The sequence below is a fragment of the Amblyomma americanum genome, chromosome 1, assembly GCF_052857255.1.
Source record: "Amblyomma americanum isolate KBUSLIRL-KWMA chromosome 1, ASM5285725v1, whole genome shotgun sequence".
NCBI classification, from domain to species: domain Eukaryota; kingdom Metazoa; phylum Arthropoda; class Arachnida; order Ixodida; family Ixodidae; genus Amblyomma; species Amblyomma americanum.
In genome coordinates, this window is record NC_135497.1 from 211,859,153 (window position 1) to 211,915,478 (window position 56,326).

Sequence of the window (56,326 nt, forward strand, 5' to 3'; positions counted from 1 at the left end):
CAAAAATTGATGGTTGGCAGTGTCTTTCTTTGAAGACGTGACAATTTTTAAATAGATTTTTTTGTGTTAAAAGAATGCGTCAGAATAAAACTAGCATGTGTCATTTAACCAGCAGGCTGGTAATCTAATATATGATTTAATTTTTACCAATTACAGTAATGTGCCTTATTTATTGAAAGGTTAATTACAGCGAACCGTAATATTTGCATCAGTTTTTAGATTTTTCAAAATATGATTCTCGTTGCGGCTGCAGCGCAATAAGTTTACGGTGGCCAAATGGGCGAAACCGCATGGGCCAGAAGGGCTTGCAGCCACGCCTACAAGTGCGTACCCAGCTATCTCCTCTAGCAGTTCCTGCCACAGGCACTAAAGTGTATATACACTTTATTCCCTGTTACTGTTCTTCCAAGTTCAGCCGGTGTCAAAGAAGATCTCTTTAAGAGCTATTCCTTATAAAAGAAGAACTAATCAAAACAAGCACACATCTTGCACAGAAAGATTACAGTAGAAGCCTTAACACAGCTGCAATGCATGCCTGCAGGCTTTCGGCTGGTACCAACTGAAACTGTAGACAGTTTAATCTGACATATCCGAGCTGAGACCACATAGAACCCTGTGGTTTCCATAGCTGGAGACCTTTGGAAATCTGCCATGCTTATGAAGCTGCTACTGTTGGTCCAAGACAAAAGCATTTAGCTTCTATTACGTCGCTAACTAGAATTATTTGACGTCATGTTTCAGGTGCACCTCAGTTTTTATTATAGTTTCACTTAGTTTCAGCCGAAACAATGCTTTGGAAGAGATGGTGTGCCATCACATATTAGCAAACAACTATGATTCTTTGTTTAAAACTGTGACCAACAGGTTTCTGGTTGAGGCTGGGTGATCTTGGTTCATATGAGCTCCAACTATGCCAAATTCTCAAATTAGGATGTTTTTCTTGCGTGTAGTAAATCCAGGTGGCAATTACCCAGTGAAGACAAATTATATTTCACCTTAACTAGCTGATATCATATCTTCTCGACCACAGAAACAAATATGCTTCAAGCTCCTTCTAGTGCTGTAGCAATATAAGATGGAATTTTTATCAAGCAGAAAGAAATAACAGTTACAATAATAATAATAATGCCTTATATGCATTAAAACAATGTTATGTCTAAGAAGGGCTTCTAAAATACTTCAGATGCAACTGCAGCACAAGCACCCAGATTCACATAAAGCCGACACAAAATAATCGCCTTGTGGCAACATGAGAGGATCTGTTTTGTAGCCTTCCTGTTCCAGACAAACCTCTCACTGCCCCCCAACTCCGTATTCTTCATTGCATCCTTTTAAAGATACACCTCTCACCCCTGGCCATTGTTTCGTCTACCATCTCAGAGCCTTCCCTGCACGCCCCATTAGCACCATTCCCTATTCTAGCCTGGAACGTTCCTTTTCCTCCTGCCCCGTTTCCTTTCAATTACAGCATTACCCAGAACCTCGGACAAGCTGATATTGAACAGATGGCTTTGGTGACCCTGGCACAGGATGCCCATGGCGCTTCGTGTTGTTTCCTAATAAAGCTGTTTCTCTTTCCCTCACACACATACACGTGGCTGCTGCAGCACCCGTCCATGCGTGTCTTCCTTAATTGGAATGTGGATGTTTGTGCTGCAGTTACGTCCAAAGTATCAAAACAACTTGCCTGAAACATCATTTTCGTCCCAATATATTTTGTTCACTGGTGATTATATTGGAGTGCTTTTCTATTTTTGGCTTGGTGAGTGCCATTTATCAAACTTTCCTCCCTCTGTATAAATTAAATGGATGATTTGTTGCTTTGTCTGACGTCTTTAAATAATGCTGCCCATTAACCTACTTCTTTTTTTGTACCGTATATAGGAGAGTTGGTCACTTGCTTTTGTTCTGCTGTTCAATATGCAAGCAACGAGTATGTATGTGCAGTTTATGTCCAAGTTGAACGAGCCCACGCTTGTCTATGGTTGGTTTTATGGGGTTTATCGTCCCAAAGCGACTCGGTGTGAGGGACACTGTAGTGGTGGGCTCTGGATAATTTTGATCACCTGGGTTGTTTAACGTCCACTGACTTGACGCACAACAAAGGCCTGTAGGCATCTCATCTTCATTGAAATGAGGCCAACAGGGACAGGATCAAACCTACGTCTTTTCAGGTCGCCAGCTGAGCACCATAACCACTAAGCCACCTCGGCGGCTTGCTCATGCTTTTAATTTAGTGTTTTGGTGTATACATTGTATTTGTTATCACCTGTTGGGTCACCTTGTCAAGCCCCTAAGAGCAATAGCTTTTTGTGGCTGCTCCCGTCTTACATGAGAAGAAAATTCAACTTGAATTTGAAAACATTATGTATTAAATATTTCGTTTCATCACCTTACTTATTTACTCTCAAGGCTCAAGGGAATTATTAAGAGAAATGGGTGAACAGAACAAATTATTAACACAACAAATCAATGAGAGCTTTCTTTAAGGTGACGTTATTGACGATCACAGTGATGAAGGCAAAAACGGTGCTTGCAATAATTACTTGTGCATTTAAAAATGAATTAGAATATATATTAGTATGAGATGAGAAAACAAAGTCTTTAAACATGTGATCATTACGTGATAAAATGTAGGGCTCATTCTAGTGCTCATGAAAAGCTGAACATAGTGCACAAGCGGAAATAAGCAAATGTTGTAAAACAGAAAACAAGACTGACTGTAGTGTTCAAAACTGAATGGTAAAAAAGAAAGAAAACAGGCAAAAATTTATAGTAAAGCAAAAGAAATATCAATATTCAGTCATGACAAATTTGGCGTCGAAGGACATTTGTAATGTTTAAAACCTTTTGGCATCCTAATATCTCTTCCAAATTTCAGCAAGAATTGTGGACAATTTTAGAATATGCGGTATAAAAATTATTTTGATCCATGTTTAATATCAGTCTTTGCTGCTTTGCCAATACCAGTGACTGATAAATTTTTTTTTAAAGCTTGTAATATCTATAAGTACAGTTTGAAACACTTTACGCATAACATGATCATACCTCTGAATTATCAATTTGAGATTTTAGGGCATAGCCAAAGGTGTCTACCACTCATTTTAATAAGAGAGCAAGAGCTGCATTACAACTATCCAACATTAAAATAATCATTAAACTGCAAAATCAAATGGCCCCAGTTGAAGGATGCATTGTGCTTCTGTTATTTGCAGTGGCTCCCGTTAAGCTGGTCCCAAGACGTGATCAGAGCTCTAAAACAGCACTTCGACAAATCTTAACAGAAGCACAAAGTTAGTGTACAAAGTACCACGAAATTGTGGCTGGCCATGCGCGTGTCAAGGACCTCATTCCAATAGCAAGTACCATACATAAATATCGACACAGTATTAAGATTTTTTAAAATGATTAATTGTTTTTCCTTGATACCAACCAATATGAATTTGCCAATTTTGAGTATCTTTGTGACACTAATGGCAAACTGAAACGTGCTTTCGCAATTACTTCTGTTTATATGCATTTCTTACAATGTGACTTATTATTGAGAAAGTTGGCTTAGATCTGAAGAAAGCATGTCAGTCTGAGCAGTTAAGACAAACAAAAAAGGATTGAAAATATCATAAATAAGCTGTAACAAACCAATTTATTTCATACTGAGACTGAGCGCTCGTGTCTCGTGGTGTTCCTATGTGGTGTTGTTCCCTTTTCTAGAATCTAGCGCTCCCCAGTCCCAGTATGCACGACCAACTAGCCCCCTGCAAAGCTTTACTGGCAATTTATTTGCTGCTCATATTATTATGTTATTATACCCAGTATCCTGATCTCTTAAAAGAAGTTCAGTTCCACAGGCAAGTGAATGTGCTTTAAAAGGTGGGGGGGGGGGGGGGGCAAATTCCACTGAAATGCCATCTAGCAGGACCTACTGACAGAAGCATCCCCACAGAACACCACTGCAGTACATCAATTCTCTGAAATGTTTTTTCTGCCACCCGTGCTTTCTGTGAACACAAAAAGTGCGTGAATTCAGGCAGGACAGCTTAAGAGAAGTGATACAAAATGGATTCTGAACCTTCTTTTTGATGTCAGTTGTGGAATATATTGTGGGAGCAGGGCACAACTGCTGTTAGCTTAGGTGCATAGGGCACACTTTGTTGCAGAGTTCCCATTTTGCGTTAAAGGAGAATGAAACTTGGGTCACTGACCATGCCGAACACATTGATTTGCATTTCGGAACCCTTACATTGTTGTTGTTCACAATGAAGGACCAATCATGAGAGAAGAAGATTATGTAGCCTTAACTAATCGGTGCAATGACTTTGCATAGGCCCGGTGAAGGCTTCCCTTTGTTCTATTGAGTGTATTCAGCATGGCCTGTATTATTAAGGATTCCAGGTCCAGCCACGCTTACGAATTTCTTTCAGTGGCAATGACTTTCGCATTATCACAAGCAATTTCACGCCCTTTTTGTGCATGTTCTGCCAAAGCACTTGAACCTGTTTGATTCTTGCCGAAATCATTGCAGTGCTCTTAGCCGCCTCGGTAGATTTCCTGTCTCATCGATGTAGGCTGAGTTACAGTTGTCGCAGGGTATCTTGTAAACGATTCCAGAAACTTCGAACGAGGCAGATGATCTTTAAAATTTGCAAGATCCCTGCGCAATTTAATAGTTAGCACGTGGCAATATTCACCTAGGGCCTTTCGAAGTCTCGTGCCCTTTGCTTATGTTTAGAATGTACAGGGCCGCCCACCCTTGGTATGAATACAATGGATGGATGGATGGATGGATGGATAACGTTTAACTCTTAAAATCCTGTGGTGGTTCAAACCACCTAGCCATGACTTGTGAAATTTTACTCTTGTCTTGATTTTAGCCATCAGCCAGATAACCTTCGCTTGGTTACTTCTACCCGCTTGAAATCTACTTTTCCTTCACTGTCCTTAAACCCCAATGCTTTGAATGAGTTAACCCTGCTGCTTTCCACTGCAGGGTGAAGCCCTTTACAGAGAAGTATCAAGTGTTCAGACGTTACCGTCTCCTCTCCGCACACAATGCACAACATTTCTATCTTGTGGTATCTGACTCTATATGTCTTAGACCGCAAAACTTCCGTCCTGGCTTCAAACAAGAAAGAGCTTCCCCTACAATTATCATAGATATTTTCTTTGGCAATTTCCTGCTTAAAGATCCTGCATGTTCCCAGTGCTGATTTTGTCAGCATCCGTTTTCCACAGAGCTCTCTCTGTTTCTTTAACTTTTTTCTTAACCGATAATTGCTGATTTGCCCCCCTACTGCTGTCCAGATATTTGCTTGTCAATTTTCTAGTTCACTTTCTCCATTTCGTGTCAACACGTTCCTTATGTACACGTATCGGAAACTTTCCTAGCCCACTGCTTTTCCCCTCTTTTTCTCAATCACTCCTCAAATGCCGTCTTACTGCTAGCTTCTCTGCTCTCGAACGACGCCCATCCCATATCACCCTGTACCTCCTGATTTAATGTATTTCCATGTGCTCCCATCGCTAGCCTCCCTACGCCGCGTTGTTTGATTTCTAACCTTGCTTGAACATCTGGTTTCGTGCACAGGACCGCACTGCCGAAAGTCAGACTAGAAACCATCACCCCTTTCCAGATCCCTCTTACCACTTCATACCTGTTGTAATTCCACAGTGCCCTATTTTTCATGACAGCTGCATTCCTACCAGCTATATTCATTACATATTTTTCATGCTCTGTCAGATACTCAGCACAGTTATTTATCCACACCCAAGATACTTGTACTCATCCACTACTTCTAGCATGAAGTCCTGTATTCTATGATCGCCGACCTCATCATTAAATATCATGACTGCAGATTTTTCGTTACTTATAAACTTGAAACCGAATCTATCTCCCTCTGTACCACATATGTCTATCAACTTCTGTAAATTTTCCTTGTTGTCAGCCATTAGAACTATATCATCCGCGTATATTAGTCCCGGTCATGACTATTTAATCAAATTCTCCTTGCTTGAAAAAAGAAAGGTTGAAGCCTAGTCCGCTCCTCTCTAGCTTGGTTTCCAGCCCTTGCAGGTAAAACATGAACAACAGAGGAGACAGAGGACATCCTTGCCTAAGCCGCCGCTGTATCTCTACAGGCCTTGATACAATTTTTTCCCATTTTATAAGCACTCTGTTACCTTTATATATGTCTTTTAAAAGATTAATTACTCCATCTTTCACATCCAATGTGCCCAGTCCAGTATGTCCCACAGATACTCTTGAATAACGTCGTAGGCTCCCTTAATATCCAGAAATGCTAGCCATAGGGGCCTGTGTTCCTTGTCAGCAATCTCTATACACTGCGTAAATGGAAACAGATTGTCCTCCAACCTCCTTTGTTTCCGGAACCCATTTTGTAGCTCCCCTAGCACCCCCTCGTTCTCCACCCAAGCCTGCAATCTGCCCTTTATAATCTGCATCACCACCCTGTAAAGCACAGATGTCACTGTTATGGGACGGTAGTTACGTCAGCTTTGTCCCCCTTTCCCTTATATATCATGTTCATTCTACTTAATCGCCATTCATCGGGGACTTTCCCATCCTCTATCATTTTATTCACTACCTGTATTAATGTTTGCTTGGATTTTGGTCCTAGCTTCTTTATTAACATAATCGGAATACCATCTGGTCCTGTTGATGTGCCAGTAGGAACTTTCTTCTCTGCCCTTTCCCACTCTCTTTGCCCATGTGAAGCTATTGCGGTAACCGGTATATCCTCCTTCAATAAATTATGTGCAACATTTCTTTCTTTAAATTTTTAAGTCATCCTTGTTTCTATGAGTTTCATTGCTTCATCCCCTTTTAGTCGAATACCCTGATCTGTAACAATAAACCTTTGCTCTAGCCTAGTCTTATTACTAATTGCATTTAGATGTTTCCAGAATTTTTAAGCTGCTTTTCTAATCTTTTTATTCAATTTTGACATGCATTGGGCACCCTTTCTTCTAATTTTCTCATTAATCAGATAGGATGCTTCATTTCTACACATTACGAAGGCATCCCATTATCTGTCTACTTCAGCTTCTGGTTCCCCCCTCCTCTTGGACGCTTCCTGACGTTTCTCTATCGCCCTCTTTACCTCCTCATCCCACCAACTCTTGGGTTTGCATCTTTTCCCTTTTACCTTTACTCCCACCTTAGCTAGCTCTAGCTCCAGTAATCGAGTTAATTTGGTATAAGTCCATTCTGTTTCACTCTCCTCAAAAATTACTTTCTCAATTTGTTTGTCTGCCACTTCCAATTGCTTTTCTGAGTAAAAATTCCCCTCTGATTGTTCACTGCTCGCTTCAGTCCTACATTGGTATCTATTCTGAAACTGAACTTGATACACTTGTGGTCACTACCTAGACTTCTGGAACCATGTTCATCTATGCTCATTACCCCTAATCTATTATACATCCTCTGTAACATTAGTGCATAATCTATCGTCGAGTGCAGGCTCCCTGCCCCTCATGTTATGAGCCCTTCACACTTTTCGGTACTGTTGCATACAACTAAATCCTGCCTGTCACACATGTCCGGCAGCATGCTTCCTGTCGAATCTGTGCACCCATCCAGGTCTTCTATATGTGCGTTCATGTCGCCTAATATAATTATCGCGCTAGCTCATCAATGTCGCTTGCAATACATTCTAACATTTTCCTGTTTTCCTCTTTTGCATTAGCTCCTGTCCACGGGTATACAAAGCCAAGGAGTGTTTGCTGCCCTGCCACTTTTCCTTTTAGCCATAAATGTTCCTTGCATATCCCAGTTTAACCCTTTGAAAATTCTTACTTTTATGTAGATGTACGTCGATCCCTGCTGACGTACATCTTGGAATATTTGCTTCCGCCTTTTTCCAGTTAAGATTCGTCAGTTCCACGCTGTTTTCTATTGTGCGTTCCTGTGTTGCTCCCTCATTTGGGGTGATTACTCTATCGTCTTAAATGACTCAGCTATAACTGATGAAATGTAGTTCACAGCATCATCTCCCTCTAAACATTTTCCTTCGGCATCGTGAATCTGTTCCTGCTTTTTGTGATTCGCTTTGCCCAGCCAGCTTATAAGGTTCCAGAATTTTCTTGGCCCCCCTTTAGCTGCATCGCGAACTTCAGCCAGCCAGCGATCAGAGGACTGCTTTATTTTAGCCTGGACGAGGACCTGCATTTGATGTTTCTTTTGTCGATAAGATTCCCATTTTCGGCCTATGTTCTCTTCAGATAACTGCGCCCTCTTTGCTTCTCTGTGTTCCCGTGATGCCAACCGTCATTGTTCGATGGCCTCCCTAATTTCCTTATTCCACCAACTTCGTGGCTTCCTCTTTCCTCTCCAGCGGTTTACTCCTTTTACTTGTTTTATTTTTGTACTAATGAGGAGTTCTAACTTATTATAATCCCACTTTTCCATGGGATGTGTCTTTATTGCTTCCTCTATGCACGCCGCTATTTGCGCTATTTGTTCGTCGTTTAATTTTCCGCACTCTGTTTGACTCCCCTTCATTTCTCTTTTGAGCAGGGCCCCAAACTGTAGACTAATACGCTTATGATCACTACCGAGGCTGAGCTTCCCCTCTTCGTCTATTTCCATCATTGCGAGCTTGCTATACATCCCCTGCGAGATTAAGCAGTAGTCAATGGTCGTTTGCCTGTTACGGGATTCCCACGTGATTTGTCCCGCACACTTAGTTTCTCTATTTACAATAACTAGGTTGTGTCACTCACAGAAGTCTAGCTTCAACTTCCCGTTATAATCTGTGTATCCATTCAGATCCTCGATGTGGCCATTCGTGTCCCCCAACAGAATAATATCGGCGCCTTCTTCAAACTGCTTTATATCGTCATTGAGACACTTAACTAGATCCGTGTTCTCTTGCCTGCATTTGTTCCCTGTCCCTAAATAAACTACTCCTAGCCATGTCCTTTTACCGGCAATTGTACCCGATACCCAGACATATTCTTCGCAAGTTGACTTTATTCTTTGCCAATTTGTTCCTTGATGTATCAGCATGCCTACTCCTCCTTCCTTCCTCTCCATTGTTGCTCTGTTGCACCCTTCCCAGACGTAGCCATCAATATATGGTGGATCTTCTAGATCCCTGAGATGTGTCTCGCATAGCGCGTATACACCTACTTCTTCGTCCTCCAACTGCTGTTCTATCTCTAACCACTTCGCTCTCTTTCTACCGCATTGCATGTTTATGTACCTGATCCTAGTGTTAAATTTCTTTTTTGTAGTTTTCTTCCTGGACCTCCTAGTGGCCATTTTATTGGCGTCAGCCTTCATTGCTACACTTTCTACTTTGCTTCTACCTACCCCTATGCCTTGAGCCGCAGTGGACCCCCTAAAAAAGCTACTTCCCGGCCTGCCAGGCGCCACCCTATCTCGGCTCCTAGCCTTCTATTAAAGTGGATGCCATCTCGTGTAAATCCTCCGCCAAAGCCTGCTCTATGCACTTCCCTGTTTATGTCTGCCACTTCTAATGCCGGATGGATGGAAGGTAGGAGCATCCCCTTTGAAACGGGGCAGTGGTTGTTGCCACTATGCTCAGTTTTTTCCTTTATTTTTTGTTTACTCTGCTGTAAGCTGTTAATACAATTCGCCATTTCTTTAAAAAAAAAATGCCATCCTGTGCTGCGCGCGCCACTTGTCGGCAGCTTCGCGTACTAGCGCGAACGTTAATTTATGTATAATCATTAGGTGTATGTCTCCAGCCTTAACCATCTCACTGACTCGGTCGCCTGTGAGCTTTCCACGCCTTATTAATCTTGTAGCAGGCTTTAGCAAAGACAGCACGTTGGTGGAGATCGCGCCGTTCACAATAGGCCTTTTTCATGGTGGCACTCTGCGCATGCGCTTGCAGCGCACTAGGGGAAACGCGCGACCGCCATGTTTTTTGGTGGTTCGTCGGCCAGTTGAGCGTTGCGGCCGGTTGCGTCGTGCGATCGGCGCTTCGCTGCTGCGTAGCTGTCGCCAACTTTTGCGTGCCTGCTGAAATCGCTGGCGGCGTGCCTCCACGATGCGCTGCCGTGGGATGCTTTAATTCTAGCAAAACCCAGGAAAAGTAAGATTACTTAGATTCCCTGCAGCATCCCAGCATGAAGCTAAAAGAGCAGAGTGGGCGCAGGCAATGTGCCGTGTGAATGTTGATGGATCTCCGTGGCAGCCAACAGCCAACTCGCGTGTCTGCAGCAACGACTTTGTGTCAGGTAAAAACTCCTTTTCTTCGTTCTTGCACTCTATTTTCTAAGAAGCTGTAGCGCGAAGCGCAATGTGCGACGCCCCTGTTGTCCATTTGCTAGCGTAGAAGTGGCTGCATGAAAAAATGAGCGGAAATTGCGCGGGACTGTCTGCTAGCTAGCCCCCCGGGCATAATAACTTCAGTAGAACTTGTCGGGCTGGTTGGTTTATATAAATGAAAAGATCTGCGCGAACGAGACACGGACGGCGAACAGGCAAAGACAGCGTTTGTGCGCGTCTTTAGGCTCTTCGCCGTCCGTGAATCGATCGAGCAGATCTTTTATTGCAACTACAATATCAGTGCCGCATGCGAGTAGAAGGGAGCCTAATAGATAGGGTGAAAGGTAAAAGCAATGTAGTACGCCTACGGGAACGTGCACGCGCCGTGGCAGGGCCGGTCTCGAGGGGAGCGCGCGACCAGAGTTCGCCGAAACGACGACGATGATCTGTGAACGTGACGGTCGTGCTGGTCGCTGCCCTTTTCCAATCTCTCAGACTACATACTATTACCACTCCTTTTCCCGTCAAAGCTTTCCTGTATCCAGCAATTAACCGCCTGTGTCTTAGCCACTCCCCCTTAGCGGGTATGTGCCAGCAACGTCTGAGGCCTTCCTTCCTTCCTTGCTCGCTCGCTCGAGTTAGGCTTCGTGGTGACGTGGCGTTTGTGGCGTCCGTTCGTGGCTGTTGCTGCTTCACAACCGCCTGCCTGCTTCGTTTTCCTTGTGGTGCCGGGCGTGTCCTTGGTGAGGCGATTCCACGTTCGGGGGGTTTTTGCCAGGGTTCAGGGTTGCTGTGCTGTCTTGGGTGATGTAAGGGTGCCGGCGCGCAGTGTGAAGGCATGTCTTTCACCTCATCGGGAGGAGGCTCGGCAGCCTGGTTCGCCAGCCTGGCGGCCGAAAGCTTGCCTCTAAATTCTTTTCTAAAAAATGGGATTGATACAATCCCTGTGGCGCTTATACCGATTGGAGATGGAATTCTCAAAATGAACAATCCAAAATCAAACCAGGAACAACTCAACACTCTAACCGGTCATTATCTCGACATCTCGGAAGTGCGACCTTTCGGCAGGCGTGGCATTGTTTGCAAGTCGGCAAACATTGAGTGTGTGTCGGATCTGCTCCTTCGTTTCTTCGCTTCTATTCCAGTAGTAGTAGTAAGTGTTTAATAAAAAAATTTAACAAAAAGAAGTTAAAAGATTTTTGCTCACTCCAGCATCTGCCATCACTGTATCGGCGGCACCTGAGCTGGGGCAGCGGAAAGAAAGGATAGAAGGGAAATGAAAGAGGTGAAGGGACAGCAAGAAAGGAGATAGGGAGAGTACATATATACATTATTTACAAAGATTCAAAATAAAGTTGTCTAGGTCGTGCGCATGTACAGAAAATGATAAAATAAAAATAAAAACACGCGCACAACAGTTTGCACACAACAGCTGGGGTGGAGCGCCCAGCTGTTAAGCGTCCGAGGTAGTGCACGGGGAGCGTTCCATCACTGCGCATCGCTACCTGGCTCAGAACAGACGGGACGTCAAGTCCGTCTGTTCGAGAAATGCACAGATGTCTATTCCAGTTAAGGCCTTCATTCCTGAGCAGCTTGCGTGCACTAAGGGCATTGTCCGAGGAGTGGACCCGCATTCTTCAATCCAAGAAATTTTGGAGGAGTTCCAAGAATCCGGGGTGGGCATTATTGCTGTATACCGCTGCTCTCGCGAGATGGCTGGAGTACGTGTAGCCATGGAGTCAGTCATAACAACTTTTGCTGGCAGCACATGCCCCTCGGAGTTGAAGGTTTGGCCAATTGTCTACCGCGTGGACCCGCTGCATCCTCGACCCCTTCAATGTACCAACTGTTGGAGATTTGGACGCAGTGGTAGAGCCTGTAAGTCGGCGACCAGATGCCGGGTGTGTGGCGAAGGTCACTCTTCCGAAAGTTGGTCTCGGGAGCAAAGTTTATTGGAATTAATTGAGCAGAATCGCTGCTCACGGGCAGATGCTTATGCACTACTTAACCGCATGAAACATTCACATGCCAGCATAGTGCGTTCCTCTACTCCTGACCTAGAGGCCACGTTGTCTGCCTGAATAGTGGCATTCGTCGAAAAAGCGCGCTCAGTGGTTGCCGAGCGCATGCTCAGCAGCTTCACGCAGGCCTTGGCTGATATTGTTACAAATCAGGCTATTGCTCAACCTCAGCTTGTAGTTACTCCACCTCCAACATCACAGCAAGCCTGCGCTCAAACTGTCGTTGCCACGTCAACACCCCAGGTGCCGTCTCATGTGCTGCCTCTCGACAGTGTCCCTGTAAGTCTGTCTCGCAACACTGTTTGCACTAATGACATAGAAATGGCTTGTCCTATGCAAAAGCTTCGTCCTTCATCCTCTCCTCCTAAGACTTCCGTTCCCCAGATCAAGACCGAAAAAGGCTCTCCTAGTGTATCTTCCAAGTCAGATATACTTCAAGAGGCTGCTTCAGCCTCCATTCTCAAATAGGCACCATGGCGGGTATAAAGGTTCTACAATGGAATTGCCGCTCCATTGCATCTTCTCTTCCTGATTTAAAAATTCTTCTATCATCTCATAACCCAGATATCGTGCTCCTGCAGGAAACTTGGCTATCCCCTATTAAGTCATTTTCTTTAAACAGGTTTCGTGTTTTCCATGCGGATCGCATAAATGGTAGGGGGGATGGGCTGGTGACCATGGTTTCGTCAAAATTATGCCATCGGGCATCAATAACTAAAGGAGTAATGGATTCTGATTGCGAGCTCCTAGCTATAGATCTCACTTTGCCACACTGCTCTACAGTCACAGTTGCAAATGTCTATTTTACAAATGGAGTATGCAGAACAGACCACCTAGACAGCTTACTTGCAAACTCGAGCAGGGTAATCATTGCTGGGACTTTAACTCCCACCACGTAGTGTCGGGTTCCTATACTGATTCACGTGGCCATATGTTATAGGCATGGATGTCTGCAAATGATGTGCGGTGTTGCAACTCTCGGGCTATAACCTTCGTCCACAGACACTCGCGCCCAGTTCTCGATTTGGCCTTGGCAACGAGAGGAGTAGGTATAGGGGCATGGTCCACGATTAACTGTGGCACATCTAGTGACCATCTGCCAATTACTTTCACCATATTGGTGAGCCCCCTTCGAGAGCATGGTTCAGCCCGAAAATTAGTTAATCTTGAAGCCTACACATCTTCTTTGTGGTGCCTCCCTTACATCTGATCCATGTTCATGTAGGACCAGTAGGGCTCAGCGTGTGTTTTCTTCTGTTTTGAAGGCTACAGAGAGCTCCCAGTTCACTGTGCGTTCTGCTCTTTGCAATAAATCACCATCTCCATTGTGGAATGATGCGTGTGAGACAGCTTTCCGTCGTAGGAAAGCAGCGTGGAGGTCTCTATCGCATAATCAGAGCCCGGAAAATTGAATCAACTACACATTTTTCTCGGCATCATTTAAAAGAACTATAGCAAAGGCAAAGGATGACTACAATCAAAATTTAAACATATATTTGTCCAACCCAAAAAATAAGCAGGCATTGTATCGTTTTTTGGAACGCAATGTTAACACTTCAGTCATGCAGTTAACCAGGTCGGTCTAGCTCTCTTCACAGGAGGCGCAAGTTGAGTTAGAACGAATTGCCCAAGGACTTGCTTCACGTTTTCAGGAGTAGCGTAGAGTCCCCCCTGTTCGCCCCCTACCCCTGCTCAGACTATGTTTCCGCTGATAAATCAGAATTATTAACTGCAGTTCCTTTAATGCAATCCTCAGCTCCGGGTTGGGATGGTGTAGTCGGTATGGTGAAAATACTAGCACAAGACTTCACCCAGCACCTCCTCGACCTGATTAATACATTATTAGAAACTGCACGGTTGCCGCACTCCTGGAAGGTGGCGAAAATTTTATTGCTTTTAAAAGATTCAAAGAAAGGCTTCCATATTGATAACATTCGGCCGATATCTATAACATCCAATTTGGTGAAGCTCATAGAAAGATTTGTGCACAGTCGCCTATCCGCGCATATCTCAGTAATGAATGCATTGAGCTCTGCCTAGATTGGCTTTCGCCGGGGATGCTCCATTTGGTCTGCTCATGTCGATTTGGAGAGCAGAATCCGCCTTGCTATGCACAAGGAAGTCTCGGCAATAGTGACGCTTGACATTGCTAAAGCATACGACAGTGTTGAATATTCGATCCTTCTTTCTAAATTGGCATTATTATGCACACCGTACTACATTTTTGCTGAATCCGTGAATTTTTAACTGGACAGCAGTTCTTTTGCTCCGACGGTTCCTTCACTTCAGACACCTATGCTCAAACCAGAGGCGTGCCACAAGGGTCGGTACTTTCGCCACTTCTATTCAATTTGTTGATGTGTGACATTCCAGCTCACCCTGAAGAGTATATGCTTATGCAGATGACATAGCCTTCTTTGCTTCTGCAGCAGACATTCATGCCCTATATCGCTCTCTCCAGGATTACCTCAATGCGCTCGAGGTTTGGCTGGATACATTAAATTTGGTATTAAATATGCACAAAAGCAGCATACTACTTTTTAAAACCAACATACATCTGTATATATCACTACGCTATCGCTCGGACATCATACCTCAGGTAGAATCATTGAGGTGTCTAGGCGTCATTTATGATGCCACTTTGGATTGGCGGCCCCACATCAAAGCTAACGTGAAGAGAGGAGAGCGTGCACTAGGTAGGCTACTACGGATAAGTAATAGGAAATTTGGTATGCGCCGGGATATGCTTGTACTTCTCTACAAAGCCTATGTCAGACCCATTTTGGAATTTGGCTGCATACTTTTTTCTGGCTCCCCTAAATATAAGCTTCATCCGTTGCTGCTGCTAGAAAGGCGCGCACTGCGTCTCTGCCTAGGTCCACCCTCAATCAGTTTCTACCGCAGTTCTGTACTTGGAGGCTCGTATTCCCGACATTACCTCCCGGTTTCACCTGTTAACTGTCAGGACTTTTTTGCGAGCATTTGAGTCGGCTCCTGGTGTGGCTACTCCTATTTTCGTCTCCCACCCTGCCCTTTTTCTCACTCCTCATTGGCCAAGGTTCCGCCTACCTCAGGTTGTATTTACTCAGAGTCTATTATCCAATATTGGTGTGGATCTCAGGTTTGTATGTAGAGTTGGTTGGGCAAATCTCCTGTGGATATTGCTTTTGATTTCATTTTCCCACCTAATGCGAAGCATCTGCCTGCAAAGATATTAACTGGAATCCTCTTGGATCACTTTGCCCAGTACTCGCAACATACTGTAATTGCTACAGATGTGTCTGGGGTCGACAGGAAGGCAGGGGTTGGTATTTTCTCAGTCTCTCTCTCGTGGAGCTTTTCGGTCAGAGTCCCGGCATTATCTTCTGGTAAAAAGACAGCAACAGGCCCAGATAATGTGCATTACGCTATGCTTGCCCATCTCTCTGAGGCTGCCGTGCAGGCATTGTTGAACTTCTTTAACAAAATATGGATGACTGGCAGAATACCTGAGGAGTGGAAGAAAGCAATAATAGTACCTTTTCTGAAACCCGGAAAACAACCAACAAGTCCTAACAATTACAGACCGATATCCCTCACTAGCTGCATCGCTAAATCTTTCGAAAGCATAGTAAACATTAGACTGACCTTCACACTTGAATCTCGTCGACTCTTAGATTTACATCAATGTGGATTTAAGAAAGCATGCTCGACCACTGATCACCTTGTCCGCCTAGAAAACACCATCCGAGAGGCGTTCATCTACAAACAGCACTGTATCGGTGTCTTCTTCGATTTGGAGAAGGCATATGATCACGCGTGGAAGTTCGGCATCCTCCATGACCTAGCAGATCTAGGGATCCGCGGCAGGATGCTGAACTGCTTGAACGACTTCCTGACTAACCGCACATTCAGAGTCCGTCTGGGAGCAACTCTATCAACGACATTCACCCAAGAGAATGGCGTACCCCAGGGATGCATTTTAAGTACGACACTCTTTATAGTAAAAATGAATTCTTTGGCCAAAGTAATACCTAAGTTCGTAATGTATTCAGTTTATGTAGATGACATACAGATAGCATACACTTCATCCAACATACTGTCCTGCGAGAGACAAATACAAATCACACTAAATAAACTGGCTGCTTGGGCAGAGAAAAATGGATTCAAGTTCTCCCCTCAAAAAACAGTAGCTGTTTTATTCTCATTACGACGAGGCCTACAGGTCGATCCCAATCTGTGCTTGAATCAAACCACACTGCCAGTCAAACAGGAACATAAATTTTTAGGCGTCACTTTTGACAAGAAACTTACATTTCTGTCACACATTAACAACCTGAAAAAGAAAGCATCCCAAACCCTCAATGTATTAAAGGTACTCTCGTGAAAACGGTGGGGGTCCGATAGAGCATGCCTATTGCAAATATATCGCTCTTTGGTGCGCTCCAAGCTGGACTACGGGTGTGTGGTATATGGTTCGGCAAGAACATCCTACTTGAAACGACTGGACCCTGTTCATAATCTTGGTTTGCGCCTATCAACTGGAGCTTATAGAACATCCCCGGTAAAGAGTCTTTACGTTGAAGCTAATGAGCCCACACTAGAGGATAGAAGAGTCACACTAACATGCACGTACATCCTAAAAACCCGTTCTCTCCCTAAACATCTCTGCTATCCTATTGTTACCAAGTGCCCATCTAGGAGATTATTTAATATTAAACCACATTTTATCAGGCCACTAATAATGCGCTTTGAAGATAAATGTGAAGACTTAGCAGTGCTGGACGCCCTACCTAATATTGCACAAAGACATGAATATCTACCACCATGGTACAGCCTTCCTTCAGTGTGTGACTTCACATTGACACACTTAAACAAAGAGAAAATACCACACGAGCACATACTGCAAGAGTTCTTTGCACTACAAGAAAAATATGACACTTACACCGAATTTTACACTGATGGCTCAAAAACAGAAAGTCATGTCGGAAGTGCAGTCATTCAAGGAACAAATGAAAAAATGATACGATTGCCACAGTATGCATCGGTATTTACTGCGGAGTGTTATGCCATCTTTGTAGCTGTAGAACAAATAGTAAAACAAAACATAAAAAATAGCATCATTTACACCGACTCACTCAGTATGCTAAAAGCGCTGCATTCTACAAACGCTGCTGAACCCATAATAGGAAAAATCATACATAACATAGTTAAAATTACAAAGCAAAAACATAACATTATATTCTGCTGGGTCCCTAGCCATGTTGGAATTTTAGGTAATGAGAGAGCAGATGCTTGCGCAGCACAAGCTAGAATTGGCCATATAAAACAAGTTAACATACCACAGAGGGATTTTTCTAAGTTACTGCACAGTAAACTCAGGAATAAGTGGCAGATTGCATGGGACGAACAAACAAACAACAAACTACATTCTATAAAACCTGTTTTGGGAGAATGGAGATCATGTACACATCAGGAGCGTTTCATAGAAGTTATTTTGTGTCGACTACGGATTGGACACACACACCTTACTCACAACTTCTTACTGACAAAAAAAGGCAAACCGCTCTGCGAAATGTGTGGCGATGAACTCACGGTAAACCACATTTTAATTGTATGCAAAAAACTGGAACAACTGAGGAAAAAATATTTCACAACATTCTACAATGAATACATCCCACTACACCCCATGTTACTTTTAGGAGATCAAGCACTGGTTGATTTTTCAAGCATTTTTAAATTTCTCAGAGAAGCCAATGTTTTATACAAACTTTAGATATAAAAAGCGTAACCTTTAACAAAAGCTCTAACCGTGTGTTTGGCGCATCATAGCCTAAGTTGCTTTTGCGCCATTAAAATCAATATAACTAACTAACTATTGGCTCTGGGGCTGGCCGCTTTGGCGATTCCCACAATTGTTTCTCAGGTAATATTCCTTTCACATTGCCTCTGTTCTGCTGGCACTGGAGTTCACATGAGGCGCTTTTTTGAGACGCTCACTACTTTTTTCTTCCTGGATGGGTGAAAGAGGTGCGCTTCGTTTGGATACCAGGCCACAGCGGTATTTTACAAAATGAAGCAGCAGACTTCTTGGCAAAAGCAGCTCTAAATGCACCAGTTGTCAGTAGCGTCCCTAATCTTGTTGACTCGATTTCAGCATTTCCAGTTTATAACCGCCGCATGGAACGATCCCTTACTCTCTACTGTCGACTACCAACATCTCATGTACCCATGGAAGACTCGTGCATGTAAAACCCGACAGTGTGAGATAACGATGACAATCATGCGGTGCAGGATTCCCCGTTTAAATCTGTATTTATGTAGATGCGGGTTCAGTCCGACAAACCTCTGTGTGGCTTTTGGCGAAGTAGAGACATTGGAGCATTTCTTGCTCTCTTGCCGGAAATTTGCACATCAGAGGAGAACACATCTAGAAATTCCGATTACAAAATTGGGTCTCACCTTGTCGGTTCCTCTTCTCCTCTCTTTCGGCGCAAGCGCCAGGGGTTTTGCACTGCATCAAGTTTATGAATACCTCCACAATTACATAACAGCTACCGGCAGATTTCCTTGCTAAATGTTTCCAAAAAATTTCTGCATTCAAAAAAGCATTTGGGTATTTTCATATCTTACATTATTTAATTCTCCAATATTCTCTCCCATTATTTTGTTCCTTCTTTTTCTTTTAAATTAATCTGAAATTTATCCCAAGGTTCATTAAATAGCTTGACGCCAGCTTTTCCTATTTATGGGGTATCCCCACGGAACCCTGGCCAATCCCTCGTCATGGGTATGTGCCATGCGACCAAGGCAACAACAACAACAACGACAATAGCTCGAGAATGCCGGATATCTTCCTTTGTGCCATCGTATTTGAGGCAACAACAACCTTCTGCTTAGGAGCAACTTTCCTGCAAAAGCAGTCGCCTCGACATATTTTGTTGCAGTGGACTGTGCCCATTTCAGACCATCTCAGTGGAGTGGACTATGCGAATGCCAGTTGACAACTTCCTCAGCGGAACTCTGGTGTGCTCTCCAGCCAGCCGATTACGCCAGTCAGTAAGCTGCTCGGTGCCTCCACAGCACTGTAGCACGCTGTGAGATCATTTGCGCAATATCAACAGCCCTGGCACTGCCTTGTTATCAAACAATGACCACGCTCGACTAGGTATCTCAACCGGGCTTTCAATCCATTTGCTTCCTGTTTGTTATTCCTGAAACTGCAGTGATTGGAGTGACGATCGAGAGTGCATAGATCTGAAAAAGGTCAGGTTGACGTACATTTCCCTTACATTTTATTTTTTTGCAGGGGTGCCTTCGGGTTTCGTGGATCATCCGGATTACATGCCATTGATCTTCGAACACAAGAATGATAGCCGCATCGGGGCTGTCGCCCATTCTCTACGCATCCAGCTAGCCCTCGGACGAGTGCTGACGGAACGTGACATGCAATGTGGCGATACATTTTCTCCTCTTTGAAAGCCCATTATTTCCGCAGCTGTCGGTTCGGTGCACCACAGTGCAAATGTCAATCGCATTCTCACTAACCGGTGGCACAGAAGTCTGATCGTTGGTCCACTGCTTGCTCACATCCAAAAATTACGCTAAATCCATCGGCGAAAACATTGTCAGCTCGACAGAAAGAATGTTCACAGCAATAAAGGCAAAAGCATACTGAAACGCAATAGCAACATTCGGATGAGCACGAAAACATCAGCAAATGATCAACCGACCAAACCACCAGTTGTGATTCGGCGGCCGCCGCTAGGGGCACTCAACGTGAAAAAGGCCCATTTTGGAATGTCTGTGTTCTTCTGTGTGCGTAAATGCAAAGCAAATGCAACAGTTAGTCCTTTTGCAATCTATAGTTTTGCCGTGAAAGGGGTAATGCTTTATGAATTTTCTGGCGGTATGTGTGATAACTTGTTCATGGTGCGTTATCGTGACTTGTGGAAGCTGGTGAACCATATCCCGATGGCGGTACCTGTTTATGCCGAAAACTGGTACATACAGCTTCTAGTTATGGCATGTCACCAGGCTTTTTTTTTTTTGTATACGGAAGTCTTCTTTTTATTCATGCTCGCACAGGTACAGTGAACTAGAATATATAATACATGCATACAATCCTTTTTTCCGCGTCTCAATGGCCGCTATACAGGAATGAAAAATGCATGCTACTCTTCGATCAGACTAAATGGTCTTTTTAAAATTCGTGACTACTTCCCGTGTTGAACAATGCAGTTTTTTTTTTTCGTTCTCATTTCGCAGGCATTGGAGTACCAGTTGCCGGGGGAAGAACATTCCAGAGGAACTGCAGCCAGCTATGCTGACCCATCGCTTGATGCTCCTGTCCACTAAAACAATGTATTGAGGAATGTGTGTTTGTACCGCACACCAAAAAATCTCCCCTAGATAACTATTGACATCCTCTTTATATCAGGCCGGTGGCGAGTGCTGCCTTGCCTAGTAAGTTAAAGTGGTGAATTGTTTTATTTGTTTTGTACTGCCCCTTCCTTCTTTCAGACTGGATCCTGCTGTTTTGTTTGTTTTTTTGCTATTCATGGCTATTTTGCTTTTTTTTATGTTCTAAGCTGTGTTCTTTCTCGATTTATGTGGCGTTTCGTGGACTTTTTACATTTTGCTTTCACATCACCTGTTAATTTTGCTTTCACTATCTCTGAATCTCAAGGCTACTGGAAGGCTATGTTCTCTAAGGTATATGGTTGAGTGGCTTTACAGTCTACTAGAACATGTTTAATGTTTTCTGCACTGCTGCTGTTTGATGCACAATTGTCTCCATGTTTGTACTTGCTTCAATGTACTGCCTGGTTCTAAGGCAACCTGATCTAGCCTCAAGTACATGGGTACTGACTCTTGAATTACTATATAGCACTTCTTTCCGGATTTCGTTCTTACCAGCTCTGTATTCACGCCTTGAATCTTTTGTTCACATTTTTTTTCATGCACTTTTACTCCGTTTCATACATAGCAGGCAACGCTGCGGAGCCTGTGGAATTAGTGTGTTCGTCAAACCATTCTCTGCCACATATCATTTATTCTTCTCAAAACTTTTTTGAGTATTTGGATGAAAACTAAGAGTGGTATAGAATGAAGTGTTAGCATTAAAAATCATGGTCAAAACTTAGAGGCGCTCAGTGTTCAGGTCTTCTGGCTATTATTTTAACTGAGTGAACTACTTTTCGGGCACATATTGAGTTGGAGCGATTCGCCCTGAAAGCCTCTTATCATATTGCCTCATGCAGTTTTTGCTGGATGAGTCACAGTGCGAAATTGTGGTGAGAGGTAACACAAATTTTTGGAGGTGCCAGCAACAGCACTTATGGTTTGTCGCAACGAGATATGCTTGTGTTCACTTTGGTTGTATGCCAAACAGCCTTTTGGGCGCGGACTTAGCCTATGTGAACAGTTGCACCACCTTTGTCAGCATTTATGGCTATGAATGAAATAAAGTATAGGAGTCTCGGTTTCACAAACTTTATTTTGATGTTCCATGGCCATGTTGTATGACTCATAGAGCAAAATTCTGTCGGATTAAGCCCTCCAGAGCTTTTGTCGTTTCCTACAAACAGGGAATGTACTTCCTGAAGTAACTCATTGCTCCCAAGAACATTTGCACGCCATACTTGGGTGACGGGGGTGGAAAGTTAACACACTGAATGAGATTTTCATCGATCTAATTCCTTCCCTTGTGGTTGAATCTCCAAGAAATTTGTCTTCTTGAGCACCAAAGATGCACTTCTGTTTGTTCGGGGTGAAACCAGTTTCATGAATCGCCTTAAGCACTGCCCTCGAATTACTGTCATACTTGGCCTTTGTTGCGTACCAGATCAATACGTCGTCTTTATACACTCTCACACCAGGCAGGCTATGTAGTGCTTGACTGATTTCTTTTTGAAATATTTCTGATGAAAGACAGTGTACTGAAGGTGCAGATTTTGGACAATTGTTCATCTAATAGCATCTGATAAAACCCATGATTGGCATCAAGTTTGCTGAAATAAGTGGCACCAGCCAACTGTGCTTCAATATCCACTCTTCTATAAAGCATATGTATCTCTTGCACTTTGTTTTCCTTGGTATCCCATTTTGTGACACCATGCTTCGAGTTGCAAGGCCCTGACGCTGTGATTGGTGTGGGAAGAACCACCTCTATTGCAGTGCCCTTATTGTTATACCCCATGGATCTGGCCAGTGCGGCCGGATGACTCAGCATAATCCACCACATATCGATACAGTGATATGTCTTCAGGAGTCAAAATTTTTTTGTGAAAGAGCACAGGGTCACAAAGTAGGCTGCCATTCCGGCAGTGGTGTGATAAACAACTGTAATGTTGGCGGTGCCCCATCATCCCCTGATGTCCCTGCAGCTGCGTATGTGGCTGGGAAGCATTGCTACCTTATGATCAGTCATGATAACTAAGGCTGTGGGATAGTATTTAGTAATATTTCTGGTAAGTCAGTGATAATGTAGCAATGTTCAAATTTTATTTCACAGCTTCCTATCTCCTCCATGCTTGGTAATATCATAGTTTTCAGAAACATGAATATCTGTGACTGCTAAGATCCAAATTAATGGTCATGAATGCATATTGCTACTCTGATGCTCTTTGGATTAGGTTTGTACCCTGATGTTTTAATTAGAGGTTTCAACTTGCATAAGCCACATTTTTAAGTTTAACACATATTAGTGCTGTCTGTGCCTTTATGCCAAAATTAGCTTGTATATGTGTCACAAATTATATACTGATTGCAGTTCATCATGGTAATCTCAGCAATATCAGGTTAGGTAGTCTTGTAGGCTTTAAGATCAAGATCTCTTGATCTAGCTTCCTAGGGGTTTCTCTAAGGCTTTTATAAATATACTTGCTTTTATGATACAATCACTTGTGGCTCTAGACAACTCTTATGCTTGTACGTGCCTTACCTAATGCAGTATCCATGGGGAGGTGCTCTGCTGACGACTTGATTATGTCTTATCAATGCTACAGGACTGGTTAGGGTGTACTTCTGCACTACCATTGTTTAGTGCTGTGTTGGCATGCCAAAGGAGTACTATTTCTGCTGCGTTTGCAGCAGCATATGTATATGCGTTTTATTCCAGCATGCATGGTTTGTCACATGAGGAATAGTTGTTGGGGGGGCTAGTTGGTGCATGTTTCCAGAAAAGGGTTGTAGCGCCGAAAAGACAACACATAGCGAGACGGGACAGGCACAACAAGATGGGTAGCAAGAACCACACATGCGCGCGAGGGTTTTACAAAAAAAGTGAATAAAAGAGGTGAGGCACACACGTATCTCATCCCCATGTATCTAAAAAAGCAGTTTCTTATAAATGGTGGTAGATGGGGCACTAACTCAATCGCTAGTTTCTTTTAATATAGAAGGCCTCCAACAGGTCACGGGCTGTCTGGTCCTTACTTTTGTTTAAAACCTTTGCTTCTTTCAGCCTTGCCACACACTTAATCTTCCTTTCTTCTCCGCAGGCTTTACAATGATGCGGCAAATGAGAACCAGTGCCATTTTGTAAATCACGATTATGTTCCGCTAATCGGTTAATACAGCGGCCGGTTTGTCCGATGTACTTTCCGCATGTGAGAGGAATCTGATAGACTCCCATGGGACGTTTAATAAGCAGAGCTGCGTGTCTCTTTTTTACATTCAGTTTTGTTTACCTTGTTGGGGTCGGTTTTAACGCACAAGCCAGCCAGTTTCTTTAGGGTGGAAAAAACTGCAGGAACCTTGTATTTTGTTGCCACACGCTTCAAACTGTGCGCCACCTTTTGGGTGTACGGGATGACAACCGGTCTACTTTTGCTTTTGATGGCCTCATCTTGGTCACATTTTTTACTACGTCCTTCCTTGCTCTTTCGCAGCAAAGCTTCAGCTACTTTGCTTAAGATTGACGTTGGAAACCCTGCGTTTTCCAACTTCCGAATCTGGGTTTGAAAGCTTTCCTCTGCTTTATGGCAACATATTTCAGCGACGCTTCCAGGCGCATCTGAGCAATGGCGTGCTTTAATGTCTTTGGGAGGAATCGTAGGGCATTAGTTCTTTTTGTGCGTGAGGGCGATACATCCAGCAAAAGCTTTTGTCTTTAAGGGTGATGTCAATGTCTAAAATCTGCAATCTGTTGCCTTGGGCAAGCTCATGGGTGAAGTCCATACCTTTTCCAAGTAGTTTAAAACCAGATCAAACTTCTTCCACTATTTGTGGGTAAGATGAGGAAACCTGTTTCTTTAAAATAATTAAAAAATTGTCAACATATCTAAAAGCTTTCGGCACTTTGGCGTTGTCAAAAGTTTCCACCAGTGATCTGTCCATCTGCGCAAAGATGTTACATAGCACAGGAGCCACGCAAGAACCAATGCTAATTCCTTTGCAAAAAATCTTACCCACAGATAGTGGAAGAAGTTTTATCTGGTTTTAAACTACTTGGAAAAGGTTTGGACTTCACCCATGAGCTTGCCCAAGGCAAGAGATTGCAGATTTTAGACATTGACATCACCCTTAAAGACCAAAGCTTTTGCTGGATGTATCGCCCTCGCGCACAAAAAGAATTCGCATTCGCGGTGAATAAACAGTTGGAAGTTGCGCCTGTCCCGCCTCGCTTGCTATGTGTTGTCTTTTTTGGCACTACAACCCTATTCTGGACACAAGAGAAACGTTTCTCTGAGGCTTTCATGAATCTGCTTGCTTTTATGATACACTGACTTGTGGCTCTAGACGACTCTTACACCTGTATCGTACGTAGTGCAGTACTCACGATTAGGTGCTCTGCTGACGACTTGCTTATCTGTCTTATCGATGCTACAGCACTGATTATGGTCGACATCTACGCTACCATTGTTCAGAGCTCTGCTGGCGTGCCAGAAGAGTACCATGTCTGCAGCTTTTGCAGCTGCAGTTTTGTGTTTTATTCCAGCATGCAGAGTTAGTCACGCGAGCACTGCTTAACACAACTGTTTCACCCTCCCCGTCGCTTGTTCCCACGTCAGCGCCCCTCCCCACACCGGTCTCTCTTCTATCGCCGCCACCGTATGTGCCCCCACCCGCGGTTCGGCAAGTGCCCCGTGAGCACGCATCGGTGTCTTGCCCACCTTCACACCCCGCTGTCTCGTACTACACCCCGGTCTCTCCCAAGTTTGCTGCAACGGCCCCTACAGATGGGCATCCACCTGTGAGCTCCCGTCCCTGGGCACCTCCTACCCTCCCTGCTTCCCAGCTGTGGCGCCTGCCCTTGGGCCATTGCCGGCAGCACCCTCTCTCGAACCAGGTCCGGACCCACTTGTAGTCCCAAGTTCGCCTGCTACCTCAAGCCCAACCACAGTGAGCACAACTGTCATTCCTGCCGCGAGGCACGCATGCACACCACCCCAGGGCCTTGTCGCACCTAACGCGCCACCCGACATGCTTGCCACGTATCCCTGCCTACCTGGCGCCTTCACCAGTGCTTGTGCCTCCGTGACAGATGAGACAGCCCTACCGTATCCTTCCCATTTCGACAACTACGCTCCGGACTTGCTTCTTGTGCCCCCAGCCACCCATCCCACTGCCATAGTGAGCTTGTTTTTGCATAAAGCCGGTGCTCCTCGTTGACCACTTCCCTGCATAGCAGCCCGAGTCCCATGCAGCAGATCTCCAGCTCAGTGCCGTGCACCATCGTCTCACCGTCGCAAGTTGCTGAGGCATCCCCTCCTATGGCGGCGGTTTCCGCACGCCGTATGTTTGCCTGCACCAACTGGGCCAGCGCACATTGCATATCGCCCGTAAATAATGGCGCGGGTACATTCTCGGCACTGGCATTTCCTGGCCAGCTTCAACCCCACTGCCGGCCCCACCAGTTCACCTTACGACGCAGCACGCCTAGCTTGCTTCCCATTGCTCGATGACTTTTCCCACCTGTTCCTCCCGTCATCATTTTTTGGCTCCCCTCGCCCTCTGCAATGCAGCAAGGCTCGACCGCCCGAGGTCGTTTCTTCCACCCGACAGCCTTCCCGACTTCTGACCCGGCCTCTCCTGACATGAAACCTGTACATGCCATTTTTATTTTTATTTAATTGCACATCGTGCTATGGGGGAGCATCTGTAGCGGCGCTGGTGAAGAAGAACCTCTCGCTCATGCAACACAGAACGCTTTCGGCAACAGGCCTAGCCAGCAACGTCAACAGCCCGCTCCGCTGGCTCACCGGCCACGGCTACCGGGACATCCAGTAAATGTGGGTTGCCTTCCACACCTTCCCCATGTACAAGTGGCTACTGTATTTAACTCTGCTTTTGTGCAATTGAGGCTTTCTCTTGTGCATGTTATGCTTTTCTGTGTGTCATTTTGCAGGCAAATCAAGCATATTCGCAGGAGTGCTGGATGCTGGAGGAACAACCTCTATGGACAACTGCTGGATATGCAGATGATATCCTATGGCTCAGATTTTTTCAAATTGTGTATCTGTTGCTCTCAATTTCTGATAATTGTGTGCCAAGTTAGGCACATCAGAATCCTTCTGGGTAATTTGTGACGAATACAATGGGTCTTGACTTGGCAGCATTTATATATGGGGTGCAGGCCATTTTGGTGAGCTTAGGTTTACGACCTTTTGTGGCATTTCTGTTGTGCTCATTGCTTTCGCGTTTGCCTGTGTTGAGCTGTATGGATTGACAGCTTTTTTGCTTCCAAGGTCATCTGCTGTTCCTGCAATAAACAGAGGTTTCGAAAATGTAGGGCTGAGACAAGCAAATTGTTCTCACATTCCTCTAAGTACTTAATCAGTTGCGTGTCCTAGGTGAATTTTGGCCTGGTTATCTTTGGGTACTGGCAAAACAGACACCGTGCTTACTTTTTCTTACATATATGCATTTCTGTGGCATCCTAATTCCACACCCAATGAAGAAGTGAGTTTGCTGCAGTGTTCGGTACAACCAGGTGCGGTGTTAATGTGACAAGCAGGAAAAGCCTACTGAAGTATGTGCAACACCATTCTGGGTCCGCTCTTGGAACTTGGTACAGGCAGTAAAACAAACTTTCTAGCAGGTTAATCTTCCCTGTCACCTGCAACCCTTTTCATACTATGATAAAATGTATCCCGGCTTCAGTAACAAAATTCCTAACTGGTACCCAGTGCACTTCTCTCTCTTAAAAGCACTGCTCCCGTGCAAATAACTTATTACCTATGGCTGTTGAAGTTAGGTAATCTGCCATTGCAATTAATACTGGGATGCCAATCTACTGCATTTAAAGCAGCGCAAGGGCGGGACACAGTAAGGAAGCACCGTGAGGGCTGACTATTAACTAGTTTTATTCCAGAAAGCTCAGGAACATATATGCGTTTGATCATCATGTTTCTGGTGCATGCATTGTCATTAGATTTTAGCTGTGTTTACATTGTTATAAATTTTTTGTTGCTCTGTGTTTACAGTTGTTTTGTTGCTCCGTGTCTTGCCCTTTGATATCTTGTCAGTAGCCGAGCTGGGCACATGCCGTTCCCTCATTCATGATGCAATTTTTGGAATTTTTTAGTTCTTAGCTTGCCAAACCTATATTACGTGTGTTGCTGAGCTCCTTGGAATAAAACCAGTTGATACTCAGCGCTCGTGTCTTCTCACTGTGCCCCGTCCTTGCTCTGTTTTGAATATAGCCGCTAACCAACAAGCCCAATTCTCAGCACTTGCAAAAAAATCTGTGATTATTGGATATATAGAGCACGTGGGCACCTCCACTATTAGAATTTGGGTTTTTGCATACTTATTCTGTCTTGCTCTCTTGATGTCACAAACAAATAGAGTCCTGGTACTACAAACTGCCAAGCATTAACCTTTAAAAATGCTTCCAACCCTTACTTCACAGGTGTCTAACTATTGAAAACATGTAAATTCACATCCCCAGTAGTAGTACCTGGCTTTGTATTTGCATTAAGCCATAAACACAACCAATTAACTTTCAAACACAAGTGCCTACTGCATTTTACGTGCTGTATTCACAAAGCACATAACCAATTCGCTTGTGGCTTTATAGACTTCTGCTTAGGCTACTATGCTCTGTTTGACTTTACAATTATGAGGAGCACTATTACGAGGACAAAGTGTACATCCATCTGGCTTTGCCTAGAGAACTATCCAGACCAGCTATGTTAGACATAACACTATTGACATTGCGTCTTAGCTGGTAGAAAACACCTGTTTCAAATATTCGTTTGTACTTTAATACAATGCTAGTTGCACTTATTTTTCTCTGACCATATCCTTTCACATTTTGTGCCTAGGAAAGAAAGAAAACGATGCAATCTGTTGTCAGATGTTTTTGGAATGCTCGCTACTGCTCTGTGCATTGCCGTTTACAAAAAAGCACACAAGTGCTGGTGCTTGTGGTATTTCTGTTCATTTTAAAGACACTCCTTTGCTCTCCATTATTTTTCAGGCCATTATTGATAAGCCAAGGTGTACAACATTCAAGAGGAGAAACCTTCAGTACCGGCCTGCCATTGCTTGATGCTCATAACCTGAAAAATTGCATGTGCAGTGATCTCAGTGCATTGTGTTTATGTACAAAGTGGGATGAAAATGGTTTTGATGTAATTGTTTTAATTACAGGGACCTAGACGAGGAATGTGGGCTCGCCCTCAAAAGAAAAATTTTGTTTAGTGGACTCGCTTTGCAAACAGTATAATTTTTTCCACAGAAATGACTGTCTTGAAAAAGGAGAGGGAAGAAGGGAATAACGGGAATAATAGATTGCTGCATTGTGGCCTGTTCAGGTGTTACTGATGCTGAGGGGGCACCAGGTTCCTTTTTTTTTGAGCTCGAGAGTCGTGCAGCAGAAAACATTGGCGTACATTGGTAGAACAGTTTAAATGAGGCTCTGAATGAGATTCCCATTTCAGTCGTGGCACATACAGAACACGTGACTACGTACAGCAATCAAATGCAACCTCCGGCTTGTTTACTCTTGTGTGCGCTTAGCAGTACTAGTACTAGAATCAGCTGCCGCGGTGGCTCAGTGGTTATGGCGCTTGACTGCTGACCCGAAAGACGCGGGTTTGATTCCAGCCGCGGCAGTTGAATTTCGATGAAGGCAAAATTCTAGAGGCCCGTGTACTGTGCGATGTCCAGCTGCAGCAGTTGAATTTCGATGAAGGCAAAATTCTAGAGGCCCGTGTACTGTGCGATGTCAGTGCACTTAAAGAACCCCAGGCAGCTGAAATTTCCGGAACCCTTCACTCCGGCGTCCCTCATAGCGTGAGTCGCTTTGGGATGTCAAACCCCTATAAACCAAATGAAACTAGTACTAGGATCACTGTATTTGGTCACTCAAAATCAAGCACCATGGAGAGAGCGGGACCTGACGAACAAGTGCCAGCTGGTCTTCCAGCTTTCCTAGACAAGCCAGGCAGTCCATGAAAAGGGTGCAGAGGCAAGGAGGTTTGATGGCTGTGGGGCATTCCAGAAGCCAGTGGGTCAAAAAGGTTTATTTTTTAGGGCAGTTATTACATACAGGAAATGTTGCATACTTTTGGAAGAAATTCTGTGCCGGTGTCAATAACATGTTGCATGTCTGTTTGTAAAGTAAATTTGTGACTTGGAGAATTGAACAAAATAAGCATCTCGAGCTCAGCTTTGATAAAGGAAGATCACTAGTTCCAAAACATTATGCTCAAATAAAAATGCAAATTGCAGAAAATGACGCCCTTATTTTTGGTGCAAAATATGGCGAATCAGAACCCATCTTGTTATGCAGAGACCAAAACAAGAACTCTGGAACGGAGGTGATGGTCATCGTGAAAAACTTAATGTGACATGAAGGAGCACAAAATGCAATTATGGTGGACATTGTGTGATAGTTATGTTAATCATGCACATTTATTTTTTCATTGATGCTATGTGATAGTTATGTTAATCATGCACATTGATTTTTTCATTGATGCTGGGTGATAGTTATGTTAATCTTGTACACTGATTCTTTCATTGATGCTGTGTTTTTCCTTGTTTTTCAAAGCTGAGACGTCAAAAAGGTGAAAATTGCATGTGTTTGAATAATTAGCCTTCTGGCGCATCTGTGTTTGACGCTTCAATCTTTATCTTGATTCTTGTGCTGTATGGCCTTGACTCCACTACTTCACACTGTTGCTTTGTCTTCTGGTTGAGGCTTTGTGAAGACTATAGCTGTGCAAAATCTGTGCTATCAGTATCATATGGTTTATTCTACATGTTAATGTATGTGCAGCTGTTCACTGCTTTATAGGCATTTTTTTGGCTTTGCTGAAGTGTGCAATACGATTCCTTGTGGTTGGTCTCTATTGAATGATCTCATTTTGTGATGTGCATAGCATTACTTACTATTTCAAAACAGTGTTTTTTTGCTGTGTGCATTTACCCTGCATTATGACATCTTACATTCCATTTTAAGACTTTTTTAAGAGCAGGTAAAATTTTGCTGTATGGGGTGTTCTGTTACAAAGTTTTTAAGTTTTCTTGTAATACTGTTTGTTATGTGCATCTGTTTTGTCAAGGTAGTACCCTTTTTACTAGATTTGATAACCCACAGTGTTCTTTCTTTAGTTGCCTTGCTAGGGCCCTTTGAATCACGAGCCTTCATGAATCACAAAATTTCTTTAAAACCAGTGTAGTGCTGCGATTATGCTCAGAATAATGCAGCAGCTGATGAAAAGCTGACAAGTCGCACTATTATTCACAACCTGTCGCCATGTTCACTGCCTCTACAGTGGTGGTCTTGACATTGGAGCATGCACCTTACACATAGGATGTGCGGTGCTGGATGCCTAGTGCCACTAATTACCCGCCAGTGCTACAAAACGCAAGCTTTGTCCCTGGCTTCTGCTGGGTGGAATGCTTGGAAATGGGTGTTTGACCCCACCTTGTTTAGAGGAAAGTGCGTGATGCCATGCTGCTATTTGGCCAGAGCTGCCCTTGCGCCATGAAAATTCACCATTGTCATCCTCGGCTCCCTGTCTCGCTGTTGCAATGACCTCACCTCATCAGTGTGTTCCCAGACATGGGCTTCTTTTGTGCCATCCATGGTGTTAGAATAGCTGGTAACCTTAAACCTTTTTCAGAACAGCGCATTGGTGAACTGATCAGCATTTAGAAGTGCATTGTGAAACTCGGGTCATAACAGTTTCTTCATTTTTTCCTTGTCCCAAAATTGGAGGTGCAGGCATTAAATGAGTAAATATGAAATGCTCTAACTGCACCCAAGAAACAGTAGTGTGCAGTTTAGATGTGGTTCTACTGACTTGATTAATTACACTCTTGGAGACGGAGGCAGTACATTGTGTTGGGCATATTGGCAACATTAATGGGCAGCTGTAACTTGGACGTTTTTACTGGTAGCCATGCTCTGAAAAGTTTTTTCCTTTGCACAGTTCAATAGCTTTGAATGGTTTAATAATGAAATGATGGCTGTATCAATGTTTTGTGTCATTAAACATAACAGACACTCATTAGTTCTTAAGCCTGTCTAAAGACTGTCCTTCCCATGAGGCCAGAAAACGCGCAACATCATTTGTCAATGTAATGGTTGTTGACTCGGTTCCGATAGGTCTCTAATTTGTAGACAGTTGTCAGTTTTTCATGAGCTTAAGAACAGTAATCATCTGCATGCATAGTTAAAGGTCAAGAATGTTTGCTTTGGAACTCTTTTTTTCAGGCTCTACCTGCTGAATTTACACAACCTTGAAAGGCTGTTTTACGAAATTGTATTCCATATTCACAGTGTCATGCACATACCACAGCATGAGCTGTTGCATGTGTAATCTTTTGTCTCAGTGGATGTAATCTGCTTTTCACATGCAGGTCTGAGCTCCAGAGACCACAACCATGGTGTACCTTCTGGACAGAACTCGCCAGGTTAGAATCACACTTTTTCTCCATATATGCTTTCCTGAAGACTGTCTTTGAATAGATTGAAGGATATAGAAGCTTCACTTTACTGAACTGTGGTGAATGACGATTATATGTGCCTTTGATATTCTGGAAAATTGCTTTCTGTGATGTGTGTACTACTCACCAAACTGTCACCAATGTGAGTTCTGTTTATTGATGCAAGAAATTGTACAAGGGACCAAGGCCTTGCCAGGCTTTTAGACGAGCCTTGGCCTCCTTAGATACTGTCTGAGGAGCAAATAAAACAAAAAATTGCATTGTGCATTGGATTAAGTATAGCTGACTCCCAGTTGTTTATTTATTAAGCCCACTTGGGTGGAGTTCGGACAGAGTCTTTCTTAATGTAAGTGCAAAGATCAAATGCACCAACTTTGGATGAATTCAAAGGGTGCCCTATTTTTTGAGGGATAAAATTTCTTGCAGCCTAAATGTTTTTTTGCCTGCGTGCAGAATTGAGTGTAGAGACATCTTGTTTCAGGCCCGAGTTCTCCTTAGGCCTGTTCTGTGGAATAAAACTTCTGATGAACATCCACAGCTTTTGATGAGTGTGCTCTCTGCATTCAAGATTTTTTCCTAACCCCAAGTGAACTGTGGATTGTTGGTTCTTGCATTTTATTCAAAGTACTCTGTCTGTACAACACAGGCTCAGTAATCACGTGGAGCGCCCATGGCACACCTCCCGTGCAAGATTCAACCGGTGAAAGGCACCCTGTGAGCCACTGCATGGAGTCTACTCCTTCCGGCATGGGTAACCACAGCGGTAAACCCACAGGAAATAAGCTACATGAATGCCCCAACTGCAGCATGAGATTCAAAGCAAGATCCAAGCTTGTGGTGCATCTCCGAGTCCATACCGGTGACCGCCCATACCAATGTAATGACTGTGGAATCCGCTTTTCACTAATAGCCAATCTGAAGAGACACCAGCGCACTCATACAGGCGACCGCCCATACCAATGTACCAACTGTGGAAGCAGCTTTGCACGAAAGGCCACTCTGAAGATACATCAGCGCACCCACACGGGCGAGCGTCCTTACCATTGTGACCACTGTAATAGCAGCTTTTCAAACCAGAAAAACCTGGTGAGACACCAGCGGATTCACACTGGTGAACGTCCTTACCGTTGTGACCATTGTAGTAGGACTTTTGCACAGAAGCAGAGCCTAGTGCTACACATCCGTACCCACACTGGTGAAAAGCCGTTTCAGTGCCAGCTGTGCCCCATGGCTTTTGTGATGCGTTTAGGCCTTGTAAGGCATGAGAGATCCCATAAGGGTGAAAAGCCCTTCCAGTGTGACTTGTGCCAAAAGGCATTCTCTCGGAGGCCAGCTTTGAAACACCACAAGGAGGCTATTCATAAAATATAGCAGTAGTCTGTGATGCCCTTGGTATATGTTTTGCTTACTACCAATTGGTATACTTTCTAACAAGGTTCTAGCTGAATACCCCATGAAAGGTGCTGGTAACTGACCTTCGTCATTAATTACATTGGCAAGTTTTGTGTATTGTGACAAACTTGTCAGAAAATGACATTTTTTCTGCCCTTGCACAACATCCACGCTGTCGCTCCAAGTCTTTCCTGAAAACAGAGAGTGAGCCTGCTATGCTGGTAAACTTGCATAATGGAAGTAAAATCGCATTCATACATAGATGGCATCACCTATTGTTGGAGAGTGACTTTCAAAAACGTTGTACGGAATGATTTTCTGGCACTAGTTGTCACCCTGCCTCAGTGAAGAGATTTTGGGTGTGAAAGGTCACACAATTTCTTTTAGTCTTGAAGCCTGAGCGAGATAATTTTTGTGAGCTTAACTATAAGGTCACTGGTTTGTATCACTGAGCAAATTGCTGTTTTTTTGACAACACAGAAAATGCTGCTGTGAAAATCTTTGTTTTTTAAAGCAGTGTTAGTGTCAGGAATGAGAGAGGTCAATTAGGTTTCCAGCCTCAAAATGATGTGTCTTGTGTTTGCAGTCTTGAAGAGTTGTGTGTTCTTTGTAACAAGAGCCGACAAAACAATTCACTGACATCTGTATCACCATTTCTGAGAGCACTGTCTCTGCCCTATATAAATGGCACAATATTTATGGAGCAGTTTTCTCACTGTCTTTAATCTATTTCGTCTGTTAGAATACCAGCTGTTCGTGACCATTTCACATTGTGCTAGCTTCTTTGTTATGTTGGTGTTACTTGAGAAAGCCTTTATTTACATAAGGTGCTCATGATAACAAGCCACAAGGGTCGTGGCTGCTGAAACAAAAAATACTTTGATTAGTGCCTTCAAAAAACGTAATCTTTTAGTGTAAATAAAGCTCATACTTTAGGTCAGTTGTGTGAGACTGCTTAGTGCACATTAGTATTTTATTCCAGTTTCTATTGCAAAATGTTGAATGCTTTCTGGCTATTTGTAAAATTTGTAAAAGTTTTCATTAAAATTCAAAAGTAGTGCAGTTTTTTGGCTAGCCTGCTTCATAAAAACTGCTTATCCCATTTTTTTAGTGTTATATTTCGAGCATCCTTAGACGTCATTGTGCCTTGCATCCAGCAAAGAATTGCTGTCAGGACTCTCTTCAGCACTCAGTGCTGTTCCCCACAACAAGGCTGTTTTGTGTTATAGTATTGCATTATCAATAGTGCAAGAACTTGTGGTTGTTTTGTTGGTTGCTTTGGAGAAAAGTTCAAACTTCTCATTTTCCCAACCACTGTGCATTTACCTGTCGTTGCATGCATTCGTTCTAATAAAGATCGATGAGCAACCTTTCAGGTGATTTTCAAATGAATAACCTCTGTTCTTCTCTTTTACACATTGTGCAGCCTTCCCTATGCTTTGCACTCGCATTCTTTGAAGCTCAAGCACAGTTAACCAATATATGCCTCGCGTCCTACATGCAGGACACCATTTGGAGTAACTCTGAAAGTTTAGCAAAAACTTGTGCCGGCCAGCGTAGGTTCAAGAGGGTGTAACCTTCTCTTGTGCATGGGTTGTGTTGAGTTTGTTTACTTTTATGCATTCTGATGTTCAGAAAGATCGGACAGTCTTCTTTGGACACCAGTTTTGAAATTTGAGTCCGTCGAATACATTGTAATTCTGCAATAAAAACAAATCATTTCTGTCCATTGTCATAAAGAAACCACCGCTGGTGATGAGAAATTCAATTTTAGAGTCTATGTCAAATATTGACAGGTTGTGAATCTGCCAAATATCCTGCATTGTAGGACAGCTGGAAAGTTGGTGTTTATAAAAATATTTCTGCCAGTGAAAGGATGATTTTGATTTGGGAGTGAAATAAACGGTTATATTGAAAAATATTTTAATGCTTTCAGATTGCTGAAATTTTGGCATATGCGAGTTAAGCTGTGTACTCAAAGAATGATTACAAAGCACGTCGCAATTACCGAGCCGCTGCCGTGGTGGCTCAGTGGCCGCTTAGTGTTTATAGCACTTGTCTGTCGACACGAAAGGCACGGGCTTAATCCCCACTGTCGCAGTCCAATTTCAATGGGGCTGATATTCTTGAGGGCTGTGTACTTGTTGATGTTATTGCACGTTAAGGAACACCAGGTGGTCAAAATTTTTGGAGCCCTTTACTATGGCATCCCGCATAGCCAGAGTTGTTTTGGGACGTTAAACCCCCATAAATTAAACTAGTTACAGTGCCAACTCTGTACACACTAAGCCCTCTCCGAGTGCATAAAAAGCAAATTGGGTGCTTTTGAGTTCTGGCTCAAGATTTCGTGTTAGGAGAAAGAGCTGGTATGCAGCGTCATTATGGTCATGGTTCTTACAGGGATCCCGTTTGTTGTTTTAAAATTTCATCGACACAAGAGGAATAGTTTCCGACTCCACACAATAATAATAATTTGTTTTGGGGGAAAGGAAATGGCGCAGTATCTGTCTCATATATTGTTGGACACCTGAACCGTGCCGTAAGGGAAGGGATAAAGGAGGGAGTGAAGGAAGAAAGATATGCCGTAGTGGAGGGCTCCGGAATAATTTCGACCACCTGGGGATCTTTAACGTGCACTGACATCGCACAGCACACGGGCGCCTTAGCGTTTTTCCTCTGTAAAACGCAGCCGCCGCGGTCGGGTTCGAATCCAGGAACTCCGGATCAGTAGTCGAGCGCCCTAACCACTGAGCCACCGCGGCGGGTAACAATCCCGTGAATTTTTTGTATTGCAGCTAGAACAGAACTGTGGCATGGCAAGGCTGCAGCGTACACCTCTCAACTTTGAAATGCTTCATCACCATGGGTGATGTTAACTGAGTGCTCACACGCATACCACCACATCCCTTGCACAGCAGAACTACAGGAGAGGGATTTTGCTGTTATCCTTGAACCGCCATGGTGGTTGCATGTGAAATATATTGCGGTGCAATAGTGCACAATGCTCACCATGTTCTGGAACAGGTTTGACCATTGGTGCAAAGTCAACAAGCAGATGACACATGAATGCAGCACAGTTTTGGAGCGGATGTGCATTGTTGTTAAAGTGACAGCAGTGTGACGAGGTGCACTCATGCATCACCGTTTGTTGCTCGGCTGCATGTGCAGAGCCTGGCATTGCTTTGTGTAGTGGACTTCTGTGCAGTTAAAAGCTTTATTGTTGCAGAAAATCGGGGAACTGCTGACATGGTATGGAAGGCTTTCAGCTGGTGGATCATTGCAATGCTGACAGACACTGAAAAGATAGTCGCTTTTTGTTATATTATAGATGTAGAAAAAGCACAATACCTGAGCAGATGAGAGGGCAAAACACTTCCCTAGAATACATTCTGGGCGTGTTTCGGGCTGAGCACGGGATATCTACTGATAACGTTTGTTTAAAAATGGTGTGAACATCATCAGCGTGTGCAGTTAAACTCGTAGGATTTCACTGTCAATTTTGCCTTCCTCATCGCAGAGCCTTTGGGAGATGCAAAACACACAGTTCAGTCATTCTAGACGAGTGTTTTGCCCTCTGTACAGTCAATAAAAAAAGTCAGTCAAGCAGCAAATGTTAGGAAAACAGTACAAAGGCATTGCCTTCACGTCGTTTATCATGTGGGCCGGTCATATTAGGACGCTGTAAGGCTTGCACCTCCTGCGCAATTCTGTTGGTGCACCTTCCCACATATGTCCTGTGATGAGAACACGATGGCCGACCACCTCTCTTGAACAATCGCAGTGCGAAGGCCCACAGTTCTTGTTTTATCCATAATGTGATACATGCTTAGCACCCACATCCACAGCACTCGTCTCACCAGCTTCACAGTTCTAGCCTGAGCTCCGCTACCTCTTGATAAACTAAGGTATGCGGGAAAGCCCACTTGTTGACTTTTGCATGGGGTGTCTGAGGGAAAGGGGGGTGTTGAGTCGAGGTGTCACTGGCAGTGCAAGCAGTAGTGTAAAAATGCCTCCTATTGCATGGTGCATTGTAGTCCATGCACCATGCACGCTATATGATGCGGCTGTTTGCGAAGTGCAGGATTACGCTGCACGATGACGTTAGATCCACGTGCTGTGGGATCGCAGCAGTAGTTAGATGATGGCTCAAGTGTGGATGAGTAGTCCAGTGTCGAATACATTTTCGTTTTGGAAAGTTCCCACAAGCACGCCCGCGCGACAGCTGAGTGCGGCAGGCAATAGGCAGCCACCGCTGGATAATGCTATCATGTTATATTGTTAAAGGTCATTCCGAAATGACCTCCATGTTTTTTTTCTTGAAACTGATATTGGGGGTCAACTTACATTCGAGTAGACTTACAATCAAGTAAATACCGTATACTATTATGTTGCCCAATCAAGAAGTACACACTTCTGTGCATGTCCTGTTTTTTTTGCATAGTGCTGTGTCAGTATAACATTGTTTACTTTGGTTCCAAAATCCATACATGTCTGAAAAATAACAAAGGCAATTGCCTATTGATCTTTTAATGAAATTTTTTAATGCTATACAGATATTCGATATTCGCAGGCATTTGTCCTCGCATTGGCGTTCAATTCCTGTTCGAAAATTTGAATATTCATAATCCCAAATTTATATATCTATATGGCACAGAGGACCAATGCATCATTTGGCCTGATGACCCTGCATAGATAAGCCAGAAGTATATAAGATTCTTATGTTGAATTTTAAAAACTTATAGATGACAGTGTTAAAGGATATCAAAAATTTTTCCAAGAAGTTGATGTTTTTGCGTCATATTACAAAAGAGTCATGCCCTAAAAGAAGCCAATCATAGCACTGGATGGCAATGAGGGATTAGCAGATGAGATTAGGAAGTTATAATGCGAAAGCATTATTTGGCTTTGTTCGCGTTTCGGATCTGCAGAAAGTGGGTGCAAAATGTGTCGGCAACCGTTGCATTGTTTGAGGAAGAGGAGTAAAAGAATAATTGTATGCAATAGAGGAGGATAAAATGTCAATGTGCGTCAAATTTGGTTGATGTGCAATAATTAATTAAAGGCAAGAAAGTTGATTGGACGTTGAAATAGTCCCGGACGTTGATATAGTGGGTGGATGTCAGAATTGTAGGAAAATATGTTACCAAGCCGAATGAAGGTTTGAAATCTGATTGATGACCGATGATTATTTAAACAAAAACACTTTGGTTGATGTGGAGTAATTAGAGGCGAATAAAAATCGGGGATGTCGAGGTAGTGTGAGGGTGTGAGGACATCAAAACAGCCTCGGACTTCGAAGGAGTATAAAACGAAAAAAGAAAGGTGGAAAAAGAGTAAACCAGGTAAAAATGTATAGTGACGTAAAATTAAAAAAAAATGATAAGTAATGAAAAAAATGCTGAAAAACAGAAACAAACGACAAAAAAAGCCTAGACATGACAATAGTGAAGCAAAAAGAGGTGACGAGTGTGGGAGAGGCATCAATGCTTTCGCAATCTTCCAGTGCGGTTTGCCACCGTGATCTGTAAAGTTTTTTTGGGATGAGATGGCTCGATCTGTCTAGCAAAGCAGAGGTTGTATTCGAGGTGAGTGGGAGAGACTACAGTCACTAAGTCTTTATTTAGTGACTCTAGGAGAGACCTTTGTTGTGCTGTGGATGTATAGTTAGACTCACAAAAGTGAAGAGAAAAGGTTTTTCAGTATTTAAATTAGTCGCCATGTTTCCATGAAACCATACTGAAGCTTCCATATTATTCTCCTTACACAACGCAAGAGAGTGCCTTTAAAGACTGCCGTTTCATTCAGAGACCTTTGTCCTCCATACAAGATGCAGGCTAGAAGCATACTTTCCGATGTGGTTAATTTATTCTTTTACACTGTCCTCCGAGTGCAAAAAACAAAAAAGGGCAACAACAACCCCAACTGGACAGTTCAAACTGGCTAGAGTAAACAGACAATAAAAGGGGCAGTCCTTCTCTGCTTGGGCTCCAGGAACCAGTGGGAATTGGTTTAATTGTCAGTCTATGCACATCCCGCCTGCGTGCAGCTATATCACCAATTCCACCTTATGATGAAGGCTCCACTTCAAGAAAACGATAACTATAAGTATGGGTGTGGTGCATCATTGTATGCAACACTGAGTGAGAAAAGCATAACATTGATAATTGGGTATTAATGCAGTCTCCTCTGTGAGCTTAGGTGAATTTTACAGCCCCATGGTTATATGCTGCTGTTAGCTGATGCCTGCAAGGCGGTCATATAGTATCACTGGAAGTTAAAGAAGCAACCCAGAATGCTTCCCACTATCGAGCCAGCAATATGTGTTCTTACAAGAGAGGCACTGAACCTGCAAATGTTGCTTTAAAAATTTCAAAGGCATTAAACAGGTCTGGTTTGGTTTACGGGGTTTAACGTCCCAAAGTGACTCAGGTTATGAGGGACGCCGTAGTGAAGGCCTCCCGAAATTTCGACCACTTGGGGTTCTTTTACGTGCACTGACATCGCACAGTACATGGGCCTCTAGAATTTTGCCTCCATCGAAATTCGACCGCCGCGGCCGGGATCGATCCGGCGTCTTTGGGGCCGGCAGCCGAGCGCCATAACCACTCAGTCACCGCGGCAGCTTAAAAGGCATTAAACAGAGGAAAGGAATGTAGAGGAGCTATGGAAAACTCCCAGTTCATCTTCAACAGGTGTGAGAAAGTGTGTACATGCAGAAAAAAAATTGTGTTTTGAAACGACTTAACATTGAATTCATTAGAGGGAGTGCATACTCAGATGGTTAAAGCGAGGAGCACGTGGAATACCTTCGATAATATTGGACGCTAAATGATATGTACTATAAGTAACTCAAGCCTAGAACACACATTAACAACAGTTAGAAATTGAACTAAAAACAAGCTCTATAAGTTTCTTTCAAGGAATTGTTTACCACAGCCAATGGGATGCAAACTGTTCTCGGAGCATTTGTTTTCGGATTCTTATTATATACCCTGAACTGAGCACACAAGCAGCATGGTTGTGAAGTTCAATATGAGGTGAATGACAAGAACTTAGTACTGATTATAGACGCCCATACTAGGGACACGTCTAATTCAGAAGTACTCGGCAACAGTTGTACTGATTTTCATGTGTTTACTGTGGGTAATTGTGTTCCTCCACTGTGTCATGTGACCTTCCGAATGTATCCTATTGTAAAATAAAAAGAGAACAAAAACTGCATAGCAGCGCCATGTTTTCCTATTGAAACGGTGATCACTGCGATGAATAACGCTCACTTGGAATGTGTCTGACAAATTACTGCATTGCATCGGAACCAAGATAACTGGTATGTTATAACAAATTCTGTTTATCATGTATGCAACTGACGTCGGCGTCTATAGAGACTTGTGTATTTATACGCTTTGCAGATGCAAGCAAAGTATCTGATCCCACAGGCTGCCTCACCCGTCGGACGATAAAGCAACCAATATTCTGGCCTGGTGGCTGGGCGAGTTGTGCGTCTGCTTTGATGGTTGCTGTTGCAGTTTTGTCCTGTTTTTATGTGCTGATTTCAAATGTGTATTTTAATTTTATGTTAAACAATTTCTTGTGCACTTAACGTAGCTTTCTGCCGAGGGCTTTCAGGAATTTTTTCTGCAGAGAACTTGCTAAGAATGCATGCTATTGGCTTTTTTTCACATAAAGCTTCGCAGTAAGGTTAAAATATTATCCTGCCTATCGTAGAAGTTGAGTTACAAAGTTTTATGTATTCCTGTTTCTGAAGTGACAACTTCTAAATCCTGTAGCTCAACTTTGATGACAGGTAGGATGATAAGTTTACCGTTATTTCATGGCTTGAACTTCCATGAAACACATGGCAAAATGTTACATAAAATATTGCATAAGTTCACAAGGACTTATTGTAAATAAAATTAAATTAGACATTTGCTATCAGCACGCAAAATTACATGTTCCCTAAAGATTTCATAGTTGTGACTGAAGTAATAAATTTTTTTCTTGAGACCCTCCTGCCCTCCTCAGTTTAGTAAGAAAACAAAACAGCATCTTTGAGGAACCACACAATTTGCCCACCTACCGAGCCAAGCCATCATTTTCTTCTCCAACTGGCAGTGGGGCGCAGCCCATTGTTTTGGCTGCTCGGACAGCCTTTCTGGAAACTGTACTTTCAGGCGCACGAGTTTTTCATCAGTTACAGAAAGTCCAGGCTAGTGCCGAAGTTTTAAATTGCATCTTAAAGAATGCAGACCATAATCCTATCTTGTATATAGTACTTCACATTAACACACATCTACAAATTTTCAGGAAAAATGAACAGCAAAAGAAGATATGTGACAAGAATACTTTGCAAACGAAAAATGCGAGGAATATACAGCATTTTATGCTGATCATTAAAAGTCGGCACAATATGTTGGAAGGGCCGTGGTAGAAAACAGTTGCAAAAGAACATTACAGCTATCTCAGTGTGCATCCGTCTTTACTGCGGCGTGTTACGCTCTCTCTGTGGCTGTAGAAAAGATAATAAATGATAACATCGAGAAGAGCATCAGTTCTACTGATTCTCTGAGCATACTCGCCTCACTTCACCATACAAATGCAGTTGCACCACTAATAGGAGGCATCATACACAACAGATGAGCATGACAAAGTTATGCTGTGTTCTGAGCAATGTCGAAATTGGTGACAATGAGAAAGAGGAACGATGTGCCGCGCATGCTTAGCACGATGAAATCAAGAGTGAACGTTCTTTACAAATAGTACTCTTTAAGCAATATGCTCTGCGAGCTCTCAATCATCATTGTTGAAATCATTAGCCTATGTAATATTTGTATGGCCTAAAATAGAGTATGCATGTGCTATTTGGGCCATAATCAAAGTAGTCTTCCTAATACACTAGAAGCAATACAAAACCACGCCGCTAGGTTCATCTTCTCTGCTATTCATGCCATGAAAGTGTCACTGAACTAAAATTCAATGGTCATCTCAAAGAGTTAACTAACCAGCATCACACTTAAAAAGTATGTCTATTATGTTTCGCAAGAGTCCGTTATCATCCCTGTCTAGTGCATATCCAGCCGCATCAACCATGAAAAGACCACATATATCCTCTGCCTGCCCGCACATCTATCATTTTTTGTATACAGTATACAGTGTGAACAAACGGTATGATTTTCCCCTCCACAATGTACTCCATACTGACCCATCACTATTCAAATCGCCATGAAGCAATGTTAAGCTACGCAACCCGCTCCCTCATGTAATACCCCTTCAAAGGGCCTTTGTAGTAGTAATACATAAATAAAATTTAAAAAAATAAATAAATTGCGGTTTAAATGAAGTATTGAAGTAAATAAGATACACCCAGTAAAATCTATTAAATCAGAATGGGAGTCATGGTCATATCAAAAACGATTCATTAAGTCGTTTTATGTATATATGAAAAAAAATCAGGTTTAATGATTCCTCAAGTAAGTGCTGAGCTAAATAAGACCTTCATTTTCAGTGAAAGGTATGGCATTTTGATCAAGCAGAGAGAGAGCAAGGATTAGAGCCTTAGTCTGGGACTCGGACAATAGAAAATAGAAGTTGAAATAATTTGCTTATTATTAAGTTTTCAGGTTGAAAGTTCTTGACGTTTGTTGTTATCGAAGTTACTCAATCTAGCAAGAAAACTGTAAAACATATTTAATCTCATTAAAGATGTAGAATATACTATCAGATGAACTTGTGCTCACTGCAAAAATGATGCTGAAAACACAATAAGGACTGTGATTTCGCAAGAAGTGTACTATCAAATAGAATTGCTTTTGCATGACATGGTTTGTATTGTGCTGTGATTAAACATTTTCAGTCCTACCTTATTTGTGTTGTTTCCCAAGATGCCGTCTGCGAAAGGCACTTTCGTTTACCTTCCACACACACATGCACGCAGACAACAGCGGCTTTTTCACTGCCCGAAGACTGTGAGTGGTAATGCAGTAAAACATTGAAGATTAATACAGTAATTTCAATTGCACCTTCAGGCTGTGCACAGATGTCACAGTAAAGAGCTCATTCGGTGACCCATCAAAGTTGTCAGATACATAAAAACCAGTGTGTTGCCTTCCTGCACCTAGCTAAACTTTGCAGTTCCCCAAATTTCAATGAGAAGTAATTTTTTTTTAAGTTTGATTTCTAAAAGTGCTGATAAGTAACTATTTGTAAAAAGACAATGGAAAGATGTAACACCTAGACACAGAAAAATGCGAGCAATTGATGACATAAGATAGCTATTAAAAAACCCATTTCAAAAATTCTTCAAGCTATAATTTCCACATGGCAATATTAACATGGACATAAAAAAAATATTGTAATACCTTATCTAAGAGTGCTATGTCTGAATTTTTCCATTGTTTTCTTTATGGATACTAGCCAAAGACTTCAGATTAAAGAGCAACCATGGAATCTTCCGTAATGTGACACAAACATAAATGAAGTCATGTCATAATAAATACTACTATAGTATCAAAGAATATGCCAGGATATTTGATTCAGTTCACATGTTCTATTTGCATACAGCTGCAGGAGACAGAGCCATGCCTAAGTAAAAATACCACTCTACCTATAAGACTTTAAAATACTCCTGCAACAGATTGTCAGAAAATCATTTAATCACATAATTTACGTTCTCCTGTGACTAATGCATTGCTGTCTTAAAGTGTGCTTGATCTGTGAGCAAAACTGTGCTGTCCATGAACTGGAAGACCAAGCATCTGAAGTTATCTAGCTGAAACCATTAGTTATTAAATTTTTTTAAAGAATACGGAAGGTGAAATAGAATCCAGTGGTTTACCAGCCTTAATATATTGGCAGTTTATCACCAAGCTTGTTTTGGTTATTTATTATAAGAATGAACGATCATGCAAAAAATTCTTAAGGATAGCGAAAAAGGGACACCAAAAGCCAAGTGGGTACAGTTTGCTTGGTAAAATCTCATAGCTCACTGCATCAATTATTTTCTGAACATCAAGAAAGAAAGTGCAGTTAAACAATAATAAATAATAATAATAATTGGTTTTGGGGAAAGGAAATGGGGCAGTGAACGAAGAAAGAGGTGCCGTAGTGGAGGAGGGCCCCGGAATAATTTCGACCACCTGGGGATCTTTAACGTGCACTGACATCGCATAGCACATGGGCACATTAGCGTTTTGCCTCCATAAAAACGTAGCCACCGCGGTCGGGTTCGAACCCGGGTTAAACAATTTTTCAAATGACGATTACAGCGCATCTGTAAATTTTCCAGAAATTAATGCAATGCCCCTTCCTGCAATATAACCATATTGGCAATTCAAAATAATAGAGAATGTTAAAATTTTGTCATGCATTCGAATAGGAATTTTTTCTAGTGTTTGTGACGGAATCAATAACAGGTAAATTTGTAAGTAGTTCTCAATGTATCATTATGCCTGAATTCCCTTCAATAGTGGCCTATATAGAAGCTTTGAAGATCATATTACAGCCTTTTCCTGAGGCCCATCAATCAAAAAGATCAGAATGTTTGCAAGAGCACGATGATTCGATTCTAACAGTGATGTGGGTTTATTTCACCAGAAACTGCACTAATCTGCCCAGATCTCCTTTTCAGAGCCTCAGGAGATATGTCAAAGCAGGTAAAGGTTTTTTTAGTGTGTAGATGTTGTTCTGTTGAGTTAATCCTATTCCCACTGAAAGCCTGAAACACTGACTGAAATTATCAGCTTTTTATGCAAGATCATGCAGCAAATCATCGGTGCTAGGCGATTAGCCTCTTCCGTGAAGGAGCTAATCTGTGACATCTTCATAGAATTTTTTTTCTATTAGTAACAACAGCAACAATAATAATAATGTAATAATGCCTTATATGCATTAAGGCAATGCTATACCTTAGAAAGACTTCTAAAATACTTCAGATGCAATTGTACAAAAAATACTTTAGATGCATTAAAACAATGTTTTGTCTAAGAAGGGCTTCTAAAATACTTCAGATGCAACTGCAGCACAAGCACTCAGATTCACATAAAGCCGACCAAAAATATTATCTTGCGGCAACATGAGAGGATCTCTTTTGTAGCCTTCCTGTTCCAGACAAACCTCTCACTGCCCCCCAACTCCGTATTCTTCAGTGCACCCGTTTTAAGATACATCTCTCACTCCTGGCCATTGTTTCGTCTACCATTTTAGAGCCTTCCCTGCATGCCCCATTAGCACCATTCCCTATTCTAACCTGGAACGTTTCCTTTCCTCCTGCCCTGTTTCCTTTCAATTACAGCATTACCCACAGCCTCAGAGAAGCTGACATTGAACAGTTGGCTCTGGTGACCCTGGCACAGGATGTTCACGGCGCTTCATGTTGTCATAATAAAGCTGTTTCTCTTTCTCTCACACCCATACACACGTGCCTGCTGCAGCATCCGTCCATGCGTATCTTCCTTAATTGGAATGTGGATGTTTGCGTTGCAGTTACTTCCAAAGTATCAAAACGACTTACCTGAAACAGTTTTCCTCTTAATATATTTTTTTACTGGTGATTATATTCTAGTGCTTATCTATTTTTTTTACTTGGTGGGTGCCGTTTATCAAACCTTCTTCCCTCTGTATAAATTAAATGGATGATTTGTTGCTATGACTGATGTCTTTAAATAATGCTGCCCATTAACCTACTTTTTTTTTCGTACCGTATATAGGACAGTTGGTCACTTGCTTTTGTTCTGCTGTTCAATATGCAAGCTATGAGTATGTATGTGCAGTTTATGTCCAAGTTGAACGAGCCCACGCTTGTCTATGGTTGGTTTTATGGGGTTTATCGTCCCAAAGCGACTCGGTGTGAGGGACACTGTAGTGGTGGGCTCTGGATAATTTCGATCACCTGGGTTGTTTAACGTCCACTGACTTATCGCACAACAAAGGCCTGTAGGCATCTCATCTTCATTGAAATGAGGTCACCAGGGACAGGATCAAACCTACGTCTTTTCAGGTCGCCAGCTGAGCACCATAACCACTAAGCCACCTCGGCGGCTTGCTCATGCTTTTAATTTAGTGTTTTGGTGTATACATTGTATTTGTTATCACCTGTTGGGTCACCTTGTCAAGCCCCTAAGAGCAATAGCTTTTTGTGGCTGCTCCCTTCTTACATGAGAAGAAAATTCAACTTGAATTTGAAAACATTATGTATTAAATATTTCGTTTCATCACCTTACTTATTTACTCTCAAGGCTCAAGGGAATTATTAAGAGAAATGGGTGAACAGAACAAATTATTAACACAACAAATCAATGAGAGCTTTCTTTAAGGTGACGTTATTGACGATCACAGCGATGAAGGCAAAAACGGTGCTTGCAATAATTATGTTGTATCCCGTACCGTTGGGGAACTGCCCGGTCCGACTGCCCGGAGCAGCCGGAGCACCACCACGTCAAGCACCCGCCACGTACATCTTCGACCAACTCCCCTTTTATTCCAGTTCAATGATGAATATATATACAGATGTGCGAGTCAGCTGACCAGATAGGGCGCATGCCTAGCGCCACCTAGTTTATACAAACATAACTACAGAATACAATACCACATTATTCCCCCTCAAAAGAGTTAGCAACTAACACTGGAAAAACACAATAAACACTCAATGTCTTTCATAGTCTTTAAACCACACTGGTGGTCTTTTTTGTCTCGTCGAATGCCTCAGTCCTGGAACGTCCCTTTCAACTGGCGTCTGAACAGATGGCTGCTGGGGTGGGTCGTGGTTCTCCTGCTGTGGTTCGCCAAGTGGTTTTGCTGATTCAGGCGAACAACTTTTCGGAACTGTAGGTGGTGGAACTGGTTGGGGGCAAGGTACCAGCCGACTCCGATTCCATGTGCGGCCATCATTGAGCTTGTAGGTATCTTGACCACATTGGTCCACAATGGTGAATGGACTCGAGTAGCTCAGAGCGCCCTTAGGCACGTGACCAGGCAACTTGACTCTCACCGGTTGACCTGTTGTTAATGGAGAGTACTTTGCAGCTCGTCGACGGTCAGTGTAAGTCTTACTTGCTTGTTGCCTTTGTGCTACTCTGCTGTGGATGGACTTCATCGCTGCCTGCGGATCTTGAAAAAACTCTTTACCTGGCGCTCCTACAAGATCAAGTTTTGTTCTGGGATGACGGCCGTGAAGAAGGACGGAAGGCTTCACTCCTGTGGTCACATGCGGTGTGAAACGGTAGACTCCCAGGTATTCGGTGATAGCTTCCTTCAAAGGCCGATGTTCTTGTGCGCAGACTTGAACGTACTCTTTGAGTACTCGATTAAACCTCTCTACCTGCCCGTTAGCTTGCGGATGATAGACTGCCGAATACGTATGAGCGATGCCACGTTCTTTGAGGAAACTGTCAAACTCCAAGGCTGTAAACTGAGCACCATGATCACTCACAATCTCGTCTGGATATCCTTCCCTGCTGAAGATGCTTCGCAGAAAGGAGATGACTGTTGCAGTTGTCACCCTTGCTGAGAAACAAACCTCAGGCCACTTGCTGTAGTAATCGATGGCTGTAATGGCAAAACGGCAATCTGCCGGCACTTCGGAAAAAGGGCCCACAATATCGATGCCTAGCTTCTGCCATGGTGCAGATGGGAATGCAACTGGCTGCAGAGGTGGTGTCACGGGTTTTGCAGACTTGTCAACAGATTGGCATACCGCGCAGGATGCAATGAATTGTTCTACTTGCTTGCACATAGCAGGCCACCAGTATTGCTCACGCAGTCGCTGCTTTGTCCTCGTTATTCCCGGATGAGACTCGTGGGCTGCGTCAAGAAGCCGTGCTACGAGGGACGAAGGTACTACAAATTTGTCACCACGAAGCAGGAGGTCTCCAACGACTGAGAGCTCAGTTTGCACCCGGTAGAACGGAACTGCTTCGGCAGGCAACATCTTCACTGCGGGCCATGCCGATGTCACCCACTTTATAACCTGCTGCAGCAACGGGTCCTGCATCGTTTCAATGACAAACTCTTCATGAGTAATGCATGTTGAGACAACACAAACAGTCTCTTCTTCCTCTTCCTCCACACGACCTGGAAGGGGCATCCTTGAAAGAGCATCAGCAACAGTATTCTTGTCACCCTTGTGAAATTCAATCGTGAAGTTGTATGCCAACAGCCTGGCGTGCCACCTCGCAATCCGGAACGGTCGGCGACCTACTCCCTTTGTACTAAGGAGTGTGACCAGAGCCTGGTGATCGGTGCGTAATATGAATGAACGACCCCAAAGGTACACTCTCCAATATTCGCATGCCCACAAGCAAGCAAGGGCTTCCAATTCCCCTACAGAATACTTCTGTTCCTGTGAAGTAAGCCTGCGAGAAGCAAAAGCAATCGTCACCAGTTCATCATTCCTTGTCTGTTGCAACACTGCTCCCAAGCCAATGGATGAGGCATCCGTAGTGACAATAATGTCACCCGCAGGATCAAATAGCTGTAAACATCTTGTGGCCAGGGAACATTTCAGTTGCTCGAAACAAGCTTGTCTTGCAGGGTTCCATGTGAATGTGGCATTCTTACGTAGCAACTCTCGAAGAGGCTCGACAACCACCGCATAGTCAGGTATAAATTTGGCGTAGTAGCCTACCATGCCCAAGAATGAGTGCAGAGTACCGACATTTGTTGGGGCTGGCACAGCCTTGATGGCGTCAATGTTACTTTGTAAAGGGCGTATTCCCTTGTGACTGATCCTGTGACCAAGGAAGTCGACTTCTTGCACATTAAAAATGCATTTGTCATTCAACTTCAATCCAGCCTTTGCAATCAAGTGCAGAACTTGTTTCAAATTCTTGAAGTGCTCTTCACGTGTGCTTCCGTACACAATGACATCATCTATGTAGCACAAAGTGTTTTTGCAGTTCTGCAAAATAGTGGCCATCATTTTCTGAAACGCAGACGGTGCTGATGCAAGACCGAAACAGACGCGCTTGAATCTGTACAGTCCACTATCGGTTATGAAGGTAGTCAGTTCCCTGCTTTCAGGGCTTAGCAGAACTTGGTGATATGCAGCTGCTAAATAAATCTTTGAAAAGTAATTTGCGCCATGAAGTTTGTGCAATATTTCTTCCGTGTGCGGCAGTGGAAATTTGTCAACGACAATCGCTTTGTTTGGTTCGCGCAGATCGACACAAATTCTTATCTTGCCGTTTTTCTTTGCTACTACTACGATTGGAGACACCCATTCAGACGTGTCAATCTTTTCTATGACATCTTCTTGCTCAAGGCGCTGCAGCTCTTCGCGTACTCGGTCTCGCATTGAAAATGGCAAACGCCGCAACTTAGCAACAACAGGCGTGATTCCTTCTCTTATCTTGACCTTATGGACAAAATTTGTTGCAAGCCCTAACTTGCCATCAAACAAGTGCGGAAACTGGCAAAACAGTTCACGGTCAAGGCCTTCTGGCGCTTGCGTAATATGGGTACATTGCAATGACGTACCGTTGATTTGCAGACGCAGCGTTTCGACAGCGTCGATGCCGAGAATGTCAGTACCGTCCTTGACGACGTAGAAGAGAATGTCGGCCTGCCGATCCTGGAAGATGACTGGCGCCGTGAAACACCCCTCGATGGTTATTCTGCGGCGAGAGAAATCGTAGAGTGACGCTGATGTTGGCTGCAAAGGGAAGCGTTTCAACCTTGAATACGTGGCGTTCGACAGAATGGAGACAGCAGAACCCGTGTCTACGAGGAAACGTATAGGAACATCTTGTACGAAGACTTCTGTGTGTATCCCTCCTTTGCACTGCCGGTCGAGAAGCAACACGTTGAGATCGCCGGATGCACTGCAGGTGTCGACTTCTCGGACAGCAAGGGCCCTTTCGTCAGGCATGCCGCTTCTACAGACACGCTGAAAATGTCCTCGTTTGCCACATTTGCTGCAAGTTTTACCCCGCGCCTTGCATGTCTTGGAATCTGCAAGATGCCCTGAAGACCCGCAACGGAAACAGGACTTCGGCTGCTGCGAACGCGGTAACTGCGTTTCTGAGCGGCATGGCATCCGATGTTTTTCGACCTTTTGAACGCTCGCAGCCGATGACTGCAGCTCAAGTGAGTATTTCGTGGCTTCTTCGATACTGTTTGCAATAGCCAGTGCGCGTTCAAGAGTGAGCGAAGTGCCTTCAAGCAGTAAGCGTTCCCGAAGAACAGGGTTGCACGTTTTCGCTACAAGTTGGTCACGAATAAAATCGTCAGTCTGCTTACCGAAGTCGCAACTTAATGCCAGCTCACGCAACGCCGTGACGAACGCTGTTGCAGTCTCCCCGGGCAGTTGGGTGCGTTGTCCGAACCGATGCCGCTCCACGACGACGTTCGTTTTAGAAGTGAAGTAAGCGTCCAACGTAGCCACCGCTGCATCGTACTCGTCGCTCGTACCGCTTCCTTCCTTTCCTTCTGTAGGCGGCGTCGACGATTTCTCCTCCGGCAACGCGTAGTACAAGCGTTGGCCTTCCACACCCAAACAGTGTAGCAGCAAAGCTTTACGGCGCGCAGGTGGGTGAGCGTCGCTCCCGGACGCCAGGAGATAGTTCTTGAAAAGGCGGTGCCACTGCGTCCAAGGAATGGCGGGCTTCCCGGGCGTCGGCAGGAACTCGGGCGGTTGATGCAGGCTCATTGCTTCCGCGTTCGGTTACTTCACCACTCGTCGCCAACTGTTGTATCCCGTACCGTTGGGGAACTGCCCGGTCCGACTGCCCGGAGCAGCCGGAGCACCACCACGTCAAGCACCCGCCACGTACATCTTCGACCAACTCCCCTTTTATTCCAGTTCAATGATGAATATATATACAGATGTGCGAGTCAGCTGACCAGATAGGGCGCATGCCTAGCGCCACCTAGTTTATACAAACATAACTACAGAATACAATACCACAAATTACTTGTGCATTTAAAAATGAATTAGAATATATATTAGTATGAGATGAGAAAACAAAGTCTTTAAACATGTGATCATTACGTGATAAAACGTAGTGCTCATTCTAGTGCTCATGAAAAGCTGAACATAGTGCACAAGCGGAAATAAGCAAATGTTGTAAAACAGAAAACAAGACTGACTGTAGTGTTCAAAACTGAATGGTAAAAAAAGAAAGAAAACAGGCAAAAATCGCAGTGGCGGGCCACGGCACCGCCACTGCGATCCCACGCTCACCACTGATGTATCTAGAGGTGCTGCTGCTGATTTTCCTGGGCCGGCCATGGACGATGCACAAGACGGAATGCCTCAACGATACAAGCTCCCAGCTCGGCGCGTGTACGTCAACCGACTGCGGCCTATCAACATGTTTTTTGCCTGCGTCACCTATTCTGGATGCTCCGCCACTTCTGGACGCAGTGGTCGATTCCGTCTGGCAACGTGGGACTCTGACTGCTGATCGGGCGGTACAAAAGTGCGCGCCTTTCGACGCCCCTCTGGGCCACGGCACCGCCACTGCGATCCCACGCTCACCACTGATGTATCTACAGGTTGGTTACTATGACGCTTATTCTTACCGTGACGATGACGTCTGTCTTTTAGCGGTGTCGTGGCCACCTCATGTTTTAAAAAGTTTCCGCGCTGGTGTATCCTATTTATGGTGTCTGCTAGTTTTGGGAGGCGATGTCGAGCTAAACCCGGGACCCATGACTAAGGCTCAAGAGGAAAAGCTGGACCTTGTGGCTGGTTCCATCTTACGCCTTGAAGCCAGCAATGCAGCCCTTCAAGACTCTGTCAACAAAGTGCTTCAGATTCACGCAGACTTAAAAATTGACTTAGAAAAACTAACAAAGCGAGTTCACGATCTAGAGCAGAAATTTGCAACCGCACCATCTGCTGAGCTCGTGGGGAACAGTGACAAGGGTCTCGCAAATGTACAGGCAAAAATTGACGACCTTGAAAATCGCTCTAGGCGATCCAATGTTCTATTTTACGGTATAGATGATCCAGAGAAGTCGGGAACTTGGGAGGAGTCTGAACGTCTCGTAAATGACTTTTGTAAAGAAAAACTTGGGCTTACTGTTGAATCTGTTTCCAGAGCACATCGCGTGGGCCGCTTTTCTTCCGAGAAAAAGCGGCCTATCATAGCCAAATTTTTTAATGAAAGGGAAGTTGACACTGTCATGAGCCGCGGCTATAAGTTAAAAAACACTAATTTAAGCATCTCGCGCGATTACTCCGAAGCCGTTCGCGAAAAGCGACGGAAGCTTCTCCAGTTTTCAAAATCTATTAAGAAAGATGGGGATAAAGTGCGACTCGTTTTCAACAAGCTCTTCGTTAACGATGATCTTTACATGTGGAACACCAACGAAAGTCGAGCCATTCTTGTATCAGGGCGCGAGGATGGCGAATGACGTCCTCCCTCCATTTCCGTTAACCTGCGTTCATCGACCACCTCACCTGCCAAATTACATTGTGGTATTGATAACGAATGGCTGTTTTTGTACACCAACATTAGAAGTGTTGTAGCTAACGGTATTGCACTATCATCTTTCATCGATTCATGTCAAGCTTCTTTAGTGGTACTAACTGAGACGTGGCTGAACGACACTATTCATGATGTCAACATCTTTACCAGTGCATGCAATTTCAAATTTTTTCGCTGCGATAGACAATTGTGAAGGGGGGGCAGTGTTCTCATCGCGATAAAGGAGGATTTCATTGCCACACCTATCGTTATCGATTCTTTCCTTGAATGTGTTTGGGTTTCTTTGAATGATGGTGCATTTCGTGTCATCATCGGCGTTTTCTACCGTCCTCCCGACATGTCTGGTGCGTTTTCAGATGAATATCATCGGGTGCTCAGTGAAATGTATGCGCGTTTTCCCAATTCCGCTGTTATTATATTTGGAGATTTCAATTTTCCAAGAATTAATTGGTCAACACTTTCCGTAGTGGACACAGATGCAGAAGCACATTCTTTTCTCAGCACTTGCCTTGATTTTTCACTAACACAACTCATTAACCAACCAACACGATCAACTAAAGCCTCTTCCAATGTACTTGACTTAGTTCTCACAAACAGACCTGATATATTTTCAGGCATAACTCATGAGGAACGCATCTCTGACCACGATGTTATCACTGGGTACATTAAATTTTGCATTAGTAAAAAGATAACTACTAAAAAGAACATAAGATGTTACGGCAAAGCAAATTTTGATGCAATTAATGCAGAATTATTAATGTTTTCTGATAAATTTTTGCATGATTTCTGCTCTCGCTCTATAGAGCAGAACTGGATCCTTTTTAAAACTGCCCTCAATGATCTCATCGACCAGTTCATTCCCATGTTAACCATTACCTGTGATAGCAGTTCTCCTTGGTTTACCAACCGTCTTCGGCGGCTGAACAACAAAAAGAAAAAACTATACAGACAGGCAAAACTGAATGGTCTTGTGAGTTCACATGACAAATACAGAGCATGTGAAAAGGATTATAAGGCACTATTAAAATCTACTCGGCGCAACTTTTTTTCTCATGACTTGTCTTCCATGCTGAAAAATAATATTCGCCGTTTTTGGCGTGTGGTAAACCCAGTAATTCGACCTGACATCACTCTTACAGATTCTGTTGGTGTTCCCATCCCTGATTCAGAGTGCGCTCAACTTCTTAACGATGCGTTTGTAACTGTGTTCACAGATGAAGACATTACATCCTTGCCTACATTAAGCGCACTAGTGGAACTAACTATGGACGAGATAGTCATCAGTGAGCCTGGTGTTTTATCTCTACTAAACAATCTCAAAACATCTTCTAGCGCTGATCATATGGGCTTCAATAATAAAATTTTAAGGAATACATCACATAGCATTTGTTCCATGTTAACCGCATTATTTTCCCAGTCGCTATCAACTGGCACCATTCCTAACGACTGGCGCATAGCTAAGATAATACCCATTTTCAAATCAGGTGATCGTGCTTCTCCGCTTAACTATCGTCCCATCTCCTTAACAAGTACAGTTTGTAAATTACTCGAGCATATTATACATACTCAGGTCATCAACTACCTTAAAGATCATAACATTATCTTCGATCATCAGCACGGTTTTCGCAAGGGCTACTCATGCGACACCCAACTTGCCGGTTTTATTAACGATACTCATGCACTGATTGACGCTGGTTTCCAAGTTGACGCAATATTTTTAGATTTTTCTAAAGCATTTGATCGCGTTCCACACCAAAGGTTGTTGCTTAAACTTTCCCAACTGAACATTCACCCTAATATTGTTGAATGGATAGCAGATTTTCTCTCATCCAGAATTCAGTTCACATCAGTTAATAACTCTAACTCATGTTACGCTAATGTTACGTCTGGAGTTCCACAAGGCAGTGTACTGGGACCTTTACTTTTCCTTATTTATATTAATGACTTACCCAATTGCGTGACGTCCAGAATCAGACTATTTGCTGACGATTGTGTGCTTTATCGACGTATAACCTGTAACACTGACAGCCAGCCACTGCAGTCTGATCTTGAAGCGATAAGCACATGGTGTTCTAATTGGTTAATGCCTTTAAATCTTTCCAAAACTAAGCTCATGTCTTTCACTAACAAGCCACGTATTCCTACCGCCTACTTTCTTGATAACAATAGTGTAGAATTCACCACAAGTTACAAGTATCTTGGCATTAACCTACAATTCGACTTATCATGGAATCATCATATTAATCTCACTCTTGCCTCCGCTAACCGTACTTTCGGACTTCTCAAACATAATTTAAAAGAGGCCGCGACACATGTAAAAAAACTAGCGTACACCACATTAATCCGTCCGAAACTCGAATACGCGTCTGCCATTTGGGATCCTCATCAGAATTATATCATCAGTAACATCGAAGACCTGCAAAACCGTGCTGCGCGATTCATCTTTTCTGATTATTCATGTTACACCAGCGTCACCTCATTGAAGACTAAAGCCGAGTTAGATAACTTAGCACTGCGCCGAAAAATTTCCCGTCTGTCACTTTTCCACAAGCTTTATCACCATCCTTCCCTTCATGATGAATTCTTTCAGCCACCGCCTGTTATCTTTCCATGTCGCGATCATCCTTACAAAGTTAAACGCATTAACTGCCAGTCATTCCATTATGCCTATTCCCTATTCTCAAGGGCATTATTAAGAGAAATGGGTGAACAGAACAAATTATTAACACAACAAATCAGTGACAGCTTTCTTTAAGGTGACGTTATTGACGACCACGGCGATGAAGGCAAAAACGGTGCTTGCAATCATTACTTGTGCATTTAAAAAATGAATTAGAATATATATTAGTATGATATGAGAAAACAAAGTCTTTAAACATGTGATCATTACGTGATAAAACGTAGTGCTCATTCTAGTGCTCATGAAAAGCTGAACATAGTGCACAAGCGGAAATAAGCAAATGTTGTAAAACAGAAAACAAGACTGACTGTAGTGTTCAAAACTGAATGGTTAAAAAAGAAAGAAAACAGGCAAACATTTATAGTAAAGCAAAAGAAATATCAATATTCAGTCATGACAAATTTGGCGTCGAAGGACATTTGTAATGTTTAAAACCTTTTGGCATCCTAATATCTCTTCCAAATTTCAGCAAGAATTGTGGACAATTTTAGAATGTGTGGTATAAAAATTATTTTGATCCATGTTTAATATCAGTCTTTGCTGCTTTGCCAATACCAGTGACTGATAAAATTTTTTTAAAGCTTGTAATATCTATAAGTACAGTTTGAAACACTTTACGTATAACATGATCATACCTCTGAATTATCAATTTGAGATTTTAGGGCAT

General features: G+C 43.3%; 1 protein-coding gene and 1 long non-coding RNA gene across 3 annotated transcripts; both read left to right on the forward strand.

The window, feature by feature from the left end:
- The first annotated feature begins 9,902 nt into the window (after positions 1 to 9,902).
- On the forward strand, positions 9,903 to 20,897 carry LOC144114585 (uncharacterized). 2 transcript variants are annotated; one of them, XR_013311061.1, is made up of 4 exons: positions 9,903 to 10,079; positions 10,143 to 10,224; positions 19,565 to 19,708; positions 20,524 to 20,897. It is a non-coding gene; the product is annotated as an uncharacterized LOC144114585 (long non-coding RNA). The 2 variants fall into 2 exon arrangements; XR_013311060.1 differs by having other exon boundaries at positions 9,903 to 10,224.
- Positions 20,898 to 25,457: 4,560 nt separating this feature from the next.
- Positions 25,458 to 35,476, forward strand: LOC144114583 (uncharacterized). Its single transcript, XM_077648421.1, has 3 exons — positions 25,458 to 25,602; positions 32,077 to 32,130; positions 32,810 to 35,476. The coding sequence occupies exon 3, from the start codon at positions 32,890 to 32,892 to the stop codon at positions 33,532 to 33,534; it is 645 nt and encodes a 214-aa protein (XP_077504547.1). The 5' UTR covers positions 25,458 to 25,602; positions 32,077 to 32,130; positions 32,810 to 32,889; the 3' UTR covers positions 33,535 to 35,476.
- The last annotated feature ends 20,850 nt before the right edge of the window (positions 35,477 to 56,326 follow it).

What these genes read in the sequence shown, in the direction of transcription:
- LOC144114583 (XM_077648421.1), top strand. Translation starts at nt 32,890, where the DNA reads ATGGAGTCTACTCCTTCCGGCATGGGTAACCACAGCGGTAAACCCACA.